At 41.3% G+C, this 70961-nt stretch overlaps 5 protein-coding genes across 9 annotated transcripts; all 5 read left to right on the forward strand.

Annotated features, from left to right (window-relative positions):
* The first annotated feature begins 214 nt into the window (after nt 1-214).
* LOC101775429 (pentatricopeptide repeat-containing protein At3g12770) lies at nt 215-3428 on the forward strand. Its single transcript, XM_004952412.3, has 2 exons — nt 215-2421; nt 3110-3428. Exon 1 carries the CDS (start codon nt 274-276, stop codon nt 2086-2088), a length of 1815 nt encoding a protein of 604 aa, XP_004952469.1. The 5' UTR covers nt 215-273; the 3' UTR covers nt 2089-2421; nt 3110-3428.
* Nucleotides 3429-6699: 3271 nt separating this feature from the next.
* Nucleotides 6700-10302, forward strand: LOC101776119. 2 transcript variants are annotated; one of them, XM_004952414.3, is made up of 3 exons: nt 6700-7013; nt 8146-8266; nt 9170-10302. In XM_004952414.3, the coding sequence occupies exon 3, from the start codon at nt 9215-9217 to the stop codon at nt 9965-9967; it is 753 nt and encodes a 250-aa protein (XP_004952471.1). In that variant the 5' UTR covers nt 6700-7013; nt 8146-8266; nt 9170-9214; the 3' UTR covers nt 9968-10302. The 2 variants fall into 2 exon arrangements, with proteins under 2 accessions (XP_004952471.1, XP_004952472.1); XM_004952415.3 differs by lacking the exon at nt 8146-8266.
* A 2117-nt stretch (nt 10303-12419) lies between these two features.
* On the forward strand, nt 12420-31876 carry LOC101776789. 3 transcript variants are annotated; one of them, XM_004952416.3, is made up of 25 exons: nt 12423-12648; nt 12758-12899; nt 13027-13098; nt 14083-14184; nt 14265-14433; nt 14531-14629; nt 15308-15457; nt 18290-18329; nt 19286-19343; nt 20250-20338; nt 20612-20710; nt 20785-20900; nt 20982-21100; nt 22270-22340; nt 22733-22835; nt 24376-24515; nt 24651-24809; nt 24896-24999; nt 26148-26323; nt 27361-27550; nt 28174-28273; nt 28773-28941; nt 30129-30211; nt 30288-30364; nt 31110-31876. In XM_004952416.3, the coding sequence occupies exons 1-25, from the start codon at nt 12577-12579 to the stop codon at nt 31279-31281; spliced, it is 2871 nt and encodes a 956-aa protein (XP_004952473.1). In that variant the 5' UTR covers nt 12423-12576; the 3' UTR covers nt 31282-31876. The 3 variants fall into 3 exon arrangements, with proteins under 3 accessions (XP_022681612.1, XP_004952473.1, XP_004952474.1); XM_004952417.3 differs by having other exon boundaries at nt 12761-12899; XM_022825877.1 differs by lacking the exons at nt 30288-30364; nt 31110-31876 and having other exon boundaries at nt 12420-12648; nt 30111-30211.
* Nucleotides 31877-54152: 22276 nt separating this feature from the next.
* LOC101777477 (protein MICRORCHIDIA 7) lies at nt 54153-64189 on the forward strand. 2 transcript variants are annotated; one of them, XM_004952418.3, is made up of 20 exons: nt 54153-54624; nt 54957-55034; nt 55139-55173; nt 55270-55348; nt 55629-55721; nt 55822-55906; nt 56191-56266; nt 56743-56868; nt 57053-57151; nt 57380-57481; nt 57755-57913; nt 58009-58104; nt 58200-58251; nt 58324-58435; nt 58539-58609; nt 59727-60139; nt 61950-62044; nt 62990-63065; nt 63447-63569; nt 63714-64189. In XM_004952418.3, the coding sequence occupies exons 1-20, from the start codon at nt 54228-54230 to the stop codon at nt 63780-63782; spliced, it is 2436 nt and encodes an 811-aa protein (XP_004952475.1). In that variant the 5' UTR covers nt 54153-54227; the 3' UTR covers nt 63783-64189. The 2 variants fall into 2 exon arrangements, 1 of the variants encoding a protein (XP_004952475.1); XR_002677430.1 differs by lacking the exons at nt 62990-63065; nt 63447-63569; nt 63714-64189 and adding an exon at nt 60496-61040 and having other exon boundaries at nt 61950-62045.
* A 1238-nt stretch (nt 64190-65427) lies between these two features.
* On the forward strand, nt 65428-67857 carry LOC101777892 (pentatricopeptide repeat-containing protein At1g09900). Its single transcript, XM_004952419.3, has one exon. It carries the CDS (start codon nt 65428-65430, stop codon nt 67855-67857), a length of 2430 nt encoding a protein of 809 aa, XP_004952476.2.
* The last annotated feature ends 3104 nt before the right edge of the window (nt 67858-70961 follow it).

The raw sequence follows: 70961 nt of genomic DNA on the forward strand, positions 1-70961 counted from the left end.
GAGAAGAAAAAATGGAAAATACTAAGGGTATTAGTGGACAATCCAACCAAAAACTCTATTTCTGGATTTGGAGCTGTTGTCTCAGCCAAACACTTTTGCTCAGCTCCACGGTGAGAACATAGATCCACGCTGGAGCTGCTCTGTAGTGGAGCTACTGTTTTTTTGGATCTGGAGCTGCGTGAAGCTCTGCCAAACAGACCCTTAGCTTTGAACGCAAACTCTGTATGCAAATCGGGGGCTAACGCATGAGCGCCGCTCCGCCGTCCTCCCGGCATGAGCGACGCCGACGCGGCCCCGGCGGCCGCCTCCCTGAACCACTGGAACCGCCTGATCCAGCTCGCCGCCGCGTCGGGCTCCTACGCCGACTGCCTCCGCCTCTACGCGGGCTCCCTCGTCGCCGCGGGCCTCCGCGGCGACGCCTCCACCTTCCCTTCCCTCGCCAAGTCCTGCGCCGCGCTGCGCCTGCCCGGCCTCGGCCGCGCCATCCACGCCCGCGCCTTCCTCTCGGGCGCCGCCGTCTCCCGCGACGCCTTCGTCCGGACCTCGCTGATCGACATGTACGCCAAGTGCGGCCGCCTCCCCGACGCGCGCCGCCTGTTCGACGAAACGCCGCGCTCGAGCAGGACGCTGGTCGCCTGGAACTGCATGGTCTCGGCGTACGGGAGGAGCTCTCAAGTCGAGGAGGCCGTCGCGGTGTTCAACGCCATGCGGCGCGCGGAAGTCAGGCCCAGTGGGAGCACGCTCGTCGGCCTTCTGTCGGGGTGCGCGGACTCCGTGTCCGCAAGGAACCTCGGCGTGTGCCTCTACGGGCTTAGCGTCAAATCAGGGCTTGATGCAGATTTGCTTGTCTCGAATTCGGTGCTCACCATGCTCGTCCGTGGCAACCAGCTGGGCGCTGCACGATCACTGTTTGATCGTGTGGAGAACAAGTCTGTGGTTACTTGGAGTGCAATGGCATCGGGTTATTTGCAAGCAAAGGACTGTATAGAAGTGTTTGATCTGTTCAGAGTCATGAGGGCAGCAGAGCAGAGTATGGATTCCGTTTTGCTTGCCAATCTGACCACGGCTGCTACGCTGTTTGGAAACCTGTTGGTGGCTAAGGCTGTGCATGCTCTTGTTATCAAGGGTGGTTTTCAGTGCCAGAATGATCTGGCAGCATCCTTGGTAAATTTGTATGCAAAATGTGGGGATCCTTTGGCTGCTAAAGAGATATTTGATTCGGTTCACTACAAGAACGCTGTGCTATGGACATCAATGCTAAATGGGTATGTTGAATGTGGTTGTCCAGATAAGGCCCTGGAAACATTTGATGCCATGCTGTGCGCAAAGGTGGAACCAAACAAAGCAACTTTATTAGCGGTTCTTTCTGCATGCGCTAATTTGGGATACCCTAATCTTGGCCTTCAGGTCGAGGAGCATGTCATAGCAATGGGACTGCAGTCAGATCTTCAAGTTTCTACTGGACTAGTAGATATGTACTGCAAGTGTGGGAGCATTCAGCATGCTAGAGAAATATTTGACAGTGTTTCTAATAGGGACCTAGCTATCTGGAGTGCCATGATTAATGGCTATGCTTGCAATGGAGAGGGCAGTGAGGCTGTCACCCTTTTCAGTGAGATGCAAAACAGGGGTGTTCGACCAGATGCCATTGTATTTACTCATATTCTAACAGCATGCAACCATTGTGGTTTAGTAGATGAAGGTCTTAACTGCTTTCATAGCATCGCAATGGAATACAGTATCAAACCATCTATCGAGCATTATATGTGCATGATGGATTTGCTTTGTAAAGCTGGTCATCTTAGTAGTGCTATGAAGTTTTTTAAGGAGATGCCTGTTCAGTTGCGAAACCAGGTTTTGGCTCCTCTAATTAGTGCACACAGAGCTCATGGTGTCGATTCATCCATAGAGTTTGTATCAGAGGAATTGCTGAATCTGGACTCCCAAGATTCTGGCCACTGTATCCTAATTTCTAATATGCTCAGTTGCTTAGGTGAGTGGAAGAAGGCCAGAAATTATAGGAGGATAATAAGCAAGCAAGGATTAGTCAAGAAACCTGGGTGCAGTTACATTGAGCTGGGTGCCTAACAGATGCCAATGGTTCTTTCAGGTTCTCAATTAAGGTGGGAGGATTGATTCTTCTTATGAACTCAAGTCCAATCTGTATTTCTGATATTATAAACTTACAAGTTACAACTAATGAGATTTAGTATGATGCTGGAATTTGCATCCAACCATTGATTTGGTGTGACAAAATGCAAAGATAGTGCAGAACACCAATCAGGAGACGATGCTCTGGAGTGGGGCTTAATGAGGGTAATGTTGAAGGGCATTCCCAATGTTAGTTGCTGTTGGTTGTGATCCTTTTAACAGAACACTGCAAAATAACATTTCCATATCTACCCACAGTTGCAGCATATGGTAAGGTCTTGCACATGAGTTGCATGAAAGTTAGATTTCATTTTTCCATTTGATGATTATCAGACATGGTACCTTGTGGATTCAATAATCAATATCTTCACTCTGAACCTATTTTTTGCATTTTAGGAACTTCTGCAATCCCTTAGGCCTTAGACTCACTGTTAACTCAGTTTAAGTACTATATGGTTTTCAATTAACTCGTAGCAAGAACCAACGTTGCATTAAGGAATAAGCAGTACAGCATTTATAGCAAAACAGGATTAGTTATCAGCTTCTGTGTTACTTATTGAGAATACATTAGCTGCCAAACTCTTGCTTATGTTCTCTCTAATGGATGGAAAAATGTGCCTGTGAAAGGGAGCAATTCGTCATACAATACTCTTTCTTTGTGATATTGAAATGGAAAAAAACCCCTCCTGTGCCCCTTTCTTTTGTAATAGAACCTGTAGGATCACACCTGACCGAAGGTAATATTTTAACTGGATCAATAACTGTACAATGAAGGTCTGTAAAACAGAAAAATATTGTGGTCACAACTACAAAGTATATTAAACAATTAATTGTATTGATAGAAAACCAGAAAATGCTCCATGTGAGTGTTAGATAAATAATGAGACATCTCATCCAGTATTTGTACATATTGGCTCACTCCAGCTATGAAACTCATGTTTTCATTGTCCCCACGCAGCATTTCCTTCTAGGGAAGCTGTGGGGCTGCAGGTGTATACTGTCCCATAATTTAGTCCTGTTGAGCCAAAGCAAGTCACCGTTGTGGAGGTAAATATTCTGACAGGTTTCTCAGGCTCTCCAGCTTTTCAGGTCGATGGTTGCTTCAAGCATGTGATGAAGAAAATGTCAAGGCTTGATATACTTTCTCTAGTTTCTTTTCTGTATCCCTATGTAAATACGCAGCATCATTGTATAGCCAAAGGTTTGTTCATTTAGGAACTGTGAAGAGATTCAGCGATGCACTTCTGGAATGTAGGTTACCAAAATATTTTTAATCTGTCTTTACGTGTCCCCATGCGTGCAATCTTGTGATGCAGTGTAGAATTGAACGAAACTATTCCGTCCTTGCTGGTGACGTGCATGATCAAACGTTGGAGCAGAGGTGTCGTCCAAAGAGGCACTTGAAGGAGAGAGAATGTCATCCCACCCATGCCAAACGGTCGAGCAGAGGTGCCAGGCACTCAGACAAAATCTATTGCACCTGTGGCTCAAGTTAGCTCCCAGAGCTAACAGTTAAAAATATTTTCCCCACATGATGCGGTGAAAAGCTGGGTAAGGTAGTAATTTATTCCGTGTGTGGCCCCACAGCAAGGTGCTGAACTTTGCAAAACGTTAGAGCACATCGGAATAGGATAGCACCACCTGACATGGCAGATGATAGCTCATCTTCCCATATTATACCTTAAAGCTGTCCTAGACACTCTACTGAGATTTTATCGCCCAAACTCCGTCCATAGATCGCCATCACCATCGTGGTTAGGGCACCACATCAGCTCTCGCGTTGTTCATTCTCCAGAGCCCACCACAATCTTGCTTCAGGATCTAAATCACAAGAGGAGGTGATAGAAATTTAAGAGCACCTCCAGCGTCATCTACCCCAAAATACTCTCTCTCTCTCTCTCTGCTTATCAATAAGTATTTTTACGTTTGTGAGACTACTATTGCATCGTATTATAAAAACTCGTACCTAATACCTTCGTTGTCACGTCAAACCCACATATCATCAAATTAGCAATATTTTTATTCTCATCCCGACCTTTTCTGATCCGGTCCACATCAGCATCCTGTCTCCAATCACCCCCCAACCCTAACCCGCATCAGTGAAAGACAAGTGCACATTTTCTTCTTATCTTAGTTGTTCATTGTTCTCGCACGATATTCATACAACATGTTGAATGTTTTACCTACTCAAGATTCTCTCAGGGTAGAGCTGTCGATCCCAAAATGAATAATCCGAATAAACCATGTGATCACATCAACATGTGAAAAATCAATGTGCCGTTCACATCTCAAGCTCCCTCATCTCCATCATTTCTCTCCCCCTCTCCCCCTCGCTCTCGTGTCTTCGATGGGAGGCGGCACGGCAGACCCCGAACCTGTGAGCTAGGGACTCGAAGGTGGTGGCAGTCTGTGAATCTACACTCGGGGGCGCCCAAGCTAGCTTCACTTGCACCTTTAGCTTTCGCAGTACCGCGGGACGCAATTCCACGGTGGCACAGGCCTACCCCAATGCATGATTAGTGTCTATGCAACGCAAGCTGGTAGCTGGTCGTGAAGCGTGGCCTGTCTTAAGGATCGAAACCCACAGGCATGGTGTGGCGACGGTAGAGGTAGGCTAAAGATTCTTTTTCTCATGAGATATCATTTACGAAAAATACGAGTGAATAGAGTAGTGGGATAAATCCTCTTAAGTTGAGCGAGAGGGAGGTGTGATCATAAAAAAAAATTGGTAATGAATATGGGGTTGGTATACTAAAGCACCTCTCTAATAAAAAAAACTGTATCTCTAATCACCAAAACAACGGTTCTTTTTAGTATTGGTAACGAGAACATGTAATCTATTAAAGTTGCTCAAATGGAAAATGCATCTTAGTCTCTTAGAGTCTTAGACTGAAGGATCTAGGCTCAAAATGGTATTGTGGCAAAATTAAAAGGAAAAATGAGGGATGAACTTCGCACAGTAACTCTCTCGCCGCGCTCTGTGCCGGCCGAGCACGGCTCCCTGCGGTGCGCTCCGCGACCAGGTACCCTCATTCCTTCTCCCATGATCCATCGGTGTTGGTTCTTCTTTTGCTTGTTGGGTAGGAGTCCGCCCTAGCTTGCTTGGAGTGTTGGACGGGCAGCACGGGCGGCTAGTTTTTGTTCTACTGCGAATCCATTTCCTTTTTCTTCCCTGCGAGCTCTGAAACCCATATGTTCTCTTTTCTCTCTAATCCGTCTGTTGTTGCGGATTTGTTAGCCGCGTTGTGGAGAACGGACAAGCTAACACCAGTGATTTCTATCTTTCCTCATTTATTGGGTTCAACTTAACCCTAACTCAGCTGCAGTTTTAGGGAGGTTTGGGAACTCGTAGCAATGGCGGACGTAGAACTATAAAAATAGGTGTACATAAATTCTTAATTTTATTCCTAAATATATATTATCCTATTACATGATTTTTAAATAAGTGTAGACTTTATTTTCAAATAAAAAATAAAGTTATCTTAACTACTTGTTGAAACTAACCATCCTAAATATATTGAAGAACATAATCTTCACATGTTTTGCAAGTTGTGTTTGTTTAAATACATTTTTAATTTTTTGGCTAAAATATACATTCGACAAGTCACCGCACATTTTGAAAGATATCATGGCAACTCCCAAACTTTAGCGATAAGAAAGTCGCTGGTTAGTTATCTTCGTCGAAAATTTAATAGATCACAATATAGTTGCGCTAGCCAAATTAAAAAATAACTAATACTTTTATAATATCAAATTTAAAAAATGTTCACTTTCATTTTTAGTAGCAACGATATTTTTGTTAAAAAATCTTTTATTTAGAACCATCATTAAAAGAAAAAATCTTTATATTGTTTTTATATTATCTTGAAAGTAGTATACATCTACTTGATTTCAATGATATTCTAAAAGTATCCTTTACTGTAAAGTTAAAAAGATTTAGAGGTGAAAACCGGTATATTATGTTAAGGTAATACTTAAAAAATTAAAAGGTCAAACCGGCATATTATGTTAAGGTAATACTTAAAAAATTAAAAGATCAAATATTTCTATCAGATTTGGACCGCTCGTGCTCACTGCACGCCCCACCCTTGTTGCCATTCACCGGCGCCGCCTCCGCCATGCACCACTCATGCTTGTTGCGGCTCATGCTTGTTGCGGCGGCCCGTGCACAACTTCCCGCCATGGCTTCTCGTGCTCATTGCGAGCGCTCATCCCTACTGCGTCCACCACTGTGGCTTATCGATGTCGTCTATCTCCACCGCGCGTTGCTAGTGGTTGCCGACTTCGGGAAGAAGAAGAAAAATTTAAAAACTAGCATTTAAAAAATGTTGAATCTGTTCTACTCACACGTAGCCTATAGAAAATATTGCCTGTACTACTTTCTACCAAATATTAATATATATTTTGAAAAATATTGATTATATTATTTTCGAGTATTATTCTGATTTTTTAAAGTTGTTAAATTTGTCACGTTGAAATATTAATTTATTTTTGATTTTTAGGCTAATGGACTTTAAAATTACGGGGTCTTCCCCCCTCTCCCACGAAATCGGTCGAACCGGTTCGCGTGCGACGGCGTCTGCTGCGGTTCTCTCTCTCCCCGCGACCCATCTCCTCCCTTCGCTCCCCCAGCGCCCGCCGCTCTCCACGCGGTCGGCCAGTGGCGTACGCCGCCCTCCACGCTCCCCTGCCCAGCTGCAGCTCGAGTCCGGCTGGTGCGGCAGCACCCTCCCTTCCCACGACTTCTCTGTTCTCTCTCTCGGCCCCGGTCTTCCTTTCCTAGCGGCGACGACAGGGCGAGTTGCGCTGCCCGTTGTTCGTCGAGCGACGGGCGCTTCGCCGGCGACGAACATCCGCCAGGGGTATGCCTGCCTATTCCCCTCCCTTCCCATCCTGCTGCGCGAAATCAAACACCCAAACCCTTAGCTTATGGTATTTGTATTCGGATCTGACCATGATTTTACCTACTAAATTCGATCTTTTTGCAACAGTTGTACACATGTACACCCATGTCCTATACTGGGTCCGCCCCTGACTCGTAGTGCTGTTGATGTCAGCGAAGGTTCTTTGGTGCTATACACGAATACAATCTTTTAGGAGCTAGATGCCCAATTTTCTCCTAATTCTGTTCATTTTGTTCCAATGGCAAAGAACTCTTTTATTTGTGCCGTTTTGCCCTCATGGAAATACTTTTAGTGCAAAACTGGTGTGGATTAGGTCAACTTGTGGCAGTTATTTTTTTTATCTCTAGAGGGAATTTAGCGTAGTCTACTTCCTCAGATGATGTGATTCAGATCTTATACTCATCCACATGACGTTCTCAAGTTTCTCAAAGAAAGATTTAAAAATAGTAATGGCTTATTTGCAGACAAGTGCACATATGTCAAGGCTGTTTCACCCCACTGGATTCAACCAAGGAACAATTCAAATTGCTATCAAATTCATTAACCACTTTGGCTGACCACATTCCTTGGTTATGAACCTATAGTAGTATCCCAACCCCATGATCAGCAAAGGTTCCAGTTAAACTAGCGCAGTTGCTTTTCGATGGTTTCTGATTTAGGTTAACTGAGTTTTGTTAGTACTGAAACTAAGCTTAGGAAATGAGAAATCCTGCTCAATCAATTCTTAAATATGTTCCTCTTTACCTTTTGGAATCCAAGTGAGGATCATTAGAATAGCTCATGATCGTGGTACTGATAAAACACTCCACTGGCTAAAAGTAGGAAACTTTTTGCCCGATTACTTAGCACGGTATGGCAGGTGGGTGCTCATGGGAACCTGTAGTATTTATTCTTTGCAATTTGTCATTTTCTCTAGATTCTGGATTTGCCAACTATCAGCACTTATTAAAAAAATGGCTTGCTATTTGTTGCTATTAATTATGCTCATCCATGTAATTTCTGTTAGTTGTTGAAAATAAAGAAAGGAGCTTGCTGTAACATCAATTAATTCTTAGTACTAAAAAGTCCTTTGGTAACATCACTGCATCAGGCACCAGGGTGAAAGGAAACTGTTACTATCATAGTTAAAGAAGACATACAACCATGTTTCATAATCTTACTTCAGAGCAAATTTGAATATTACGCTCCAGCTTGCTTGAGTAGAATCCAAGGTGCGCATTGCACTACCCATCCATTTCTTGGTTTGACTTAAATGCAATCTGTTGCTCACTTATTTAATCAGAAGTTGTCATGTACAGGCTGTTATCTTTGTTACAGTCTTTGCTTACAATAACATGGTCTTTTCGTGGAAATTAAATGATAGGAAGTTTAAAAACTTATTGATGTATAGAGAAGAAATAGAATGAGGGACGCGGTCATTGGTTTCAGGTTTATCCATCTTATATTGCAGAAACTTTTTTTCTGGGCTGAATTGAAAATTTGTCTTGAAAAAAATTCTTAGCACTCTGGTTATAGGTCCATGGAATAATAACTTAACTTGTGGTAGGCTGTCCTCCTAGGGGTTATATAGGCATGAGTTGCACGACCTCCCTTTTCTTGCCTAATATGAATGACTGAAGCAGCATAGCTATTCTGGCATTTTTGTTCTCCTAATGAAAGTTTCTCTATAAAAAAATTGAAGAAATGAAGATTTTGCCTAGTTTTGATGAGTGATGTCGTGAAGGATGACATAAAGTCTAATTCAAAGAGTTAATTTTGCGATGCTTTTAGTGTGCAGCCCAGATTATGCTAAGTTTCTAAGGCTAACAGGAGCCAAGCGGACCACACAAGCCCAGTTCACTTCTTTCCCAAATAATCAAATTACTGTACAACTGTGATTCCTGGCTGCTGAAAAAACTAACTGTAGCGTATCAAACACAGTTGTTCACCAATTGCCTCATGAGTACTAGCCAATTATGTTATCATCTTGCCTTGCTACTTGTTCTTTGTAATTTTACTGTAATTTAATTATTTTGTTACCTGATTACAGGTCTTCCCTTAACTTTATCTTAAAAAGTGATATCTTCTCTATCCTTACAGTTCAGTTCCCCCCTTCTTTTTTATCATATTTGCAGGCGCTCTAGGGCACTTCCACATTAAGGAGCTACTAAGTTCCGTGCATGGCCATGACTTCTGAAGATGGAGACATCCTGGCTCTCCTGTCAGAACCAAGTCTAACAGAAGAGCAACTTGAGGCTTCTGAATCTGATGATATATTGCCTGCTATTCTAGAAGCCATTAAATCAAATGCGAAGGCAGTTGAACCTTCACCCGAAGAGGCTGCCTGGGCTGATTCATGTTTCGTTCAGACTTCTGAACTGTCAGATCATGACTGGGGAGCAATGAGGAATGCCTTGCTTGATGCCCTTGAGAAGCCAACAGAAAGTCCCTTTGATACTTCTGAAGCTGTGCATGACCAAGGCGTCCATTCTATCTCAGAGGCAAAACGTCAGCATGATGATGTGCACATGGAGCAGATGGACAATAGCGATGATGACAAGGATAGTAGTCAAGATTGCGAAGTTGCTGATGTAATCAGAGGTGCAGATGAACATGGAAAGCAAATGGATAGTTATGCAGTGAAACCCGAGGATGGTGATGAGCTGGCTTCACCTGAAGTTCTTGAGCAGGCAGAGTCGACAGATTCTATCTTCAAGGTTTGGGATCTGGAGCTGTCTTTTTCCGATGATGATGATGGAGAGCTTGAACTCATCAAGGATCTGAAGAAGCTCCTCAAGGAGAATGGCAGCCCTCCAGAGGCTGTATATCCAACCTTGCCTCTTGATGACACAACAAAGTCCTTGGATCAGATTAACATCGATGAGCTTGTGGTGGGCTTGAGTGACTTGTCAATACAGCAAACCAACAAGTAAGAATTGTAGGACTGTAGCGCACCTTTATCCATCCATCTGTGATCTTGTGGTTTGCTCTCTACGACAGCACTAATCACTTCTTTGAGAGGGGTTTATAGACCTAAGGTTTAGGCCAACTGTTGTGCTGTGTGTCCTGTAGGATCTCCATGTTGGTTGCTGCTAATACTTGAAATGAGGCAAAAATGGAGATGCTTAGATTGAATTCATGCTTTTAGTTGTTTTGTTCTATTTGTACGCGTGCTGGTGTCTCTTTGTTTTTTTTCCTTTCTTTCTTGACCCGTGTCAACATAACCATAAAGTTAGCTTTTAAGCATGTGACGGATTGAGTTCAGTGATTTGTCTTCTAAGTTAATATCTAATTTGATACCAATTGGCAATGCTGAGGACAGAGTGACAGATTGCTGATGGTTTTTCTAGAGATTCAATGTTCAGAAGTAACTGAGGGCATGTGATCAGAGGTCTGGTCTGCCAGTCTCTCTGACCTGAGAGGGCAGCAGCAACGGATAGGGCAATGTTAGCAGTGACAAGAAACCCAATCGTTGGTTCCAACTCTGGTGAAAATAGCTAGCTGGACTCCCCTCGTTCCAAATTATAGATGATTTTAGCTTTTTTAGATTTTTATATTCATAAATTTTACTATGCATTTAGATATATCCTATGTCTTAATAGTATCTATGAATCTGGAAAAGAAAAGTATCTATGAATCTGGAAAAGAAAAGTAAAAACGACTTGGAGGGAGTAAGAATTAGATGGACCTGTTTGGATCAGAGCTAAAATTAGTTGGATACCTTTGAGTAGATACAATCATACAAACGGGCACATAGATAACTTCACCACACATATCCCACGGGGATATATACGCCATACGCAAATATCCCCTCAGTTAGGAATGGAGGTTTTGTGATGACCTAAAATTCAAATAAATTAAATAAAAATAGGATAGAATTGAACGAATGAATGTGACTAAAAATTACACCATTTACTTACGCAGGTGCATAGCTGGGCTGGCCCAATGCCTAGGGCCACTAAATGGGCTGATGGACTGTCTAGAACTGAGCCTCTTTGTGCTACATTCATTGTACAGTGTGGAGAAAATGGGCCTATGCCTCTGGGCCATGGCCCTAGTAGCCCTAGGCTTATATCCACGCCACTGTACTTACGTATAACCAATTAGCTGGATTATGCATCCTAGTATCCGTTATTGGTCTTCAAAGCATAGTCAATTCCTCCATTAAACAAGAAACCATATCAAGATAACCCATGATATGCCTATAAACCATAATTCCTCATTGGAGATATCATTAAATTTGTAAAGAACAAATAACTGGACAATATCCATGAACTGGTTGGAATACATCAGGAAGAAGGAGGGGTATGTTTGTGGCGGGTGCCGAGGATGCGGAGCTAAAATTCAAGGAGTGTTTGGTTGGTTGGCCGCCACTGCCCACTACGCCAAACTGTAGCGGCACCACAACTTCCAACACACTGTTTGGTTGGTGAGTACTCCGTCCCTTAATATCTGTCGCTGTTGAAGCGTGTTGGTCAAATTTTTTTGAGTTTGACTATATTTGTAGAAAATATTAACAACACTTATATTTTTAAATAAATTTATTATGAAAATCTATCTAATCGATACTAATATGTATCATAAATATTAATATTTTTTATATATATTTGGTCAAAGTTGATTATATTTGAATTCTCGGGAAGTGAGAACGACAGATGAGGGAGTAGTCTACAACAATCACAATAGTTTCTATTTGACTTTGACGACGCGTTTGTAGCCTGAAAATTTGCTACCGCAGCTTGGCGACGTAATGTCCGGTGGGCATCCAAACATTCTCTCAACGCCACCCTTGCAATGGGGAAATGAATCGGATTGGGTAAGAAAGTTGTGGCGTGCCGCAACATACTAACAAACCAAGCAACATCTAGACTTCTGCAACGATGTTAAATTGAGGGTGTGTTTGGCAGAGCTCCCATAGCTGATTTTTTGCTGAATCCAGCAGAAGCTCTACCAAATAGTTTTTCAGAGAGAGGTAATTCTTTACTGATTCTGTGAAGTGATTCTCTGAAATAAACTAAGAGGCTGAGAGTGGAAAAAAATAGCTTCCTTGATTCTGTGAAGTGATTCTCCATCCTGATCTAGTCATAGACACATATCTTTGCACGTACGCGTACTCAAATATGAGTCCTGTTCCCATCTTTAAATTTGACTAAACGTGCATAAACTCATTCATAATTTTTTTAAGCAAAAACTCGTTCATAATCTTTTTGAAGCAAAAACTCATTCATAATGGCGTTCAATCTGAAGCATGAAAAAGTTTTGCATGTGGTAGAAAACGTATCCATGGTCGTATATACACAAATCTCTGTTACGGGGCATATCGCTTTTCTGACAACATTAATCGCGACCGTCCCTTCCAATCTGAGACACCACAACCAGAGAGGGAGCCGCTCAATCAGGCCTCTTGTCAGTCTCAGTCCGCGAGCAACGAAGACCGGAACACACCCCAAAAACCCCCGGTGCCGCCGGTGTACGGCCTCCAGTCTCCCACTCCTCAACTCCCCGGTCTCCGTGCTGCTGCCGCGGAACCACGGCCGGCGAGATGGCCCCCTGCCGGCGGCCCTCCCACCTCCTCGCGCTCCCGCTCCTGCTGCTGCCGCTCCTCCTCGCGCAGGTATAGCCCCTGTATCGGCCGATATCTCCGATCCGCTGGCTGGATCTGATCATTCCGCGGGTTCCTGACGGTGTTGGATTTTCCCTCTCTCTTGCCCCCCTCGTCGCAGCAGGCGCCGTCCCTGGAGGCGGCCGAGTCCACGCCGGGGACCCGGACGCGCAAGATCGGCGGCTCGGGCGCGTCCTCCGTGTTCTCGCTCTTCAACCTCAAGGCCAAGAGCAAGTTCTGGACCGAGTCCGTCATCCGCACAGGTCCGCTTCCTTTGATTACCTTCTTCTTTCTTATTAATTGCCGTCTTTGGCGATTCCTGTTCGTTTTGTTCTTTTTTGTTCTGCTGTTGATAGCACACTTACGGGTTGTTTTGATTTCCTTTTGCAGAGTTCGATGACTTGGAAAGTTCGGCGTCGCGGGACTCTAGCAACAAGGGGATGCTCAACTTCACAAGAGCTGGTAGTTCCTTGTGTCTTTCTACACTCCTGGGACTATACAATGTAGGGCACATTTCAAACATGCTCAACTGAAATTGTGAACAAAATATGGTGTTTGGTACTTTCTGCTCTGCCAAAGCCTCTGCGATGAAACTGCCTTTTCCTTTTGGCTGTTGCCATTCTGTGTGATACTGGTAATTTGAAATTGTTGTTTAAACTGATATTTCTGTTTGCCTATGGGGCTCTTGCCATTCCTTATGTTAGAGTGCTGACATAGCTATGCAGTGGACTTTATCAGTGCATAATGCCACTTGCTGACTTGATCCCGCATGTCAGCTGTATCTCGTGAATTGTGTTTATGTCATGAGCTCCTCCGTTTTCCTTATGGGAATGTGGTGGATATGAAATCTCAAGATCAAATGAAAGCTATGGATAGAGAATTAGGTTTCATTGTCCCTACAAAGGCCATGGCCATAATGCTGCATCGGATGAACTAGTGCAGAGATTGAAAATTTGATTCCAGATTAGCAACCTTTCTATATGCATGTGCTTATTGATTCAATTTCGTTCGACTTTTTTCTTGGCTACCTGGAGATAGGAATTTAGACCTATGACAAGTTTTGCATTTTATTTAGACAAAAATCACAGAAGAGTATGCAGGATATGTGATCGATGATAAGGGGAACTGCAATAGTGCAATATCAACAAACTCATCATGTCTATAATTTCCATAACATGTTATTGCAGCGATTTTATTTTTATTTGTACATACATAACTTCATACTTTTATAGCATTAGTTCCTCATAGGAGCTATATTTTTGATAGTTAATTTTCCTTGTGTTTGGAGAAGTGATTTTAGTTTCAACCACGGCTAATTAGATTATGCATGTGGATCTTAAAACAAGGGACATCAACCGAAATATGGTTAATATGAGCTAAGGTTGTGTGCTTATCTAAGAAGCATGGATCTTTTCACTACTAAATTTCTTCTTTTCTTGTATTGAGGTAATATTGCAAGCTATATGAACTTGGCGGAGGTTGATTCCATATATCTTCCAATCCCTGTGAACTTCATCTTTATTGGATTTGATGGAAAAGGAGGGCACGGTAAATTATCGATACACAATCACATGAGTTTATGGTTGATTTGTTCATAAGAAGTATTAACAGTTTTTCTATTTTGTTAGAGTTTAAGTTGGGGCCTGAAGAATTGGAGCGCTGGTTTACAAAAATAGATCACATATTTGAATACACAAGAATCCCTCCAGTTGGTGAAGTTCTTACCCCGTTCTATAAGACTACTGTTAAGAAGCTTCGGCAGTATGACCTTCCTTTAGTCAGCAATGTGAACCACAAGTAAGGCCTGGCAATTCAATATTTCTGTAATTAGGCTATGGTATGCTTCCACAAGAATGAATTCCTATGCTCTTCCTCAGTTTTCTTTATGATGCAGTTTTTCCGTGCATGCGATACACATGGGAGAAGATGTCTTATCTGTTTTTGAACATGCTATCAAAGTTCTTTCCCGTAGAGAAGATCTTGCGGACTCCAGGTATGATGTTCTTGACAACATTTTGATTTTGCTCATCCACCAATCTGGATGATATTTCATTAGTACTGTAGCACATAAAAAATGCAGGAGCAATCATACCACAAAAATAGCTTAAGAACCTTAATATTGTCCTTCTGTTGCTTGTCAATTAAAAAAGAGTCTTTGAAAGAATAAATGGTTACATATTTATATGTATTGACATTTTCTCTGTACATGTTTCCTTTTCATTGCCTCGTTGCACACATGACTTGTATAGTGCTATGTAACTTATACCAGTGATGCGTTTGTGGTTCCTTTCTTTTTTCATATATCCCCTTCGTTCAGATACATGTGAAGTTTTAGAAAGTTTGCAGTCAGACCTCTATATCTATCAACACTAATCTAAAAAGAACTGTTTGGGTTGGTCATACGGAAATAGCATAATCAGATTTATCATGAAAAATATTTATATAATAGAGTAATTTACAAATTTACTCTCATTTTCATTTAAAAAGTAGTTGTTGAAGTTGCATATTGGAGACCGTGTCCAGTACGTTATAGACATCTGCCACACCTGCACCGTTATCGTGTTAACTGCTTATCTGTGCTGCTGTTTGATACTTCTATGACGCTACCATGCGTTTACCAGAACTTCCACTACCATTGATACTTACCTCTTTTTTCTTCTATGTTGCACAGAGAAAATGAAGAGGGAACTTTGCAAGTGGACAGTGCTCAAATGGAACATATATTTTCGACTCTTGTTGATCACCTTCAGATACAAGAAGCTTACAATATCTTCATTCTTAACCCGAAGCCCATTAGTAAGAGTATCAATTATGGTTATCGGTGAGTCTGTGAATCCTTCTATCATTTGTAACTAATTTAATAGGATACTGTATAAAAGATGCACGTGTTTATATTTAGTGTGCTGTGTGCATCATTCTCATAAAAACAGGAAGACCTTCATTTTTCTGGTAACTTTTGATAGCATGAACAAGTTGTCTTTTTTGTTGTGCTGCAACCTGTTCTAAGGGGGTGTTTGGGAACACCCTGTTAAATTTTAACACCTGTCACATCGGATGTTTGGATGCTAATTATGAGTATTAAACATAGGCTAATTACAAAACTAATTGCACAGATGGAGTATAATTCGCGAGACGAATCTATTAAGCCTAATTAGTCCATGATTTGACAATGTGGTGCTACAGTAACCATTTGCTAATGATGGATCAATTAGGCTTAATAGATTCGTCTCGCGAATTAGCACAGGGTTCTGCAATTAGTTTTATAATTAGCTCATGTTTAGTTCTTCTAATTAGCATCCGAACATCCGATGTGACACTATTAAAGTTTAGCACCTCGTATCCAAACACCCCCTAAATATATTTGGAATTCAATCTACACTACTTTTTAAATTTAATGCCAGATCAAGTCATTTTACTCAAAATATTTGTAAAAAAATAGCATAAAAATTTGAACGAGTGAGCTAGGATCTGCTAGATTAAGTTGTTTCTCTGCAAAAGAGTAGGATGCCTGGAATCTAGATGGGGATGGCACATCACAATAGAAAGCACTATTTTAAAGAGTTTGTTACTAAACTTATTGCACTTGTCTTCCCTATAACTCTGTTGCTGGAATGCCTCTATTAGCGTTGAGTTTATCTTTTAAGTTACAATCCTTCGTTATACGAGGAACCGATTTTGAAAATTTTGCACACATAAATTGAAATATTTTCTAGTTGAATGGCATCAGTGCATATGTTAGTCCCAAACTGTTTTGTTATTAGTCTTAAAGAAGTCACTTTGACTAAGTGATGTACTTTTTTTTTCTTCGTAGATTGTTGTATCTTGTGTAGACACAATGGTCCTCCTACGAGACAAGTTGTGCAATGAAATAACTTTTTTTTTATATATGAGAGTAAAAATGGCCACTTTTTATTTTGATGTGCTACCATATCATGCCAGCAACAGCTGTTTTGTATTTGACCTACTTCCTAAGACTTTGAAATTCAGAGTACTTGTCATAATTATAGTCCATAATGAATTCAAAATGTGTTTTTAATTCTCGTGACCGTTATAAGTAAGTTGGATACCACCTCAATTATCAATATTTTTATTTTTGTAGTATCACGCCTAATTGGAACTTGCTACAGTAGTTTACTTTTTCCATGGTCCATTCTCAGATACGTGATCTAATTAAATCATTTGGCCAAACTTCCATAACATTTTTTTTTATCAGAACACATTTCCATAAGTTTGAACAGTATGGAATTTAAAATGATCATTGGTGGCTGCACGAAATTGTTAGAAAAAAGTTGACCATAGGCAGAAGATGTCACCCTGGCTTTGTCTTATGAGAGGGATGCAAACCATTTTGGGAGGTATGCGTGAGACCTGTGAGGGTGGGTTTGAGCTTGGATAAGTGACCTCTCATCTGGAATCTCTACCTACTAAGGTCCTGTTTGGCATGGCTCCAACTCCAAACTCCAGTCCAGAGTTAAGTGGAGCCAGCCAAACACCCTAACTCCACCATTTTGTGGAGCAGCCCAACTCCATGGAGTTGGTGGTGTGTTGCCGCCGCCCGGCCACACGCGCGACCTGCGCCCAGCCACCGTTCTGCCGACGCCTGGCCCCGCGCGCGTTTGTCGCCCACCAGTGCGCCATCGCAGCTCAGCCCCGTGCGCGTCCTCCGCCAGGCCAGCGCGCCGCTGCCACCCAGCCCGCGCGTGTCCTTCGCCCGGCAACGCGTCGCTGCCGCCGCCTCCGACTGGACTTAGGAGCCGGCACGGGACGAGCCTGTAGGCAAGGGTGCCGGTGGGGGACCCTGGCTTGGGGACTGGCACATGGCCATGGCGGTGGGCCAACAAGGCAGACAGTGTCCATGGGATGGAGAAGATGGGGATGGGTGGGGATTTTTTTTTCTTTTTTTTCCAAAGAACGGGGATTGAGAGACTTACAACTGGGACCCACATGGAGGGACAAGAATAGCAATCCAGTCTCAAAACTCTATTTTCTGGAGCTGCGGGCACCCTGCTAGACAAACACTATATCTAGACTGCTCCAAGTTGGAGCAGAAAACTGTGGAGTTGGAGCCATACCAAACAGAGCCTAAGCTATTGCTTGGTTTGAAACGAAAATTATTATAATTTTACTGCCAAGTTACTGCCCTTATATTATAATTTTTCATTAACACATTGTTATAAAATTAGCGTTCAGTTGTACCCTGTAGACTGGCAAAAGTCTAGAACTTCGTTTGTCTGAGAACGGACTAAATAAAGTATAGTACCGAATCTGTAGCTTTGAATTGGAAAATCTTGCATCAGTACAAATAATCTGGTAGAACCATAGGCTGTCCCGTATTTATGCTAGAAAGGCATGAATCCAAAATTTGCTAGAAATGGTGCTCTGCTGTTTGGTTTCCTTGATTTGTACCTTTTGTTTCTTCTGCGATCTCTGTTTGTTTTCTTGATTTAGCATATCCAAATCCTGGTTTCCAGATGGAGAAAAGTAAATGCTAAAAATATGTCAAATTTGCACACAGTGTTGTGCATAGTTTTTTTGTTTTTTTTCCCAGTGTTTTTCCATCATTCAAGTGTACTATTGCATTTTTGGCAAATAATAGAACATTGATTAACTGTTTCTTTCATTTGCTTATTTATGTGCCATCTGTTGTTAATAGGAAAGGATTCTCTGAGGCTGAGATCAGCTTGCTCAGGGAGGTAAGCTTGGCATCCTGTCATTTGATGAATATTATTATGATTATTATCTTCTTACTTTGATAAATATCTCAGGTTTATGATATTTCTTGCACATGAAAGATCTTTGGTGCAATGAAACTTTAAAAATGATGTTTAAACAATATCTAGTCTATTTTCTTAGGGAAACAGAACCCTAATTTTAGCCAACTTGGGCCTGGCCTGACTCTGTGAACACAGCTCATGTTGCTGTTCCAGAAAGCAGCTATTGTAGTCTGTGTGGTACCTTCTTCTTAGCCTTTTTAGTCTGTAGAGTACCTGCTGTAATTCCTTAGGGAAGAGGTAGAGTAGGAAAAGGAAGTTGATGGGCGGCTAAGAAGAGAAGGAAGAGAAAGAAGAAGAAAGAGACGAAAACAACATGTTCTCCCTTGAATTTTAGCTAGATTTATTGTGCCAGTATGTAAACTTTGAGATTGCTACTTTGCTCTGTTTCCTTGATATGTTTCGTTTTAGGGTGAGTCTTGTTGCGACGCTGTGCTAAAAGCCATGTCCGTATACTGTCTTTCCTTTGGGGTTTTTTTTAGTCCTACTGCCGCAACTCCAAAAATCTATGCAAAGCCGCATGGATTGGTTTGTGAATGCTACATCGTGAAGCTGGTATCTCCATCTTATTTTTCGTTTCCTATAAAGCTGTGCCAACTCTCTTGCTTTAAAACTTTGAAATTAGAAGACTCGATATGTGGTGCAAACATGAGGTATTGCAACAGCAGTTTCTTGGAAAAAGAAGAGCATAACAAATTGATTGTATTGGATAAATCGGTATAGGTTACTGTTTACACTTTTATAATATGCTGTTTGTAGTGTGGCGTTGACAGTGGTGTTTTTTGTTCACTTCTTTTTTTTTCTTCAAATGGCAATTTAAGGAAAACGACTAAAGCTGTATTCTAGTGGACCATGATGTTTTAGTGGTTTCTTTTCAGAATAAGACCCTGCAAGCTCGGATACTCCAATCTAAAAGAGACGAGAAACTCTTTCTTGGTAAATATTATCTTTCCTATTTATATTCTCATTTCTGAATTTGCGTGACATTATATGGAATTATGAATGCAACTACTATGTTCGCTCGTATATGAATCGATAAAAAAAATGTATATGTGTAGTGGATTAGGACATTTCACCTTAAGTTGGGGGGATGCTGCTGCAATATAAAGAAATAGGTTCGACAACTATGGATTTCTCTGTTTATCTCCCTTATAGGGAATGTACTTTCAAGTGTCAAGATCTAAGTAAACCGATTTGGTAGTGTTGAGTTGTCTCTATTGGCAGTGTCATGATTATCCTATTTCCTTTGTAACCTTGCTTACTTGAAAATTTACGTCCTTTGTTGTGAGACCTTAACATCTGTACATGTTTTTTTTGGACTCATATGATGTCAAGTGCATCTTTCTGTAGAGTGGAAAAAATTACATTTTTATCCACTTGTCTGCAGTAAACATTACATGGAATGTGCTCCACATTTGCTTCATGAAAAGGGGACAACCTTTGTGCTGTGTGTCCAATATTTTTTTACATGTAGGACTGTAGGTTCTATGCTAGTTTCAACATTGATAAAAATAGTCTTCTGAAGGTCTTGGATTAGCTAATTTTTGGCCTCAATTGCATGCTAATGGCATGCAATAATGTTTGTGTTATTGTGTAAATTGGACTCATTCAAATATTGCATATCGTGCCTCCACCTGAGAATGTTGCATTTAGTCAAATTTTATATATTGTGCGGTAACAATTCAATGCACGTAAAACAAAGTCGTTTTGCAGGTAAAGCCCACCATGAAAACAATAGCTTTACTTGCAGCAGTTGCTTTAACCTTTTTTCCCCTAGTAAGAAGTTGCTTTAACCCTTTTCTTTTCCCTAGTTATACTTATTTGCATCTCTGTATTAAGCAGATATCGAGAAGGGAGTCAATAGAAAGCCCTTATATGAAAGTCATCCTCTATCATCATTTTCTTGGGCTACAACTGACAGTATGGATATGGTATGTCTGGACTTTCTTGTACCTGCAAAAACAACTGTTTATCAGTTCAGTTCATTCAACTCATCAAACATCATCGATATGCTTTTCATGAATTGTTGAATACTTGGCCTTTTGACCTTAGTAGATTGTTAGATTGCAATTGGTTTATTTCACTTGACACTTGCTTTGTAATTTGAAGCAATTGCGTGAAGGCAAACATCACCTTTGAGGCCCTTGATAATGTTATGTTAGATATCGAAAAACTTAATGGAGTGCTTTACATATCTTGTACAGGGGGATTGGTCAAAGAAATGCAAGGAAGCATTAAACAAGTTTGAGCTGCTGAAGGAAGGGAAGAGTAAAGATGACATTGTTTATGACAAAGCCGTCCAGGTGGCAAACTTATATGGAGTACTAAATTAAAGTTCTTTCCATATTTGTACCTAACAATGCATATTCTTAATTAGATATTACATGGCACAAAGGATGAGATGCACGACATTTTAGAAAACGCACTCAAGTCTAGTGGTTTAAAGGGTCTACATGCTGAATGCCTTACAGATATATGGATAGGCAGAGAAAGGTATGCTATGACTTTTTTGTGTATGTCCGTGCAAATTTAGGTTAGAGTGGGCCATTCTTCTAATCAGAGCTTTATTTTCAGGTTTGCTTTTGTTGATCTGAGTGCAGGGCCATTTGCTTGGGGCCCTTCTGTTGGTGGTGATGGTGTTCGTACAGAACTTAGTCTGCCAAACGTTGCAAAGACAGTTGGGGCTGTTGCAGGTCATCTTCTACCATAAGCTTTTTCTTATATATTCCTTTTCAGTTATTATCTATTATTTTTTAAGGGAATTATTATCTAACGTTGTACTCTTCCTGATGCTGGTGTACTTTGTCTTTGTTCTGTCTGTCAAGTATTTCAAATAATAAATTCTCTCATTGGTTTCCTAAGCAGCTAGCATGTTCTGTAATGCATCTGCATTCTTCACATGCAGTTTTCACCTGATCGTTTTTGTTAACCTGGGGTCTCTGTATGCATTCTATGTCTTCATACCTTTATATGAATTGGAAATTATTTTTAGGTAATTGTTAGCTTGTTTTGTTTGTTTTATAGTTGCTGCATCCTTCTGCTAAAATTTTTGGTAATTGGCGGCTCGACATTTGTGAGGGTTCAAACAGTCATGGGGTTGCAAAACACTATATACTGAATCCCTGCACTTATGGAAATTTTGAACATGACATATGGGTTCAGTTTTTGTGGTAGCAAGGGCATGTTTTGATTAGAACATGTTTTTATCCTTACACTGTTGAACTAGTATCATTGCTATTAATTAGAAAAAATTCCATAAGTGCTCTATAACCTCCTGGAGAAGAACTTTTTGTTGGCCAGCAGCAGGTAAGCTCCCTGAGCTCATCCTCCCACAGCACACTCACACTAGTCTAGAGGTTGAAGATGAGAGCACAGCACACACAAACACACTCAATTGTTGCTGCTGAACTGAACTGGGAGCTGCAGCTGCTCCTCTACTATATAGCACCAATAGTCAACTTAGAGTACAAACTACAATGAGTAGAACTACCAACTATCTACCAACTACTAGTACTATACAATGGCAGGACATACTGTCCATCTACTCTGCCATACACGGCAGGCAGGAGCTCACCTGCTCCATTGACTTACAGCAAAAGAACAAGCAAAAGAGAAGAGCAAATCAAGAGCTAAACAATTACCCAACACTTTTGATGGGTTTGTCACGTCTCCTTTCAATATTGTAAAGATGTAACCCAAACATGACGAGTTTGTTATGGTACTTTTATGCCTAAACTCTTGTACCACATAATGCTTGATGTTGCAAACATAACAGTTCTATTGAATCTTTTGAAAGTAGCTAGTAAAAGCCAACCTGAGCTTGTTTGTGCATCATGAAGTGACTGTTGCTGATCATATGCAGAAGTTACTGAAGAAGAAGCTGAAGAAAAATTGCAAGACACAATCAAAGAGAGATTTTCATCGTTTGGGGAGGTATGCTGCATTTTTCTAGAGGCACTCTGTATCATCTTTTAGTGAGCTTTGGGAGCAGAAGAGGATGGAGAGTGGGTATAAAAATTAGGAGTCTGTGAATTATTATTAATTTTCTTTTGCTTTCTGTGTGGTGCTAAATAGTTGAGCCAGTGGAGCTGATGTTTCACTTAGGGTGGTCCAATAAGCCATTCAAGCTCCATATCACTGGCAGACTATTAACTCAACTTTCACGAGTCAACAGTCATTGATCAACATCTCTTGTGTTTTCTGTACATATGATTTACTCTTGCCTCTCAACACCTTTTCCTTCTATTTTTTTGTATGTATTGTTGCCATACCTTGAAGTGACATTTGATTTGTGTGTTAAATTCCATTTTATTTTTTTGGTTCAGGATTACCATGCTGTGGATATCTTATTGGCAGAGATTGATGTGTATGAACTTTTTGCTTTCAAGCATTGTGTTGGAAGAAGGGTGCAACTTTCCCTTTGCAAAGGTACATGATGATGATAGATTCAGTTATTTTTCTGAACTATTCTACATAGTGGCAGGCTTGTAGTTGAATACTTGAATTATTCTGAGTTATGCAATCATGCTATTGCAGTATTGCTTAATGTTGTGTATTTATGCTACTCCTTTTGTTCTTTGGTTCGAACAAAAGAAAGAAAATGCCTCAATATGTAACAGTATATACTAAGCTTCTAAATATTGTAATCACTAAATAATACTGATACGACATATCATTTCATTTTCATACTGGCGCATATTGGCTAACTTTGACCGGCATATCACCCAATATGCACCAGATATAGGTTTCTAATATTGTCCTCACAAGGAAATTCAATTACCAATTAAATAGGGATATAATAAATAGAGATGAAGTGGAAGTTAGATAAAGATGCTAACTCAATTTGGAATAGATCTTATTGTATCACGTCTGTGGCAAAAGAAGTCTTAGGTGAGTGGAGAGGACAGACTGACCTATCCATGCACTGGATAATAACAAGATGATTATGAAAGTAACACCCAATCTCTGAACTTATGCATACTGATCTTTTTTTTGGTTCTCAACTAAATAAAGTTTTTCTATGCGACCTTAACTGTAAAATGTTTAAACCTCTGTCTTCCATAGGGGATGAAATGCACTTGTGGAGTTTGGCTGGGGCTCGAGGAATTTCTCATCTCCTCGCCCTCATGCCATAGGTTGTCCTTTGTAGATGCTTCTTCTGTTCAAGTTTAGGTCAGGTCTGGCTAGAAAAAGGAAGTGTAACAGAATTCTTTAGTGTGGTGGTCTTCAGGTTTTCTCTAAAACCTGTGTAAGTTTGTTTGGGTTCTATACCCCTTTTCCTTCTTAATATATTGATACGCAGCTCTCCTGCGTGTTCGAGAGAAAAAATGTTTAAATCTGACCACTAATGTAAGAAAAATATACATGGATGGACCACTGAAATAATGTCATTATATTTGTCTTGGAAAGTATTTCCTAATATGTAGTTCTCATAATTTAAATTGTATATTGTGATAAAACACCATATTGAAGTCTTGAATTTTAGGGAGTAATGTAATAAGAAGATTTACTGCAAAGTTAAAATACAAGTTACTTGTACGTTTTGCTTACCATGGTTGCTTTTAGGGTTAGATAACTTTATACACATGACTTCAAAGCTACATTTTAACCTTGCAAATAATCGAACGGAATTTAATATAACTTCCTAATCTGGTATGAGAACACATCACCTGGTATTTGGTGCATCAGATGATTTAAATGAGATGTTATGGAATCAGTATCTTGAATATCTTGCATATCTCACCTGATCAATCATTTTGATATGTGATATTTGCAGAGCTGTTATGATAATGTCTGCTTTTGTTTTTCCCCTCTTTCCTCCTACATGCTGCTATTTTGCTGTTTCAATGTTGATATGGCATCACCTAGGTGTTGAGAAGAGGGTTGGTTGCCATGTCGCACCTTTCTGCCTTACGAATATTGCATTCACCCGTTTGCGTCCAGAGGCTTAATATTTTGTTGCATGCAGAACTTGATGAGAGGATGCGTGACCTGAAAAATGAATTGGAGGGCTACAATACTGGAGATTCTGATGAAATTAACAAGAAGAAAGCTCTTGATGCACTGAAGAGGATGGAAAACTGGAATTTATTTAGAGATACTAAAGAGGTCAGGCCTGCATTGAAAACTGGAAAGCAGATTCCAAAATCAGCACATTTTCTCTAATAAGCTGCTCATTTAAAAATAACCTGTAGCTATTAATCAACAAATTTCTAATAACGAAGTTCAACCTTTTGATGCCAGGAACATCATAGTTACACAGTTGCTCATGATTCATTTCTTGCACAACTTGGAGCTATGTTATGGGGTTCTATGAGGCATGTTATTGCTCCTTCTGTTTCTCATAGAGCACACCATTACTACGAGAAGTTATCGTTTCAGCTGTACTTTGTGACACAAGAGGTAAATTTCCTGTTGCCTATATTTGTATACTCTAAACCTACATCCTCACATTGGTTCTTTTCTCTTTCCCCCTTCTCTTTTTACAGAAAGTCAGAAGTATAAAGCAGTTACCTGTTAATGTAAAATCCATCACAGAGAGCCTGAATTCTGTGTTATTACGGCATCAGAAATCAATGTTCAGCCAACACATGTATGACCTCATTTCCTCGATCTGAATCTGTTGTCGTATTATTTGTAATTTGTCAATCAACAATTGTTAACAAAGAACATCTAATAAGAATAATAACATGGAGATACAAAATACAAGAGGATTCAAAATAACCAAAATGGAAACTATGCATCAAAGTTTACGTATCAAGCTAGCTATTGTTTTTTGACTTTTTAAATTCTAACTGCTCACTTGGAGCGAATCACCAAACCTGATTATATTAACACTCTTGTGAGAATTAGAAATGACCTCTGGGCCCCTCCTATATCCCCTTGATTCAGATCTGTGAGATGTTTGATGCATATTTTCTCAATGTCCAAATAAGCCTGTTTAATGCATATTTTCCTTCATTTATTCAAGGATGCCAAACTTGCCCCATCCAATCAGCTACTAAGTATGTTTTATACAATCAAATCATTTAGGACCTTGAGTTTTCCCTCTGCAATTATAATTTTTGTAGAATGGTAGAAGTGATCAGTGGTAAGAGTTTATTTGTTTTCCTTATAAACTACATGCGGTGCTTTCCTTTTGCTTGCCTATGTGATTCTACAAGTAATTTTCTTTTGCTGCTATTTTCCCCCTTTGGGTGGCTATCATTATAATACTGCCCTTTACATGAATAACAGCACACTCTTCTTTTGAGTCGTGTTAATTTTATGAGTTGTGATTGTACATAGTCTTAAAATCAAAGCCGACACAAAACGGTTCTCTTTTTGCTTGAACGCAAAATGGTTCCCCCTTTTTCCAAGTAAAAACTAGGCATAAACAGTCATCTTTTGTCTCTTGAAATTTTGGTACAGTAGTTTTTGTACACTTGAGGTTTGGTACAGCTGTGTTTAAAGAAGAGGGAGAAATGGGTGGTGTCTGTGCAGTTGGGGGTTATGGGTCAAAAAACTTTCCTACTGGTTTGCCAAAAAATGCTTTGCTTTCAATCCCTGCTTATAGGTTAGTCTATTGCTAAAATTGTCTATCTTTGCTTGGTGTGCTGATGACTTTCTAGACATCCACTGAAACTATCTTGAATAAAGTTTGCAAAGACTAAAGCTTATTGTAAGTTTGAACGAAGTTTGTTAATAATTTTTCTAGTACTAAGGTGTTTAAATTATTATATTTTGCATGTCAATACTTAGGCTGTCATTGTCAGAGGAGCCAGCATTGATGATGGCGTTTTCGATGGCACGTCGTGCAGCTGCAGTGCCACTTCTGTTAGTCAATGGTACCTATAAGTCAACAATTAGTACATACCTCGATTCTGCTATTCTCCAACATCAGCTACAGAGGCTTAGTGAGCATAATTCACTTAAAGGTATATTATGTATTCTCCTTTATGTGCCTTTTGTTCTAAAGGGATTGGAGGTAATTGGTTCTGAATGATTTCATTCAGCTGTTCAGGTAGTTATGGTCTAAAAGTGTGTTCATATAGCTTGATTTTTAGCTGCGCGGCTACAAGTGTCTGACTCGTGAAAACAGGCACACTTGTGTCTGCCTCCAAGTAAACTCAGCAAAATTTCTTCTACCTGGAGTATAATACGGGGCTCAAATCTCCAACCTATCTCCTGGGAGTGGAATATCAGCACTGAGCCAACTGAATACAAGCTTAGACTTGTCTAAAAGGATGCTGTAGACTTGAAAAAAATCCTCATGTCACCACTAAATATACACCAAAGTTACTGTAAACCAAAAAAAAAAAATGAAAATTGTAATATCTGAGAACTGCCAGTTCAACAGGTAAATCTGTGAACTTAACCAGCCGGTTGACCAGGTTCCTGGTCTCCCAATGACTTGTTCCCAGGTGCAAGTCATACATTCGATTTAACCACTATAGAACAACTTAACTTGTGGATTTAATAACAGTATGCAAAGGGCTCATGTGATGGTTGCATTTTATTTTTTGTTTAACACTAAAGTGGAAATGGGCAAGTTCATGAACTGCATGGCTAGCCTTCAAATTTACTGTTCCCACCATTTTCTTAGAATTTAAAAGGGACAAGTCTCTATGATTCCCCTGATTGGAAATAGAAGTCGTTTATAACTTGTGCACAGGAATTAAGAAAGTGCTTTGACCTGGTTGGCTTGAAATTATAGCACATTGGAAAAGGTACCTCATGTATTCCTGATTGCATTTAATTAGCAAGGGCATAAGAGGAAAATATAGGTGACTACTGCCTCAAAGTTTTATAACGACTTACATTTGAAGAATAGAGTCTAAACGATTTGCGTTTGGAATTGAAGGGATTTTGTTGTTGTGTATTTTTATCAGTAGCTAGTTGTTCCTTCCCAGGCCACTGTGTTGTGGTATGATCTGATGAATTATTGTAAGCTACATTTTGTTTCTATATTCAGGGCGGCATTCAAATCACAGGTCAACGTTGGAGGTCCCAATATTCTGGTTCATACATAGTGAACCTCTTTTGCTGGATAAACATTATCAAGCCAAGGCTCTCTCAAACATGGTTCTAGTAGTTCAATCTGATGATGATTCTTGGGAAAGCCACTTGCAGTGCAATGGGAGATCCATCTTATGGGATTTGAGGTAAGATTGCTAATAGACTATGCATAATAAATGAAAGCACAGGTGATAAGATTAAGAGGGAGGCCATGCAGTGGCAGATCATAGGTTCGGGGCCAAAGCCCGTGTTCTGTGACCTAGGTCAAGGGTCCCAAGCATTCTGTTGGCATGCCATAAAAATGTTAGGCTGCTGCCTAATTCTGATCATAATTCTGCTTTGCTAGTTAGTATTGTTATTGTGGTCACAAGGTGGAAAACAGAATTTTTCCATAGTCATGGCACACGTGTGGTCTGGCTATGCATGATTCTTGTGTTTCATCAAGAAAAAAATCAGGACCAATCTTATATTTCTTTGAAGCTCATAGTTGCTAACTTGCTAGTTCTTAGCTTCCTTGATTATTACCTTTGTCGCCTCCTTGTCCCCGGTTCATCAAATGTCTGTAGACCAAATTGCTTTCAAAACATAAATAGTTCCAGTAGAGGGTAAATGACAGACTGAATATTAGTTGCACAATAAACATATGGAAAGCAAAGAAACCTATTTTGCTTGACTGTGACCTAAGTTTGGATTGGCTTGTACTGGGTCGATTTTCTGACTTTGCATTTGCTGCAACAGTATTAATGCAATATAATTTATTGGCAAACAGGAAACCCGTTAAAGCCGCTATTGCTGCAACTGCTGAGTATATATCTGGTCTACTTCCTTCACATTTGGTGTATAGCCATGCTCATGAAACTGCAGTTGAGGTTTGTTTCTCTTTATTGGTTTAACTAGCTCCATCTCCATTCTTTTATTGGTTTTACATCCATGAATTCCATGGCCATAGATCATCTCCCACCATCTCCTTTTGTCTATTTTTGGTTCACGGATAAAGTCCTAAACCACTAAATGGAAAAATGTGTAGGACACTAGGACCTAGTTGAGGCACTGCTCTTCCTAGTACCTAGGTGTCTCCTAGCACCTCTTTTTGAAACAGAGGTCATAGGCAAGGAGGAATCCTTACCATGGAATATATTTAATTTAAGTTATTACTTTATTGTGGAGTTACGTATCAGTTATTTAATTTAGTTTATTTATGAATTTTTTCTGTGCTGTAGTTAGCTGTGAATCTACATTGTTTTATTATTCTTTTATTTGTTTTCCAGGGTAATTCACAAGCACCGTCCTTTTTGCTATTTCCTTCCCCGATCTGGTTATTGAAATTTAGCTGTCCAATCTAACTTATGTTTTTCTTTGTAATTCTAGGACTGGACCTGGTCTGTGGGTTGTAGTCCCTTATCCATCACTTCTCATGGCTGGCAACTTTCGGAGTTCCAGCAAGATGCGATTGGTCGTAACTACATTATTACCTCAGTGGAGGAATCCATACAAATAGTCAATTCAGCAATTCAGCGATTGGTAACAGAGCGGGCTAGTATCCTTATAATTTTCTGTAATTTCTGATCATTCAATTTTTAGGGTGCTTTTGTTTTGTGAATAACCTTATTTTGTAAAGGTATCAGGGACTTGGATTGCCTTATCTGTTTTCCCTTATGAGCTAGTAGAACCTATTTTTTCCTACTTCATTTTTTCTTAAATTTCTATTCCTGAACTGTGTTTTGTAAAAATGATTTGCAAAGAACTGCTATGGGTCTATGCAATTGTTTATTCCAGATTAAATGGTCAATCCCTCAGTTTCACAATTTACTTGGGAGTCACTGTTTCAATTTTTTTTTGTCCATTAATTGTAGCATGTCATTTTATAGAGTAACATCTTGTCATTTCACATTAACTTTTCTTAGTTACATGTCGTTATTTCACATTATTTTTTTCTTAGACTTTATGTGCATGTTTTTTTCTTAGACTTTATGTGCATGTAGCAGCTTAGGACGTGTATTGTCAAACATAAGGATTATTGATTTCCAAACTGTAGGTTTGTAATTGCAAGTTAATTTTCGACAATCTAAAATAGTAACTGTGTAGAGGCATTAGCTAACTTATCTGCAGCAGATATTAGTGTTGAAGTATAAGTCAATTGCCTACATTTCCTTTATCAGTTTATGCTTTTGGGTTGAACTGGGCGGTGCATGCAACTTAATATGGTATTAGAGCCATAGGTCTCGAGTTCGAATCTTAGCGGTCGCAATTAAATAAAATGATTGTAGCCGACAACTATTTCCACATTTGAGGCCTGAGGGTGCCTGCATGTGAGGGCAGGGGCGGAGCCAGAATCATCCTAAAGGGGGTGCTGAGCCTCTTGTAATCAAGCTAACTTCATATTTTATATGTGAATTTTAGAGCTAAAACACTAGTTTTACTTAAGACATACATGGGCTCAGGGGGTGCTGCAGTACCCCCAGCACCCCCTGCAGATCCGCCCCTGCGTGAGGGGGAGTGTTGAAGTATAAGTTAATTGACAACCTGTCCTCATCAGTTGCTTTTGGGTTGAACTGGTCGGTGCACGCAACTCAATAGTTAGAATGTTTTACTGTGTCAAGAGGGTTGTTTGGAAACTGAAGTTTACCTTTGATTCAAGTAGAAAAACGTCCATGATAGTTCAAATATGTTTGCATTGTTTACTCTCAAGAAATACCTTATTTGAAGAACCTTAATGCTTGTTAGCTGAAAAAGGCTTCAAAATTTTCAAGGCTCATGAAAGTGTGATGATTGAGAAGTACAATGCTGTTGTAAGCTTGTGGAGAAGGGTAAGACTTTTTCAGGTTTGCTTTTCTTCTTTTTTTTTTTTTGCATTACAGGGTCTTATGTTTGATATCTATTTAGGTCTCAGCTATGTCCAAAGGATTAAAATATGGTGACGTGGTAAAACTTATGTCGATGCTCGAGGATGCTTCGCATGGGTCAGTAATCCTTGTGCTTTCTGCACGCATATAGTACTTGCAAGTTTTTGTTTTACTTGCATTTCGTTTAGTTTGTGCAGAAGCTTTATGTGTGTTTGAGTTTTTTTTTTTTAAAAAGTAATCGTTTAATGAAATTTTTGCTTATCCTATTGCATACAGTAGTAATTAAACTGAATTTCAAGTTATGCAGGTCTTTTGGGGTTTGTACAGTTTGCTAGGATAAAATAATTATACAGTGCAAACCGTGTTCCTTTATGCTGAGTTCTGTTTCAAGGTTCTGCCTATTTGGTTTCTATATCATAGGAAAATTTCCAACCCATAAAAACCAGTGGTAGAAAAAGGATTGGAGCATTCTATATGCTTTTATGGACGCAGTTACTGTTCATGATGAAAGCGAATAGTATGGAAATCTCTAACATAAGCATGATTGCCTTTTTTACCTGTTGCACTGTTCTTGCATGTTCATTTGCTTGTAAGTGCATATCCAAACATGTGATTTTTTTCCCATTTGAGTTGTTACTTTTATGAAGTACAGTAAATCTGTAAAAATAAATATTAAGAGCAAGCACCAGAACTGGGAGTTATAGGAAGCTTGAATTCTGTAATAAAAAACAGGAGCATTTCCTTTCTGGACATGTTTTCTCTTAATATATTACACTGGTGAATGTAGTTATGTTTTTGACTAGAATATGGGCCCCTGATTCGTTGGACTTGTTTGCCTGACTTATAGTGTTGCGTCTTTCAGATTTTCTAGTGCTGTGAACTCCACCATTTCAAGTCTACACCCTGTCCAATGCACCCGCGAAAGGAAACTCGACGTGCAGCTTGACTTGACAACTCTTCCTGCCTTCCTAGCTGTCTTTTTGTTGCTTTGGTTTCTTCTACGACCAAGGAGGCCAAAGCCTAAGATCAACTGAACACCGGAGTCGGCTCGCCTACGCGACTAATGAGCAGGGTAGAGTTCTTGTGAATATGCACATGGATTACAGGCGATGCTGGAGCATGACAAGGGAATTTCAAGGTTCAAAACACAGAAAACAACTGCAACTGCAAGACATGTACTGCATCAGGGGTTCTGCATCTTACAATATTGCCGCGCTCCCAAGATGTAGCAGGGCTTAATCGTCGCGATTTTATGCTGCGAACGTCAATTTGTTAGTGCTGTAATGTAAGTCATTCAGGCAAACAGAAAGAGACAGAAAGTAGACTGTATCGTAGCAGCATTAACGGCTTAGAAAGAAACGCGTTCTACCATTTTAGAAAATGGAATCAAAATAAAGTGTAACTTGATACGAATAGTACAGTTAGATGTGCTCGGAAGAATGCTGCTTCCGGTGGGAGCACATGCCTATGACACCTAGATTAGCACCGATTCAAGCTCTGGCGTGGTTCCGTCTCGTCTGTTTTGGGCAGGGATGAAAACGGACCATATACGAACAGATGTATATGGATACGAATACAGATAACTTTTTTGTTCCGAATCAAATATGGATACAGATAACTTTTTTTTTCCGAATCAAATATGGATAGGAATAGTGTCAAGATTTATCGAATAATTCAGATAACTTTTTTTTTCCGAATCAAATATGGATACGAATAGCTATTCAAGATTTATCGAATAATTCAGATAACTGTTTTTTCCGAATCAAATATGGATACGAATAGTGTCAAGATTTATCGAATAATGATATTCGTCCTATTCGCATATTAAATATCCAACTTTGAGTATCCAGATTTGGATATATTACGGATATTGAACGTTCAGATTCAGATACGAAGTATCCATTTGAGTATCTCTGTACCACTTTCGTCTCTGGTTGCGTGAGTGGCCAGGTATCTAGCAAAAGAGGTGCAGAGTGGCAATTATAATATTGCTGATTCAACTTGGCTAGACTCGAAAGGTTCCGGGGCAATCATGCATAAGTTAAGGTGATACACTGGCAGTTTAGATTAACCAAAAATTACTGGAAAGGGTATGTGCATGAGCTGAAGATCTTTATTTTTGTTAGATCAAAATAATGTTGCAGTGCTTGTAGGGTCTAGTCTTACCAAAAGTCTCAGCTTCGGTCGCCTCTGCAATGAGCGGCCTATGGACATAGCTGGGTCCACGACCAACCATGATGTGCGTGTAAGGAAAATGGCCGACCATAGTGATCATTTACTAGGAGCCTAGTTTTTTTAAACATCCAATTCAACTTAAAAAGGAGGGTGTCATGGTCCCTTTAGTATGCATCGGCTACTCTCCGTTTAATCATCCGTGATGAGGATACCAACGTGATGGATACACATGAGCCATCCTTGTCACCGAGTTTCAAGTTGTCGTCAACTTAGCTTTCGCATTTGGTTCGCATTCAGTTGACCACCATGTACCCAAATGGTGATATCTCTTTTATACGACATTGAAATGAGACGTTGTTTTCCCCTCTTCCCAAATCCCTGATTTATTCAGCAAATTGGAGACGGTCGTGCTGCAGAGGAAGGGTGCTGTGGCGTAGCAGCTAGCTCGGGGACTCAAATCTACCGCTGACGGTGTTCCTGATGGTGGCATCCTCAAGGTTCAATCCAGCAGGATGGCAGGAGCTCGATCAATCCATTCATCTGTGCGTCTTCAAGCTCTGTTTCTTGAACTGATTGAAGAACAAGTTTGCTTGAGTTTGAGTTTATAGCTTCCGTATTTACTTGGCCATGTTACCTTTGCCTTTGGGGTATGTCAATTGTTTAATTATCAGGAAGAACGACAGATACAAAACTCCTGTGATTTTCTGACACTCACAAAATTGTTAGATAGCTTCAATTTCTGGATAAATGGTTAATTTTTTGTCACTGTTGCTTTGTTGGGCTCTGGATGGTGTTGGCTAAAGGCTCGGGATGGTAGCTTCAAACTATTTCAAACTACTGGATGGTAGCTGCAAATTATCTATCGTATCTAGTTTAATTGAATTTGCATGGTGTGAGCTGATGCACTTGATGGCAGCTGCATCTTGGTCTGTTATAGCTAGTTACAATACAAATAGCATACAAAGATCAAATGCATATTTCATCGCCATGAGATGTGTGCCATTGCATGAATTAAATAGCACACAGATAGTCTATAGACAGTCTAATAGACAAGTCATTATAGAAGTTGTCTTTTATGTTGTCTATGCATGATTTTCAAAGAACTTGCAGATGACAGCCGTCTAAACCATTGAACATGCCCTTAGAAAGCTAATGACGAAAGCTTTCTTTTGGTTCTAGTCATATCTAAGTCTTGTGGATCATTCTGCATAGTCTTGACAAGGTGCTGCGTCACCAGTTTTGGACCATGTCAGGCCTTAAGCCCATGTTGTTGGCCGTCCCTGGTCACCGCCAACCTAGGACGTTCCTTTTCATATAAACTTAGTAGCCATCTGTTGGCGCTTGTTAATGACACCATTTGACCCGTGTTTATCTTTAATATTGGTATACAAATGACACCATTATCATTGACCATACCTGATAATTAGGCCATATTTGCATATACCTTATGTTTTGGAGGATGTTCTCTTTTTGCAGGAAATTGGACTATTTTGGAGCATAAAAGGGGGAGGCCCACCATTCCCCACAAAGATAATGGCTAGAGGACCCAAAAAGGGATTGGGCGATCGCCCCAGGGCCTCCTAATGCCCGTTCGTGCTCAGCTTCCACGAACATTCCTCCAAGAGGACTTAAGGGCTAAGTTTATGAAGATAAGGCAAAAATAATCTCAGGATCAAGATTAAGCAACCAGAAGATTTGGAAGGTTATCAAGTGCCATGCCCACGTACAAGTGAAAAGAAGACTCCAGAACAACAAAGAAGACTTGGAGATAAAGTAGAGCGCGAGAGGATGAAAGGAAGGGCTAGGCCAATCGTCCTGGACCCATCTGAGCCAATCGGCCCAGGCCATTCCTTCGCCCTCTCGACTTTCCATTTTAGCCACGACCTCCTTGGAGTATAAATGCCCACATTCTCCATCCACATGAAGCATCCATTCATCCATTCGCAGCAGAAGCTAAGGAACTCGAGGGACAACCATCGACAGAGATATGATGGTCAATAGTTGTCCAGAGGCTAGATTACGCTAGGCTATAACTGGCATGATCACCCTATGAGGAAGATCCACACCGGAGTCCTGAAGCTAGGAGTCACAAGTCATAAATATGGCCTTGATGGAGATCTTGTGATGAACAATCATTCATGATAAAGTAATAGATGTGTTCTGATTCAGTAATGATCCATATGCCTCCTTTTATGATTTGTACTGCAATGAGTTTGCTTATTCCAATCTATGGCCGTCATAGATTACGTAGGATATTCTTGTAATCGCGGTAACTAGAATTGCATACCCAATCTATCATAACCGCTAGATGTGTGCCTTGCGTTCATGCCCTTAGAGTTCTTGCACTGAATGATAGGATTGTAACAAGGTCTATGGCCTAGTAGGGTACGAGTTTTTGGGAGTGAGGCCGGAGGTGGAGATTTAATGATGCTTTGAATGAGAACCATGTTTTGCTTGCTATGCCAGAACTACAATATATGCTTAGTCTAGGCTTTGCTCTAGATGAGTTACCTTTTGTTATATCTACTCATATTTGTTCATTCATGTTCACAACCATATTGCAATTCAAATCATATTTTCCGATGCTTAGTTAGTTTAGAGCTTGTGACAATGTTTCCACTGATTGATAAACCTTGGAAAATACTCCAAGGGAAAAGGAACAATGATCTGTGCGCTTTGCAGTTCACAAACTGGCGTGCTAACTGCTGTCAACAAGCTTTTCTGGCGCCGCTTCCAGGGAAACTACTGATCAAGTTTTATATTAACCTTTGCATCTGTAGATATTTTCTTCTTCATAATTTTTTTGTATATTTTTGATCTTGTATAGTTCTTATATATGTTTTTATTTTACTAACCCTAATATGAGATGGACTTGTGCCTCTGAAAAAAACAAAAAATTCTTTTCTTTTTGTGCATGAAAAGAAAACTTGCAGGCAAAGTGAGCGAGCAGCTGGAGCATTAGCAATGAATGCCTAAGAACCAGTACTCAGCACCCCGCCAAGAAGCCCAATTTAACTTTAGCCACAAGTAGCGATGGCAGAACAATCTGAATGTAAGATTAGCTAGCTCTACATCCCGGACATAAACGATATGTAGATCCTGAACTTTGCTAAAGTTGAAGGCCCGTTCCAGATCGAGACCTTAATCATCAAGATGGTGCAGCACACTTCGTTCACAGGTAAGGAGGATGCTAACCTCCATTTGCAGTCCTTCCTATAGATATGCAACACCTTCAAGATGGACAACGTCGATGACAATCAGCTATGTGCAAACCTTCAAGATGGACAACGTCGATGACAATCAGCTATGTGCAAGACTTTTTCCGTTCTTGTTGTTGGACAAGGCTTCAATGGTTCTACACTCTGCAATCAACAACAATCAAGAATTGGGAGAGCCTGATGTGAGCACTCATCACCGAATACTACTCACCAAGGAAGAGACAGGTTCTTCGCAACCGGATATCAAGCTTCGCCCAATATTCCACGGAGATCATCGCTGATGCGATCGAGCGCTTCAATGACTAAGTCCTAGCCTCTCCACACCACAAGTATTCAAGAGGGAACCTAGTTATGATGTTCTACGGTGGATTGGCAGCAGCAACATGTGCACTCATTGATGCATCCGCTAGAGGTTCCATTATTGACCTTATTCCCACTCGGGCTACTGCTTTGTTCAAGAAGGTTGCTGAGAATGACGCCTGTGCATCATTGAGACACACTCTAATCATTCTGCCTATGGGCAAGGCAAAGGGCTTGCTAGAAGTGGAGCACAACAAATTCATGTAGGCTAAGGTCAACTCGCTGATGAGGAGACTTGAGAAGTTAGAGATAAGAAGATAGCTGCACAGCTCAGAGAGAACGCTAGCCTGTAGAAAAAAAAGGGAGAGAATAAAGAATAGTAGAGAACTACATCACCATCACCATAGGATGCTGGGAAGAGCAGAAATCTGAAGATCTAGCTATAGGCGATAAATGAAGAGTTTTGCAGGAGGCAACTCAAATTACAACATATGCATAGTCTAGACTGTCCTCTAGATGAGTTACCTCTTGTTTGTATCTACTTATAACTGTTCATTCATGTTCACAATCATCTTACAATTCGAATCATTTTTTTCGATGCTTAGTTATTTTAGAGCTTGTGATCTTATTTTCACGGATTGATAAACCTTAGGGAATACTTTAAGGTAAAAGCTACAATGATCCAAGTGCTTGCAGGTCGTAGAAACTAGAGTTTAGTTTAGTTCTATTTTTCTATTGTGAAACCTATAGCATCCATGGTAACTGTGATGACAAGTCTTTTTGCTATGATCCAAGGCCCATGTTCTTGTTCTTCTTGACTGTGGTGATTAGTCCTTTCGTATTGAGAATTTGAGCTTTATACTCAGATTCATTTCATATATGTTTGCAATTTTAGATAACGTTATTTTACTTTCTTGCTTGTGTTCTTCAATTCGCTTGCAGGGAAAACCTTTTTAGCGAGGTCAATCGAGTTGTGCTTGATTGATAACCAATAGAGCAGCGGTGTAGCAGTTGCAAGGGTTTGAATCGTGTCTGATTAGAAGCCCAGATCATCAAACTCGAGTTCTCCACCATTCAAAATTACCATGGAGCCAGTGCTACATCAAGGAGTATGTGCAAATATGTAAGTATATTGATATCATCTAATAGACGGTCTCATCTACTAACATGTAGTCTTAAGATGACAACTTGTAGTCTTAAGACAACTTAACAGAAAATATGTACGATGGGATGTCTTCTAAGTTGTATTATAATAAATTTATAACTCCTTAATTTTTGTAAAAAAAGAATCACTACAAGAAATCTGCTGACTAGTGACGAACAAAAAGTGTCATAAACGCATTTTTTGCATCATAAACTATGATTTATGATGCGGGAGTGACGAAAACCCTTCGTCATTAGTCAAGCATCATAAACTGCGACTAGTGACGTTCCTTATTTCGGTGCATCACTAAGATAATGATGAATGAAAATTCATCCCACGTGTCATCATAAACTGGCTCCTGCGTCGCAGTCTGATGTGGCATGACAGTTGTGATGAACTGTTTTATCATAGATTGAATTACGCTCAGTTCTTGTTGTGCCGAGCCCAATAATTACTGTCGTCATAGATTGATTTAGGCCCAATTCTTCTTAGACCGAGCCCAATAATTGCTGTCGTCATAGATTGATTTAGACCCAATTCTTCTTGGACCGAGCCCAATAATTGATTTAGAGGCAATTCTTGTTGGATCAAGCGCAACATATGCTGACATCATAACTTTATTTAGGCCCAATTCTTAATGGATTTAGCCAAACATTTGCTAGCGTCATAACTTTATTTAGGCCCACAAAATAATGTGTCGAGGGATCGAGCCCACGAAATTTTGGGCCCAACTATTTTCGGGTATAGCCCAGGTAGTACTTAATTAAAACATAATCTAATTTAATATTACATACAAATTAATTCTGTAATTGACAGCATAATTAATCTGTACATACCACACATACAATAAATATTTCTCATCACACACTTCACACATTTTTATTCATGACCAAAGAACAAGCATAAGCATATTGTCCATAAGAGATCACAAACCACTCCACATGATCTTTTTGACCAAGAACAAAGCTGACCTAGAAACACACTGAGCACAAACCACAATACTCACAAACCAGCACAAGCAGCTGGGAGGACATGAGAAGATGTCTAAGAAACCCATTGACCTTACCCTTTGAAGCTTAGCAGTTGACGAAGGAGGTACTCAGTTTCTCTTACTGCTTTCTTTAAACTCTCAATCTCCTTAGACTGCATTTTCATTGCTGTATCTGAAGCTTGTGCCTTCATCTTCAAGTCGCTCAATATTTGATCCTGTTCAACAACTTGTTGTCTTAGTTCTGCAGCTTCATGTAGCCCTCCAAAAGAAACTTCAAATCTTGAGCTTGTAGCTGAGGCTGGCTGCACGGCCACATAATCAAGGAAGGGATTTGACTGCAAAACATGAGGACCAGAATTTGGTACTGCAACCCTATGGATTGTTTTCAATATTTCAGCCTACAATTGAAAGGAGCAGAAGTCAAACTTCAATCTTAAACAAAGCAACTGAATAAAGTAAAGAATACAAGAGTAGGATAATCAAGTGTTTAGTACATACCACAATATGTGATTGAATTTCAGCAATGTAGGAACGTGGTACTAGGCCCTACACAATAAGTATTTGGTCAGTTGTCTTAGATATAAGGAACAGAATGTACCATAGCCATAGAAATGCAGATGTCGGCCTTGCAGATAGATCTAGAGCGGCCAAGGTAAGAGAAGGATCTCAAATCTAACACAATACATCGATAAATTTACTTTTCGTTAAAGAAATACTCTAGCAGCATTGGGGTCGTGGCCAAATCTAGGCCTAACTAGGCTATGCTCTAGATAGAAATAAACTTGAGCAGAGTGCTCTCCAGTGAAGAAGATGTAGATCCATAAAATTGGAGGGGACTATAGAGAAAAAAAATGAGATTCTCACTTGTGGACCTCAAACATGTAGTGGTGCATGGTTGGACGGGGCAGCTGGTGCTTGCACGACATCCTTGCTCAACTGCTCAGTTGCACAAGCATGGGCATAGCCGCTGCAAGGACGCTGAGATGTTCCTCCAAGAGTGTCGCTGACCATGCCGCACCTTGATGCCCGCCGCCCATGGAGCTTGCCGCTACCGCTGAGGTACCCCGTGGCTGCCGAGGTTAGCTGCCACCATAGATCTAGTTGGACTTTACAGCCAGCAGAGAGGAGAGTGCTGATTTGAAAATACAAGGCAGGAGTTTGGAGGCGCGCTGTGGTAGCCATGTTTTTATTATTTGGGGGGAGGCGAGGGAATACAGAATTTGAAGATCCCGCTTTCAAGTTCATGGGTGTGAAATGAAAATTTGGTAAGTTGCACTTGCTGCGGGGTCACCGACAAGATTGTGCGCTCTTATCGGACCCATTTGTCAGTGAAGCTAGGTGTGTTTCATCTTGCATACAACATAGGCGGGAGACGAGTATCTGGCAGAGGCCCACGCTTCAGTGAACCTGGATGCCTTTCCAGTCGCTGACCACAAAGGGGAACAATTGCTTTCTCCAACTACAATGCCTCTGCATTTGTTTTTTTTCTCATGTAGATGTCAGGATTTTCCTTCTTTTTATCCTGACCAAGCGCACTCCTGTACCCGCCGAATATTTTGCATGCCTACTTGTGAATGAAAGTCTGCATATTCCGCCCTATACTTGTGGCAGGATTCCTGATCAGTGTAGGCCTGCGTATTCCAAGCATCCTATGTATTTTCATGGCTACTATAATCCCGTGAGGTGTGAGCTGGGAGAAGGTGCACTGCATTGTTGATCAGTCATGGTGCTTCAATAAATAGGCGTGCCCCCAAGGCCTTTGCTCATCAGCTCTTCATCTTACACACATTGTTAGTGGTTGTGCTAGGCGACCTACTTGGTTTTGCGCCCTGTGAGAGGTTGTTGATGGCAGTTAGCATGCCAATTTGTGAACTGCAAGTGCATGGATTCGTTGTAGCTCTCCCCTTAGAGTACTCCCCCAAGGTTTATCAATCCATGGAACAAGTGTATTTGCACGCTTAACTAGGTATTAATCTAAGTAACCGAAAGCTCTTGGTGTATGAGATTGATCTAACTAATCTAAGCAATCTAGATCAAATAGGTAGAGAGAGTAAAGGTGTGCACAAGATAGATAAAACTCTTGTCCTAGGGATCTAGGATCACTTGCAGATGCAATCACCAAGAGTTAACAAAACAGATCTAAGTATTATCATGAGTTGATGTGAACCAAGCCCAACACTTTCCCTCCCGTATATTAGTCACTACACAGGGGTACTCAACTATCGAACAAAGAACACGACAAGATGATTGTTCTAGGAAAACAAAGGTGCAACCCAAAGTAGTGTTGGCCAACCATTCATGAAAGTACATCATCAAGATATGAAAAATAATATATTCATCTCACAAGAGGTTCGACGATTACAAATCAAGATCTCCATATTACCCCGAGGACAAATAGCGACTTTACCCTATGATCTTACACATGTTGACAAATTTTAGGGTAAAGGATGACTTGTAGATCAACTGGACCGAAGATGATGATGAATGGGGGCAAGAAAGACCCAGGCTGATCGTCCTGGGCACCTCTGAGCCGATCTGCTCAGGGGGTTTTTGCCTTCCCTGGTGCTCCTGTTCGCATGGCCTCCTTTAGATCCAATCTTTTCTCCATTTTCCTACTTGTGGCGGCGGTGGATGGTGCTTTCGTGGTGATATCCTCTCCCTCTTCATCTCTTCCTTCCTTGATCCAATGGGGTTTTATTTATAGTCCCTTGTAGGCGGCTTTGGGTCAATGTCGGTGAAAAACCCTAGAGGATGTCGTGGATGTCACGCTGAAGAAACGGAGGCTCGACCGGGCCCTGGATTAGGCCAGGCCAATCAGCCTAGGCCCTTTCTAGCCCTCCTAGTCCTCTCCTTCCTCGTGCTAGTCCTCTCGATGACCCATATCTAAATATTCATTTAGCTCCTTGTGAAAACCCCCTTGATTATGTCACATTTCTGCGGAAACACAACATGCTCCAAAATACAATGTGTATGCAATAATGAGGTTATTTCATGTGCCAAGTGGTGGGTTAGTGTAAGAATAAGCATGAAAACACTAGTTAAACAACACTAAAAGTGTAAATAATGAGCGTCAATAATCCCCCCATGCCTAGCTCTTGCTCACCCTTGAGCAAGTCAGACGACTGTAAACTCTTCTAACGGGTTGAACAAAGATCTTGAACCATACCTAAGCAAGCAAGTCAAGTATCTAATCTTTCAACAAAAGATTAGTGGAGCAGAGATAATCAAAGTATGGGTGTTCAAAGACTTATCAAAGCAAAAGTACCCCACAACTTTTATTAGAACTAAGTTACCTCAAGAATCAATCACACTCACTTTCTGGTTTGTCTTGGAGGTTTTCTTTTCTTTTTCTCATAAAGCATTCTCCCTGCAACAAGAATTAAAACCAAGATTCTCTTCCAGGTACTTTCACGTCACTCAATTTAAATGTGGTCATCCTATTTATTTTGTAAGCTCTCATCTCTCAAAATGACACTCATTGTATGATGGAGCTTGGATAAGGCTTAGCAAGAATCAACACTTATATTATCGAATTAAAAAAACTCTCTAGCATTTGCGTACCTTCCAAGCCATTGATCATAAGAATATCCACATAATGTGAGGTTTTCAAGGATGACAAGATATAGAATGGTGGATATGTGCAAAGGCAAATAAAATAGTGACTCCGAGGCATAAGCAATGTCCTCGTCGTCAGATTGCACATGGTTGGAATGAAGATCCATTCCGTAAACAAGGTAATCCTTCTTTGCACTTTCTTTGATTTTCATGACAGTAGAAACTTCTCCTGTTTTCAATCTTATTCTTTTTTCTTTTTCTTATACCTCCCTTTTTTTTCTTTTCTTTCACACACTTTCTTTCTTTCTTCCCTTGTTTTCTTATTGAAGGACCGAAATGGGCGACCAGAGTGGGGGGGGGGTGAATGGGAGGCCTAAGTCCCAAAGTAACCTTCAATCCTCTCTTCTAGCTATTATCAAGATCACGTAGTCACAGCGGACCTGCTGACCTTAGGAACGATGCCAGGAAGGCTTGGAAGCAACACGGAAGCAAACACAAAAGATTGAGGCAAAACTAAGCTCAAAACACCTTACAGGTATTGGAACTTCCGACCTCTTATTGGAACTTCCGAAAGTGGGATCGGAACTGTCTGGAAAGCTCCGACAAGAGGTCCTCAGCGGTTTTGTCGGAACTTCCGACCCCGTATCGGAACTTCCAGCACCTATCGGATGTATTGAGAAACTGCTGTAAAAGGACTCTCAGGCTTTGAAAAATAAATCATTGAACCTTCCGGTTTGGTGTCAGAATTTTCGTTCGGTCGGAACTTCCTGCAGCTCAGAAAAATAGCCCAAAAAGTTTAAGTCAACGCTTCAAAATTCAATCAAATGACCTCCAAAATTCACGAAATTTTAACCATAGCTCCGCAATAGACTAGTGAGTCTTTGCCCAAAAGATCCCCTCAAAAAGATCAATACTTCACTATGGATTTCACGGAATACGGTCAAGAACACAAAAGAGAGAGAGTTTTGGGAAAACTTCAAATTCAAGCTGAATCCGTGGGGGATTTGAGGGGGATCACATCAAAGATGCTCACAAGGGTCTTAGCAATAATTTCCCCTAACAAATCTCATGGAATTTCAGCTCAAACATGAAGAACAAAAATTCCCACGAAAATGCTCCGAAAAACCTGAAAAAGATAAATTTGAGATTCAAAGAGTGTGGAACAAGATGGCACGAAATTGATCTTTGGATTACTCCACCATGTTTGGTTACAAGACACTCCTAAGCACAATCAAAGCTAGGATGGCAAAAAGATCAACACAAAGATCCACTCTCTCTTCCTCTTGTGGCAGAACCACCCAATTTAAACCAGCTAAAGTGTGCTCAACATTGCCTCAAATGCAAATAGACACTTTAATCGAATTAAAATGGTAGTCTGTCGGGTTTCACACGATACAACCACGTATTTTGGATCAAAACAAGCATACAACACTCGTACAAAGACGAGCCTAGAGATTACAACAATCCAAATGAATATTACAGAGGTCCCAAATTAATTATTACAAACCAAGTTTCAAAGCATAAAGTAGCTCAGAGTTCAAATCATATAGAGTGTTCAGAGTTCAAAGTAGCAGAAAAATAATGATAAGTCTAACATCGATACACGATACCAAGGTGAAGCCGTCCATGATATCACTCACCACGGTCCTCGCCCACTAAGGACGGGTCCCACTCAACGGTCCATCCCGGAGGGAGCCGGCACGGCCAAGTCACACTAGCAACCATATCATCCACATCAACATTACCTGAAAATATAGCCACAAGCAAGACTGAGTATATTAATACTCCACAAGACTTACCCGTCAGGTGGTATCTAATCCAAGGACTCCTTGACATGCAAGGCTTTTTCGCTGAGGGGTTTGTTTTTGCTAAAAGCTTCTAAAGTGGATCCTAACTTTCAAGTTTTAGCATCAAATTCTAGTTGATTAACCATTCTAGGTAAGCACCTACTCTAAGCAAGCATGGTAGAACAAGCAATTAAATCAAGCATCAATATTAAACATCATCATTGTTCATCTTCTTACTTAGTGCAGAAAGGCGGTCAAACAGTCCCAAACTGTGAGAAGCAGACGATTTGAATCGAATTTCTTAAACTTGCAAGGTGGACCTAAACACACGACATATGCGTACCGCGACGGGTTCGCATATATCAACGGTTCCTATCGATCCCCGGTGCGTGTCCAGGTCCCACTTCCCTTGGATACAATGCCCCAACAGTCCCGGAACGACGCCGTACCGTGGCTACACTTGTACCCACATGATGCATCAGGGGAATCCGGTTCCAGAGAGAGCGGGGAGTAGGTCCACGTCCTGGTTCAATCAGGTACTAGGTTTGCTGATTCACCATACTCTCAGCATTTGTTTAGTACATTCAAACACTTGACCACAACTCTAACACATTTTGACCTTAGCAACTTTCCTCTAAACAGACGGGGCATCCACCAATTCAGAACATATTACCAAGCCCCGCTCGTCAACCTTATGATTCCAATATAAGTAAATAGGCAACTCCTATAACTCGTGAGTGACAGGAAATCACTCGACTTTTACCGTGTCCCTATTTAGCATAGCAACTAAATAATTTATCATGCTAGTATTCAAGTCATGGGTACTAGTAGCATGCAACTAAGGTTTCAATACAACTCCTATGAACTTAATGCACAAACATAAGTAACATAAGTAATGTATAATTTGGAAATCAGGGTTATGCTCTGGGGCTTGCCTTCTTGTCCTATGCTAGCCTTGGGCTCTTCCGACTTTGGGTTCGGTTCTTGAGTCGTCTTGATCAGGTTCAATGCAGTAGGAGAGTGTTCCTCTTCAGCTTTCGAGACCAACTCGTATGTGCCGTCAGCGAGGTTAGCTTCTACACGAGATGCATATACATAAGATTTCATTTATAGCCGTTCATGATGTAGATTGGATTTCGTAATCATTGTAAAAGCATAGGGTGCATTTTCGACCACATTCACCGAGATAAGTTATAACCATTTCTTCTCTTCGCAAAACAAGGTGGGTTCGGAAGAAAACCTAGTTTTTACTTTGATGATGTTTGTGTACACATATAAGATTCTAAGAAACTTAGTATTCAAAAGACAGAAGGTGGTGTCTTGTTGGTACTGTTTAGCAACCTTCTTAAGAGTGATAAAGTTACTGAAGAAAAGCACAATAATTACTCGTGAGCCTACAAGTCCTAATAGTACTTATTATTAAAGATTAAACTAGCATGCAACATGAATAAATATTTCAGGAAGCAACCATTAATATATGAATATGAAACTTTTACAAGATCTTTCCCCCTACACAAGATATTTACTGTAAAAAATTTGAGATGAATTTGACATCTAGAGAATTTACTAAAAAATCAAACATTGTTAAATTGCAGATCATGGAAAATGATTTTTAACTAGAGTTTTCTCATCATTTTAGTTCCACAAATTTTACAGAAGGATTACCAACACTAACATATGCCACTGTAAATTTTTCAGGGTTTTATGAGAAAGAGAACTATTTATCCTATAAAAAGAAGATTAAACAACATGTATTTTCTTAAGTAATGGAAAACACGTATTTCACAGAACCAAGCATTTTTACTAGTCAGGCATGAACATCAAGAATTTAACAAAATTTATCTTGCATTTTTATCTATTTTCCACTAATTGTCATGTAAATAACAATATTAAGACAACAATTAGGCATTTTTAAAACAATATGAACATCATGGATTCCATTAACACAAGTTGCCGATCTAAAACATGCATATTAAAGAAAAGCTTACAAAATTGGTTTCACAATTTTTAGAGCATCCCATGATTTATCAAGCATTTAATGGATTTTATACAAAATAAATCCTAGTACTAGATACAGGACAGTCACATGCACATGAACATTTTTGAAAGAAACTAGGCATCATAAGTAACTCAACAAAACAAGTTTCATATTTTTCTACAATTTCCTACGCAGTTTCTAAGTTTTAGCGGATTTAATCAATTTAAACTGAAAAGGAAAAACACGTTTCGTGACCAGGCCCTTAGATATTTTGAAACTTCACAACGATACCCCTACACTTTTGCACCTAGGACCCTGGGACAACTTTTGGGTTTGCAAGGTGGCCCTTGGGTGCCGACCGGCAGCGCGGCGATAGAAATCCGACGAAGTCCAGCCGCTAGAGTGTGAGCTAAGGGCGGGAAGGTGTCGAGGAGCTCAGCGGTGACCTTGCCGCTGTAGGGGTTGAGTGTGGAGGAGGGCTGGCGACGTGGCTCGACGGAGAGGTGTTGGGCGCGGCTCGGTGGCTTCGTCTCCACTGAGGACGGCGGCGGAGGTGGCCGGGAGAGGGGCTAGGTGTAACAACCTAGCCTAATTAAACCATGTTTAAACTTAAGTAAAGTCATTAGAGCATAAAGAAGACCTTTTGGCAGTTGTGAAGACAAGTAAAAAGACACTTTTGCCCTCACAAGATAAACAACTATTTAAACCATAACACAAATTTTTGCTTAAGAACTTAAAAATCTGTCCAACTAAGAGTTGTAGAACTCAACTTTCCTAACAACTTTTATTTTTAATATTTTGTTTGAATCTGAGTAGAAGACCTTCAAAAACTTGAAGTTCAAATCTATCAATTTAAGAAAACAGATAAAGTCCCAACTTTGGAGCTCTTTATCTAAAATTTTCCCGAATGAACTCAAGCTGAACTCTATACAAAAGTTTTAGAGATTCAAGCCCTTAACAACTTTGACTAAAGGAGTAAGGTCGAAATCTATATAGAACGCTTTCAAAACCCGGGTCAAAGTTGGCCATAGTAGTCAACTCAGCCCAAGACCTGCAAATCTAGACCAAGTCTGGAATCAGTTCAACCACGCGTCTCGGCTTAAGCTTATCTCACAAAACTTGAACAGAATGCCAGCAAAACCCTTTATAAGAGTTTTAGAGCTAAGTTTATACAACTTCCTCATTAGGACTCTGCTCAATTTCACCTCAGAGGCTTTTTAAAATTGGGGCTCAAGTCAGCCAAAAACCTTGAAATCAGCCAAACTGTCGTTTTTGCCTAAGTCTGAAAATCTAGCGTTCCTTCAAACTTTGAAGCTTTGTATCTTCAAATCGGCTGCGCTTTTGAATTTGGTTCAATTACAAAAGTTGAACTTGAGTCCGAGGACTATAACTTTGGTAATGGGAGTTAAGGTTGCGCAGTTCAAAAATCGGGAGTTAGTTGCGCTTGAAGATCGGCCTGACGACTCAATCCCGCAAATCCCTCGGCCAGAGCACGCCAAAGCACGCGCGCCGTGTGGTCCGGAGCGCCACCACCGCGTGGCACGGCTTCATCGGCGAAGCCGTTTCGCCCGGTCTCTGGTCTCGGCAGGATGCCGCGTCGCGCGCCCACCCACCAGTAAGCGTCGCGGTCCCCTCTGCTCTCGTCAGCCCCACCTCACTCGAGGGCACGCCCCGCCCCCTGCCGCTGCTTTGCCTGCGCGCGCCCCGCGGACGCATGCCCGGCCGTGACGCCTTGAGCGCTAGCCTCGCCAACCCGACACCCCAGCAAAGCCGTTCCCCACACGCACGCTCGCTTCGCCCAGAGCCTACCACCTCGCCCGCCGCACCCCGCCGGTCGCCTTCCCTATCTGCCAATGGCGCTGCCGCCATTTATGGCCACAGCAACGCCCCGGCTCCCCTGCAGTTCCTTCCGCCAGTGCCGCAACCCCACCTCGCATCCCTCTCTCGCCCGTGGCTATAAAAGCCGGCACTCTCTCACCGACGCGCCCCTCCGCCCTTGTCTCCCCGCCGCTGCTCTGCTCCCTTGTTTCGCCACCGCTCACCCCAACGTGGAGAGCCCATCTCCATGCAGCCTCACTCTAAGCTGACGCTGCAAATTGCTCTGCCACCACCTCACGCAGCTCGAGCCGCTGACCGTTGTCGTCACCAAACTTCGACGCTGCCGGAACACCACCGCCCAACTCCGCTGCAGCCGTAGCGCCACCTTTCACCGTTCCACTGCCGCCAAGCCCCCTCCGCGCTCGAGCCTTCACCAGCAGCCCCACAGTGAGCATACATCCCTCCCCGAGCGCTTGTTGCCCTGGAATCATCGGCGAGCCGATGGAATCGCAACCCTGCCACCGCGCGCCGCCATAGGGACATAAGTGTGATTGCGAAACTCGGTCGAGAGCTTAGGTATAAATAGCAAGGGTGTGGTTGTGAGTCTGGAAACTTAGAGGGGCCCGGTTGTAAAGCTGTTTTCGGTTTTTGTTTTATAATCACCAGAAAATGTGTCTAACTTTGGAAATTCACCAAAACTCGTAGAAAATTCAGAGAAATACCAAATCAATTTTGCTAAACTCACTATAAAGTGTAGTTTCTGATAAAAATACTTTTGACACATGTATCTGCTAGAATTAATGTTATATGTTTTAATCCTTGTTTAAGCCATTTAAATCATAGTAAATTGCTAAAAGATGCTAAAATGGTAAACCCAATTCTCAAGTGTTTGTTTCAGGAAATGAAAGCTTATAAAAATAATGTGGAGCCTAGCTCAGATGTTTATGTCTCTATTTTAGTTTTATCATGGAAATCTAAGGTTGCTTTTATCTTTTTGCATAATAATTAAACCAGAGATGATGAAAAGGTGAAACAAAATGGAATAAGTCAGTCGTGTAGTGCAGTTTGTAGGAAAAATATAGAACATGATCAAAAGAAGAAGGAAAATCACTTTCCCTTTTGAGGAAAACTAATTAGGCTAAATGTATGGAAAAAAATGCCCTTCACTAAAAATTATGCAAAATTCACCAAATGTTGTATTTCACCTCTAGAATCTACTGTTAAAATTTCATACCCAGATTCGTTATGGTTTTTGTCTTAAAAACAGTTAAGCACACACTACCTTATCATAATGAAACAATTTTAATTATTTTTGTGCAACTCTAATAAGCCTCAAATTTGTGCAGTAGCTTAATCATGGCATGATTAAGTTGCCGGTAAAGTTTCAACTTCATAGCTTACTGTTGAAAATAGAAATTAAATTTGGAGGTGAACCAAATTAAATGGAAGAAAGAACCTTAAGTAAAGTTAATAGTCTTTTTCGGAAGAGGTAAAAAAATATTCAGAAATAGGATAACTTTCCGATCTAAAGTTTAATAAAGTTAAGTTGTATATATGTACACAATTACCATCAAGTCAACCCCGGGTTTTATACCACAATACATCTTACCTTATGCAGATAAAGAAGGTGTAGAACCTTGTTTAGGTGAATGTGGTCATAATGTAATTTACACTTCAATACTAATTCATGTTTTGCATCCTTGATGAGAAAGCATGGAAGTTTGAACTTGATGCATTTGCATTTCGTGTAGAGCTGAACCTCGCTGACGGAACGTACGAGCTTCACCTAGCGCCAGAAGAAGGAGCCGTAGCTGATCTACATCAAGTCAGAGCCGAGCCCGTACCAGAGCAAGTCGAGGACCAGTTCGCTAAATCCCTATGTGAAGGCAAGCCCCGAAGCATAAATTCCTATCTTTAACTACTTGCAATATATTTGGTTGCTTGATTATGCATTTACATTTTTAGGAATTGATTGAAACCGTAGATGCATGGATTAGTACCCTTTTGATCTGAACACTAGTATGATAAGCCGAGTAGTTGCAATGCTTAATAGGACTCGGTAAAAGTTGAGTGATGGCCTGTCACTCGCGAGTTATAGGAGTTGATTGCTTTCTTTTTGTTACACTACAAGGACGATGGATGGGGCAGGGCTCTGTGAACTATTTTGGGTCATCAGTGGATTGCCCCGTCTGTCTACATGAAACTGGACTAAGGTCGACATGTGATAGTGTTCGTGATCAAGTGTTTGAAAGTACTAATCTCATACCTAGTATGGGATGGCGAAGCCTAGTACCTGATTGAACCGGAACATGAGCGGATCGTTCCACTGTCTCTGGAACAAAGTTCCCTTGTGGCCGCATGTGGTGACAAGTGTGGTCATAGAACGGCAGAGGCTGGGTCTATGGAGCCTTGTACCAAGGGAAGTGGGCCCGACACGGGTCTAGGGATTTGATGGGGATGGCTGACAAATGAAGCGACCCTCCGTGGTGCGCGGATGTCGTGGGATTAGGTTCGTCATGCATGGTTAAGAAATTCGAATCGATTCGTCTGCCTCTCACAGTTTGGGACTACTTGATCACTATGCTACATTGTGTAAGAATGAAAGATGATGATGATCTAATATTGTTGCCTGTATTAATTGCTTAGAAACTATGCTTGGTTTAGTATAGTTGCTAACTTAGAATGGTAAAACAACAGTAGAACTTGTGGCTAACATATTGAAAGTAAGGACCTACACTAGTCGCTTTTGGTAAAAACAAACCCCAGAGCCAAAAAGCTTGCATGTCTAGGTGTGGTGGAGTAGTACCACCAGTCGGTTAAGTCTTGTTGAGCGTAGTCGCTCAGCCTTGTTGTGGCACATCTTTTCAGGTGATGTTGATACCCCCAAGCTCGCTGCAAGTGGCACTTGGTCTACCCTACTTCCTCCTGGTTGGACGGTTGAGTGGGATCCCTCCTCGGACGGCGAGGACCGGGATCATTGATGTCATAATTGGCTTCTTAATGATGTCTTGCAACAACTTTTAGCTTCCCCTCAATTATTTCTATTATTTGAAACTCTGCAAACCTTGCTTGAATTTCGAACTTGAGGTTGTAATAATTTGATGCACTTGTTTATTTGAGATGGACTATTGTAATCTCTGTAACCACTCGCCTTCGTGCGAGTCTTGCTTTCTCGATCCTGAGATAAGTGGTTTATCGGATGAATCCAACGGACGACCAAGTTGATTTGTTTAAAGTACATGATCGTGTATTAAGCGGCTTAAGTGTGCTTTAGCCAAGTTAATTTGGGTGGTTCCACGACACTAGGGAGGTGGAGTGAGGCTCGGGAAGGGTGCTCGTGCGCTTGGGTGGCGTTGGGGGTGCTCGAAGATTGGAGCTTGACGGGGCAGCTCCATTATTGTATTTACTATAATCTCTAGAGTATCGGATTTAACTACCAAGAATCCATAGGCAGGACTATTCTGAGCGTATCCTATAAATATGCAATCGACTGTTTTTGGCCCAAGCTTTCTTTTCTTCGACTCTGGAATGTTGACTTTCGCTAAGCATCCCCACGTTCGCAGAAAGTTGACATTAGGTTTTCTGCCCCTCCATACCTCGTATGGAGTTATGTCACTTCTCTTGGTGATAACTCTATTGAGCATGAAATTTACAGTCAAGATTGCTTCCCCCCACCACATCTTAGGCATACCGGCACTCTCTAATAAGGCATTCACCAAATCTGTAAGTGACCGGTTTTTCCTCTCAGCTACACCATTTGATTGTGGTGAATAGGGTGGAGTAAATTCATGGATAATCCCATGCTCAGAACAGAAATTAGAAAAGTCATTAGAGATATACTCTCCTCCCCAATCATCTCTAAGTCTCTTAATCTTCTTTTCTAACTGGTTCTCAACCTCTGCCTTATATATCCTAAAATAGTTCAACACTTCATCCTTAGTCTTGAGCAAGTAAACATAACAGTAACGTCACGTTACTTCATCAATAAAAGTAAGAAAATATTTTTTTCCTCCTTTAGTTAAAATACCATTCATCTCACACAAATCAGAATGTCAAATCTAGTGGTGCCAGATTCTTCTCAAACTCTAATGCCTTAAAAGGTTTTCGAGGTTGTTTTGCTTGCACACAAGTTTGGCACTTAGAATTTTTGACTATATCACATTTAGGAATTAACTCAGATCTGGACATTCTAGCAATTGTATCAAAACCAACATGATAGAACCTCGAATGCCATACATCAGCAGAATTTTTATTCAAAGTAGTAGTAATATTCAAATTATAACAAGAATCCATAGTACTTAGGCGGAATAAACCTCCGCTGTCATAGCCTTTTCCTATAAAAGTCCCAATTTTTGACACTACAACTTTATTCGACTCGAATACTAACTTATAACCACTCCTACACAGGACAGACCCACTCAACAGGTTCTTGTTTATCGCAAGCGCATGCTAGACATTCTTCAATTGGATGGTTTTCCCTGAAGTAAGCTTTAGATCCACCGTACCAACACCAAGAACAGAAGCACGTGTTCCGTTTCCCATTAGGACGCTAGAAGACCCTGCTGCGTGATATGAAGAAAACAAAGAAGCATCAGAACACACGTGAACATTTGCACCAGTATCAACCCAGCAGTCGATAGACTGAAATGCAGAATAAACAACAGGAGATTTACCGTACCCTCTTGGAGTCGAGGCCTCGCCAATGGTCACATGAGTGAACTTTTTACTCAGTTCAGTGGTCTTGTCCTTGCGGTCATGACAATCCTTGGCAAAGTGACCAGGATTACCACACATGAAACAGGTGAGATCCTTTATATCCTTCTCTGTTTTCTTCTTTTTAAAGCTAGTATTCTTATTTTTCTTGGGACCCTTCTTCTTGTTAAACTGTTTTTTCTTTTGAACAAAATTGGCATTGTTCTGCATGTTCTTCACCTGCACATCTTTTGCCCTTGCCTTCTCTTCCACATCAAGAGTTGTAATGAGATCTTCAATAGAAATCTCTTCTCTTTTGTGCTTCAGAGATGTAGCAAAATCACGCCACTCTGCAGGAAGTTTAGCAACAATCGCTGCTGCAACAAACTTTGGAGGCAAAGCACATCCCAAATGTGCAATCTCGCCAACCAGAAGCTAGAGGTCGTGTGCTTGAGTTACAATTGATTTAGCACTATCCATGCTGAAATTAAAGAACTTTTCGCGCACACACAGCCAGCGACCGGCTTCAGCTTCTGCATATTTTTGCTCCAAAGCCTCCCACAACATGGTGGCCGATGAGTAATTCATATACACATCGTAGAGTTGATCCGCCAAGATGGTGAGGATGCAGCCCAATGCGGTATTATTCGCATTATCAAACTGCATAGTCTGCTCCTCTGTTAAGGGATACACAGGGTATATCACCCACCACAGTCCCAATGACATGAGCCAAAACTTGACCCTTGTCTGCCATCTGCGGAAGTTCTCACCTCCAAACCTGTCAGGTTTCATGGCATCAGATGCATTTGCCATTGCTATAACAAAAATAGACACAATCAGGTTTTTGGACTGTTGGAATAATGTGCCTAAAAACATTCCAGATTTTATTTGGAGGAAAAACACATAGATGAAAATTGACGCAAGCACAACACATGTAAATAGGCAACATATTGACTAGAACAAGGTGTTGCAGGGACATTACTCAATAATTCCGCGTAGAACGTGGTCGAACGTGTTGTAGGTGTTGCAGTCACCAAGTGTTCGCGTGTAGACGTTGCCCAAAAACCTGATTGCCGCCCCGTGCAGGAGTCTCGCGGCAATGGTTTCGGAGATCCCGCTTCCCTTCAAGTCCGGTGCACGCCGAGTTCGAAGGTCGACGAGACGCAGCAACAAAAGGTTCAGCGCAGTGAGTGGGAATGCGAGCGTGTTTTCAGCCTCTATTCAATCAGGACGTCTCCTAGTATTATAGACTCAATAGTGCATCAGTTTTCCCCAATCAAATAGCCTCATAAAATAGTAGAAACTGCTAATTTTGAATGACAGAAACTGCTACCACCAAATTGTAGAAACTGACGCTCCTTATTGTTGTTTAAAATGGCAGTTTTAATATCATTGAATTACCATTAGGCTCAGCATAAAAAAAATAGTAATTGCACAAACAACAGCCTGCTGTACACGTACGCGAAGTCACAAGTCACACGATTTTTCACGCGAAAATGCGCGCGAGTTGCGCATGCGTGTAACAACAGTCTCCTTTTCTCTCATTTGCACCCATTTTGCATAGAAAGGAGACTCCCATATTTAAGCAAGATAACCTCTCCTTGAATTAGCAATATAGATTAAGATTGTGCGTGCTTTGAAATTTTCAGATTGGGCCACGTATGGGCCAAAATCCAACATTTACCGTGAGTCCAAACGTAAAAAAATCTTATGAAAAAGGATCAACATGCAAAAAGAATATACTATTATTTTTTAGAATCCAGGATACGGCAACCTTGCTCATGACCTGGGACATTCGGTGGCGAGCATGTGGATCCACCGCTTAGGTCTTGTTTAGTTGCTAAAGTTTGGAGGTGTCAAATTACTGTTACAGCACTGTAGCATACTGTAGCGTTTCGTTTGTATTTGTGAATTATTGTCCAAACATTGACTAATTAGGTTCAAAAGATTCGTCTCGCAAAGTACAACAAAACTGTGCAATTAGTTTTTAATTTCGTCTAAATTTAGTACTCCATGCATGTACCGTAAATTTAATGTGATAGAGAATTTTCTTTTTGCATAGTACTAAAGTTGAGAGTTGGGGGTCATGGCGCTGCTGGGCATGTCATCATCTCAGCGAAGTGGGCCCTGCCATGCATGCGCCCGCGTGGCATCCCACGGCTGTCCCGTGACAGTCCAGGCCGACCTTTCCCGTCACCTTTTAGTTTTATCTTTTACCACTCCCTGGCTCCCTGCCTGCCATAGGCAGCTGCCCACCTAAAAACAGAGAGCGAGCTGCCGGCCCCTCGCGGAGCTAGCATTTCTAGCAGCCCATTGCTCCGAATGAAGGCCATGGCGCCCACCGACCGGCGCCTCGCGGCGACGCCGGTCGTCGTGGCTGGAGGGGGAGGAGGAGGAGTTGGCGGTGATGGAGCGCTGGAGGTGGTGATCGACGTGAGCAGCAGCGACACGGAGTCCGACGACCCCGGCGGCGGGGGCGGGAAGAGGCCGCGGCTTGCGGCGGGGCGAGGCAATGGCGGGGATCGAGAGGAAAAGAAGGCGAGGATCTTGGCCGCAGGCTCCGCGGTCCCAGCCGGCTTCCTGGAGCCCCTCCCGCTGCCACCGGGGAGGTTGCTCCCGCCTCCGGCGCTGGAGAGGACCGTAACGAAGCAGTTCTGGAAGGCCGGCGACTACGACGGCAGTCCCCACCTGCTTGCCGTGGAGGCGGCGGAGCATACTGGTAAGTGGTTCCCTCCGCGTTATCTCCGTCACTGTTCTGTTCCCACCGCCGACTGGTGGTAGAAATAAACAGAGAAGGTGCTGGGCAGGGTAGCAGAGAAAAGTCAAGTGTAGTTGGATTTCTGCTACTGCATTGCATGTCGATTTTTTCAGGGAATAACTCTGAAAGAAGAACGTCTTTGTTTATTCTTTCTAGGATATTATTCTGAGCATGCACGTATTTTGTCATGACACGCTCTGATATGAAAATTGGTGGGGAAACTCTTTTATCTTTTGTAAATTATATGACCAGCATGCATGACTTTTCGGTTGTTCTGTATTTGCTATTGTCAGATTCTGGAATGGAGCATGTCCGCGTGCATCCCAAGTTTCTGCATTCCAACGCGACAAGCCACAAGTGGGCTCTAGGAGGTACTTGCCACTTCACCTATCTGCAAATGCATGTCCAAGCAGCAAGGCAATTTTTTTCGCCCAACTTTCTTGGCTATAACTACTGCTAAATTATGATTTTGCAGCTTTCGCCGAGCTACTGGATAACTCTCTTGATGAAGTATGTATGCTTGACCAGAAATGTGGATTTCTTCTTCTTATTTAAGGTGTCAATTAGTCAATCCTTGTGTGCTTACTGTGCATGTTTCTCTGCAAGGTCGCAAACGGAGCTACATTTGTGAAAATTGACATGATAGAAAATAAGAAAGATGGGACTCGGATGCTGCTTATTGAAGGTGTGAAGCCATCTATCTTGCTTGGTTGAAATGATGTACTACATGATCTGATTTGATGAGGTTTTGGATCCGCAAACTAGCCTAGGCAGCGAAAACATCTTTTTTATTAGAAAAAACTTCATGCCATGCTTTTATGATTTTACAAAAAGTGGTTCACTAAAGATTGTGAATGTAGAGGTAAGTGGTTTACTAAAGATTATGAATGTAGAAGTAATGTTGCCAATAATTGTCTATCTTGCACCTGATATTACTTCTATTTTAAAATTTAAATTGTTGATAGATGATGGTGGTGGAATGAACCCAGATAAGATGCGGCATTGCATGTCCTTGGGTTATTCTGCAAAGAGCAAAGTTAAGAATACCATTGGACAATGTAAGTTTGGAGGGAGGAATGAAATATGATTGTTTTTTATCTGCACTTTTGGTCTGTTGATTACAGCACAGATTCAGTCTGCTTACTATGCTTCTTTCAGATGGAAATGGTTTTAAGACAAGTACGATGAGACTTGGTGCTGATGTCTTAGTATTTTCACGTAGTCGTGGTATTGAAGGAACAAGGTTTTATTCATTACCTTGAAATATGACAGAAGTGTATCTTATCACTAAGTTTGTATTACTATCCCAAATGCAACCCTGGCATATGTCGATTTGAAGTAACTGCAGTAAAACATTGTTAACCTTGATAAGATTAGTTAGATCAAACATGCTAAATTTACCATTAAATTTTTCATAACAAGTAGGACTGAATTTTGCTTCAGTTATGTCTTTATATGATTTTTTGGCTTATTTTCCTTTCAAAGCTGATAACAACATTTCCCCTCTTCCTCTCATTTGCATAAAAGGTCCACGCAAAGCATTGGGATGCTATCATACACCTTCCTTAGGAGCACCAACAAAGAAGATATCATTGTTCCTATGGCAAGCTTGACTTCACCATTGCTTTATTTTTTAAAAGCAATTCACCATTGCTTTATTACGTGCATCGTCTTTATGTTTATGATAGTTGTTGTTGCTTTAGCAGCAGATTCTTTTGGCAATGCTAGTTAGATGATTTTTTTTCTATAATGAAGAGTCTACTGGGTAATTGTGACACCAACAAGTTTGAATTAGAACAATATGGATGGATTATTATTGTGTTGCTGATTGAAGGTGTAATAGCATATGTAACTCAAAAGGTTCCAAATGAATTCAACATCTGACTCAACCCTTAAGTGAAGAGTGCAGGCATGGTTGTCGCATGTGCATGGTTTGTGAGGATGAACTGAAATGGCCTTGAAATTCATATCTTTGTGCCACATTAAACTGTGTCTTCGATTTTTTGTTTATGTTGTGAAAGTAGAGAATTGAACATGACCTTTCATTGATGCAGTGATGCTTGTACAAAACTCTTGCAGATTGATTATGAAAAAGAACAGGGATGGAAAAGGAAGGTGCGCACGAGATGGACTGATTGGCGTATGAGCTTAGAGACCATAATACAATGGTCTCCTTATGCCACTGAAGCAGAACTTATCCAGGAGGTATAGCTAGTGTTAAATTGATCATCTGGTGGCTGTAAATGTACTTGTATTTGCAACTGTTTGAGGCTTCCCATTGTCATGATTTCTTCTTTGGAGAATAGATGTAGCAATGAAATTTATACGGTCATATTCCAACGAAAGCATAAATACATGTTCTTGATGGATGTATGCTGTTTTTTTGTAGTTTGGCTCCATAGGGGAACAAGGAACTCGAATTGTTATATACAATCTGTGGGAGGATGACGAAGGAGAGTTGGAGCTTGATTTTGATGCTGACGCAAATGTAAGTGCCAACTACTCCCTCCGTCCCAAATTGTAAGTCGTTTTGGCTTTTCTGATGTTTGTATGCACCTAAATATAGTGTATGTCTAGATGCATGCAAACATCTATGAACTTAGAAAAGCCAAAACGGCCTACAATTTGAAATGGAGGGAATAGTAAGTAACTAGTTGACTAGTTCATATTGACAAAAGATGGGTAACTATGATTCTTGTTGATGCTCAAATTGCAGGATATTCAGATTAGAGGTGTTAATCGAGATCAGAAAAATATCCAGAAGGCAAATCAGTTTCCAAACTCCAAACACTTCTTTACTTATAGACATTCTCTCAGGGTAAGTTTCAGATTGTACTTGTGCATTTGTGCCAGTCAGTTTCAGTTATTGCAGTTGTGTGCCATAAACTCACAATCAATATAGGGACCCTTGCAAAATGTTGCAAAATGAAAAATGATACAGCAACAACTGTTAAACTGAATATTTGGTCCACTATACAGCATTTTACTGAACTGTGCAAGCAGTAAAAAAGGCATTAGGAAAACTTTTATATGAAAGAACAAAATGAGTATTATGGTTCTGCAAACACTAATTTTTGTTTCTTCTGTGCAGAGTTATGCATCAATTTTATATCTTTGGCTCCCAGATAACTTCCGAATGATTTTACGGGGAATAGAGATTGAGCACCATAATATTGTCAATGATCTAATGCTAAAGAAGAAAATTACTTATAAGCCAGCAATGGCCAATGGATTTCCAAAGGATACACATGTAAACATTATGAGCATTGTCTCACAGTTTTTAGTACACATACACATGTAAATTGATTTAGTAACATGTCATTTTCCCTCATCTCAATTTTTCAGATGGCTGCTATTGTGACAATTGGTTTTGTTAAAGATGCCAAACATCATATTGACATTCAAGGGTTTAATGTTTACCACAAAAACCGCCTAATAAAGGTATTCTGTTACCAACCCCATGTGTATCAACGAAGAATATGAGCTTTATATCCAATTGAAAGAAGAAGCAGGCTAAGCATATTTATTTCTTTTAGCCTTTCTGGAGAGTATGGACTGCTGCTGGATCTGGTGGCCGTGGTATTATAGGTATGGAATCCTGTTGTGGGTCACCTTTTAGGGATAGGTATTTTGTGTTTCGTTGATATATCTTGTATGCAGGTGTACTAGAAGTAAACTTCGTAGAACCAGCTCATGATAAGCAGGACTTTGAACGCACAAATTGTCTAGCAAGACTAGAAGCACGACTAAACCGAATCCAGAAGAAATATTGGTTTGTTTTGTTGTCACTTGGCAATATCTGTTTTGTGACCAACTAGCACATCATATATTGTAGAGAGATTCCTCTAATCTTAATATGAATTTTGTTTTTTCAGGTCAGATAATCGTCATCGAATCGGTTATTGCGTCGATAGTGATAGCACAAGTTCTGGGACAGGAAAAAGAGGTAGGCTTATGTTCCTGTTTTGTCTGTTTGGATTGGTTGTCCAGGCGCATGTTTCATTTTTATCGTTAGATGATCCATAACCTAACATGAATGGCTTGAAAGGCATTCATATATTTCTTGAATCTGCATAGATCACCTCCAGTCACTACGTTTCATATGTCCTACAGATTATTCCAAGGTGTAACCATCTAGTCATTTTCATTCTGAATCTTCATGGAGAAACCAAGTTTATGTCATAAACATGCAAAAACGGTTTTCCCTCATTCACTTGGTTTCATACCAATGGAATGCCAAATGATCATCATGTGGTAGCAACCAGATTTTTTTTTCGACATTTCTGCTACACACCAATGATTTTATCCAATGTACAACACGAGCGTTTTTAGCATCCTTGGAGATACCACTAATAATTATAAGTTGGGAGGTACCAAGATTTAGTACCATAGGTACAAAATTCGGCACAGGATGTACCGATCTCAAGTTATAGTATTGGTACATATTGGAATGTTTCTAGGGACCCTAAAAAAGGCTCACTACCATGGGAAAAAGTGTGATATCAAAAGCTTAGTGTTATACTAATGGCCTGGGGTATCTGGACAGTGAGGATTGATCAGATCTTCAATCACATTGCTCCAACCTCAGAGACAGTAAAGGCCAAATTCACCTATGAGTTTGCCATGCTTATGCACAGGGCAAAGAACAGATACTTCCCAGACATTACCACCTGGCTAGAACCCTTTATGTAATTTAGTCTTCTGTTTTCCTTTCCTTTCCTTTTCTTTTGTTGTTTTTCACTTCTTTCTACTCTTCTTTTTTAATATATTAATCAGAATAGGCTTGCCCCTTCTGTTTCGTTAAAAAAAACTTGGCATTAGGTAACTAGTAGATATGCAACACCCTTTTAATTTTGAAACAGGAATCATGGAAATTATCGAAGTGTAGTTAGTGGCATAACATGGTTTTGTTTGCACTACTGAAAAAGTAGTCCTTATTGAGGAAATATTTAGAGGTTATATATGCTAAATCATAGGGTTCATGCAATGACTGTTGTTTGATTAAGCATGTCGTTTGTCCTTAGTTGGGAGAGATAGCTCAGCTGATGATACTGTACATGCAGGGCTGTCATCACGCCGATTTGAGAAAGGTTCCCAGAAGTCAAATTATTTGCAAAGAGTCAAAAACGCTGACAGATCATGTTCTGACCCGGCAAATAAGAATATGAATGCAAGCATGCCATCCCCCCGGATGACCAAGCCTAGTTCTCCCAACAGGGAGTTCTCTTCAAGAACGATATCCCAGCAGAGAGCTGAAAAGTCTGCAAGAAAAATAAGACCTGAAAGATCAGTTTTGCATGGTTCGTCAAATACAAGTGATGGCGATACTGAGCTTGCAGGAACCCCATCCAGATCAACTTCCCCTGTCCTGAGGACACCTGAAAAATCTTTTCATAAGGTGAATACTAGTTTGCCTTCACTGTCGCTCGCTGGAGTAAAACGAAGTGAGAGGATTGCGGCCAGATACAAGTCAAAGGTATTTTCTATCTCTCACTGTTATATTTTTTTTCTGGGCACGTATTTCACTCTCTGCCACTGTTATCTTTGTTTGTTTCAACTGTCCTTGGTAGTATTAAATAAACCATGCCACACACTTGCAAGTCAATCTCTCTTTCTATGCCTAACATGTACAACGTGTGAGAGTGCCTGGTCTGATACTGAGTAGCTCTGGGACCCAGGAAAAAAAGGAAACAATACTCTCTATGCAGCTTTGCTCAGATTTAGTCAAAATAAAGACAATAAATAATAAGGGCTTATTTTCTTCTATAGTCATTTATTGTAAGACGGAAAATAATAAATTTTGGGTAATACGAGGTCTTCTTGTGCTCTTAGGGCCTCTTTGGCACGGCTCCGTCAAGGGCTTCTTCACTAGCTTCTCAAGGGCTTCTTCACCAGCTTCTCAACGAGCTCTACTAAACGGGGGAAGTGAAAATGGCTTCACTGCCGAAGCCATCTGGAGCCCCGGAAAACCCGCTGAGACAAGCCTACCGATGGAGCCGGAGGCCAAATAACTGGCTTCCCGTGGCTCCACCTCCATCCATCCGTCCTTGGCTCTTGTCGATGGAGGTGGCATGGGTGACCGGGCAGCAGCGGCGGAGCGCGCAGCTGAGATGTGGGCGGGCAGGCGGAGATGCAGCACGATGACGGAGAAGAACGGCAAGGGTGCAGCATGGCGTGGCTAGAGCGAGGTTGCGGAGGAGCTGCGCGGCAGGGATAGAGAAGAACGGCGAGGGCGTGGGCGTAGCGGCAGGGACAAGCAGAGCCACGGGTTGCGCTGCGGAGGATAGGGATGTACGGGTCCAGGGAAAGGGAGAAACGGATAAGATAATCTAGAATTAGAAAAATGAAGGGGCTTTTCTCATATAAAAAAAGAACAGGTTTTCTAATCATATAACAAGCAATTAATTTCATTATTGATCTATATTTTGTTCATTGATCTTACTTCAATCCATATGAAATCACATTATAAATTCAAGAAGAAAATAGCTAAAACCATATTGGACATTTTACTACTTCTATGCATCTAGGAAAAATCAAGTCAAGCCGTTTTGCCAAATGTTTTCCAAAACTAATTTCAAATAAACACAAATTATAAACTAATATTAAACATTCAATTCATCCATTCAAACAAGCTACATAGTTAAGGGCATATAGGATATTTGATCTCTCATATACATTCTTAAAGTTACAGGAAAAGTCGTCTTGCCAAACACCTTCCAGAACGGTATACATTCTTAAAATAGGAGAAGCCGTTTTGCCAAACATTTTCCAAAATGGTTTCAGCTCCACCAGAGAAGCTCCTCTACTAGAGGAGTCACAACCGGAGCCGTTTCAGCCACAGTCACAGCCCTGCCCTGCCAAACGAGCCCTTAATTTTGCCTCCTACTCCTATGTAACAAACTAAGAATATTTATCTAAATACCTTATGCGAGCAGACCAATACAGGCTAATATAGGCTGAAGATGGCAAACTTGTTAACAGAATTAGATTTTTATCCCTCTCAAAAAACACATACAAAACTATTTAAGCATGAAGCAGGTCTAGTAAAATATATTGTATATCAAAGTAAGGACTTGTAGAACCGATAGGAAAAGAGAATCTAGTCCCCATTAACTTGAATAGTGCATTAATGTCGCTGACTTGGTTTGAAAGTTTTTAGTTGTTTATGGTAGTACCAGCATATACAGATACCTAAGAGATCATTGTTTGCCAGTTGCAAATTGCATTGATCTATTCGTAATTATGAACCAAATATTTATTCATATTTTCTGGTGTCTGCTTTCCAGGAAGCAAATGTAACTAATGGAGATGGGCAATCTACTGTTCACCCTGAAGCTATTATCAAGCAGTTGAAGGAAGAAAATTCATCATTAAAGGATAGGTAGAAATTGGAAGTGCTTTATCCACTTTTATTTTCACTCAAAATCTAGTAAAACCTTCCCCTTAACTTGGCTAACATTAACTGGTTGATTATTCTTTTTGTTTGTCGTTGATAACTTCTCATGTCATATAGACATAACTTTGACTAAGTTCGATGGCACGGTTCAAGGACAATAAATGAAAAAATAATGGAGGGAGATTGTGTTTTATGCCTAAACTACCAGCTGCTGCTCGATTATTTATTTATTAAAATTGTTACATGATTAGTGACCATTGAAACTATCATTACCATCCAAATTTCTCCAAAATCTCTAATATTCAACCCTAACATTGCTCAAACTAAACCAAAAGTTGCCTGGAATTTCAGTTTTCTTCAATAAGTTTTTGTGTGAACTGATCAGTGGATCATACTCAATCTTTCAAATTAATCTTTGTTATTTGCTTGGGTTTCGGTTTCCAGTGAGTGGTTTCTCCTGAACGGCTAGGATAGGGTGTGCTGTGCCAGGACGTGAACAGGGTGAGCTTGCTCGGTGGTGTTCTTGTTTGGACTGAACTTGTATGAACTCTGTGTCCTGTTGCATTGGATATGGACTGGGGTTTTGTCCCTGGGGTTCAAAAAAGCAGACCTCATTAACACAAAAATATTAGTGGATATAATTGCAGCCCACCCTGCGCCATAGACTTGAGGGGTATTGAAACTACTTTTAGTGCGTCACATTTTACATAAATTAGGAGTTATTTATGATTCGTAGATAATGGAGATGAAATGAGAATGTAAATATCTAACTGTATTGCATAGCCCCAAAGGGGCAAATATATTACATGAGATAAGACTCTAGGCCATAAATAAATACCTGAACTACCCTTGACCCGTACATCATATTACACTCCTACACTTAACAAGAACATGAACATGGCATGCCATTTTAATTCTGTTATTTTGTAGGATCTTGATGGTGCAGGAATCATTGTCAAGGGAACTGCAGACCGAGCGGGATAAGAATAAGTCCCTAACCGAGAGGGTAAGCAGCTTTAAGATTCGTTAGTTGGAATTCATGGTAGTAAACCTGGTTTCTGTTTCTTGTATCTTGTGCGCATTACCACTTTTTCTTGTATTCATACTATAGTGTTACAATAACGTGTTCAATGATTAAAAAAAACTACAGATGTAAGTCTGGTACCTAACAAAAGATAAAATTGTAAATGTTTATCGGACACCATTCATTGTAACTTATGTTCCCCCTCAACCATTTCTTTATGGCTTGCCCATAGAAAGTTTCCGGCGTTGCGTCTTTTTTAAATGATTGCATATCGCTATGGAGTATGATGTTAGTATTTTGGGGAGGCTTGAAGGTCACCTAGCACTCTTTTGTACTTGAGGAAGTTTCATCTTCTGTTTTCAGCTCGAGGATATGGAGAAACAACTTGACACTGCAAACAAGGAGCAAGAAGCAATGATAGAACTCTTTGCAGAAGAAAGAAACTACCGCGACCAAGAGGAGGGGAACCTGAAGAGGAAGCTCAGTGTTAGTCTTTGGAACTGTGCATCACATTGCTTCATTCCAACAATATGCTCCAGTTCCCTCTGTTGCAAATTAAACGTCGCCGTCAAAATTAAGCTGACTCCGCATCTATCCTATGAGTTGTCTTATCTGTAAGCTCTGCTGCAGGATGCCTCTTCCACTATCCAGGACCTGATGAAGCAGCTCGATGCTGCTCGGAACTGCCGCAAGAGATGAAGGAGCAGAGGAAGCAACTTCACTGCAGTAGTGGCGCGTGTATCGGCACCATCTCTTCTGTGGTGCAGGGTAGTGCAAATAATGTCGAAATGGCTGTAGCGGGAGCAGCTGCTAGCAGTAGCAGAATGTTCGGTATATGTGTTCTACACCCTGTTGCTAGATGTGCATGTATATACGATGTATATATATGTAGTGTGTACCACGAGAGCTTGAGTGCTACTAGCTAATAAGCACGAACGAACGGGTTCAGGTGGATGCAGTCCTGTTACTGGTGGTAGAGTTCACCCGCCGCTTGTGGTGGCTGGACTACTCACCAGTCACCACTCGGCTCATGTATTGTATAATGGATACGTGTACCTTCGCTAGTGCTTTCCACTTTGTAATATGCTTTTCTGCGTGTGGTGCTACCCCTGTGCCAACATTGCGACATAGCACAAGTGTGTGGTGATCAACCCTTCAACTGATCATGTCTGCATTGTCGGTAAAAGCCAAAGGTGAGGGACAGGCTCAGGACACAACCATGTTGTTCACAAGTCAAAAAGGTGCCGGATGACTGCCAACGTAACAGGATCTAGTCCTACGGACCTACCCGTATAGACTACTACCTCTATTCTTAAATACTCCTCCCGTCTAGAAATGATAATGATAGACGTATTTGAAGAACTGGAGAAAAGTTTTGTAAAGTAAATTTTGACTCTTAATTTCTCTTAAAATGTAATGTAATGTAGGTCTATTACTAAAGACCCGATATTATCTTAAAACAATTTTGAGTAGAAATATTTTGATGCAAATTTTATACACTAATTATGTTTATATTTTAACTAATTATTAATCAAAAATTATAAAGTTTGACCTTTTCCTTCCTTGATCAAAATACGTCTATCATTTCTTGACGGTTTGATTCATATAGCTTTTTGTTTTTTCTACTATTTATACAATATAAATCTACAAGTTAAATCTAAAATACCTTAATAATAAAAATAGCGGTGCCGAATTTACTTTATTTAATTAATTCGTTAAACAAATATTGTTCTTCAACAATTGACTAAAAAAGATCAACGATGTTATCCAATATTTGACAACGAGGGGTACTCGGTTGCAATTGCTCTCCATCCTGAAATATAGTATCATTTGAAATTTGTACCCAATATGATATACTACTGTCTTTTAGCACTCTTGTATTAATTAATGTGCCGAGTCTCCTTTCCCTTATCTCTCGCGCCTTATTTTAGGATTAGTCAGTTGATATTTTTATTAACAAATATACATTAACGATATGGTAATCGATCAAATAATCCGGTGATTTGCGCTATCAAAGCCTATGCTCTTTTGCGTCAATGATATGAACATGCAACTTTCACTGTCTCCTACTCCCTCTGCTCAAATAATAGGTCATTTTAGATTTTTTATATTCATAAATTTTATTAGGTATTTAAATATTCTATATATAAAAATATATAATAATATTTATGCATCTATAAAAATCAAAATGATCTGGGCTTCTATCGAGCGATTAGATTGCTCGTATCTCATGACGATGAGTAACTGGCTCCTTATCCGTCCCTTGCTCGAGACTGTACAAAACTGGACACTCCAGCCCTCATCCACTCGCCCGTTGTTGTCACCGCGCGCGCGGCCGATGAAAATGACACACCCACCGCTCGCCGCCGGCACCACCTCCTCGCCGTCTCCTCCCACCGCTGCCGTCTGCGCGCACCCCTTCCCTCGGGCGAGCCACAAGCCTCAGCGCGCCACCATCCGCAACTCCCCCGCGGCGGCCACCTCCAGCTCCAGGTGGGTCAACCCGCGGGCACCTGCGCCCCCGCCCCGGCGCGGCGCGGGCGGGGGCGGGACCAACCAGCGGCTGCACCACCTCGTCCGCCTCGGGGACCTCGACGCCGCGCTCCTCCTCGTGGAGTCCATGCGGGACCCCGAGCGCCCTGCCGTGGTCCCCTGCACCCTCCTCATCAAGAAGCTCTGCGCCGCGTGCCGCCTCGACGACGCCGAGCGCGTGCTCGAGGCGTCCGAGCGCGCGGGCACCGCCGACGCCGTCGCGCGCAACACCCTCGTCGCGGGGTACTGCCGCGCGGGGGGCCGCCTCGCCGACGCCGAGCGGATGCTGTCCTCCCTCGCGGTGTCGGGCGCCGCCGACGTCGTCACCTACAACACGCTCGTCGCGGGCTACTGCCGCGAGGGCCGCCTAGACGACGCGCGGCGCCTCGTCGCCGGCATGCCGCTCGCCCCCAATTCGTACACCAACAGCACCCTGCTCAAGGGCCTCTGCAGCGCCAAGGAGTGGGATGACGCCGAGGAGCTCGTCGCGGAGATGATACGGAGCGGCTGCCCACCAAATAATCTCACGTTTGGTATGATGATCCATTCCCTATGCCAGAACGGATTGGTCGACCGTGCAATGGGAGTTCTTGATCAGATGTCCAATTGCGGGTGCACACGGGGCGTGATTGTTTATAATGAAATCATCAGTTGCCTTGCGGAGCTGGGGCGCGTGGAGGAGGCTCTTGATTTGTTCAACCGCATGCCGTGCAAGCCTGACATCTTTAGTTACAACACCGCGATAAAGGGTTTATGTAGAGATGAGCGTTGGGAGGATGCTGGAAAGCTTATTGCTGAGATGGTTACAAAGGACTGCCCCCCAGATGAAGTGACATTCAACACAGTGATCAGTTACTTGTGCCACAGAGGGTTGGTTGACTGTGCAATGGAAGTTGTTGAGCAGATGCCCAAGTACGGATGTAAGCCTGATAATTTTACTTACAGTGCCCTCGTTAACGCCTTTTCTGAATATGGGTGGGTAGATGATGCTCTTGAGTTACTAAGGAGCATACCATGGAGACCTAACACTGTTTGCTATCGATCTGTACTGAAGGGACTGTGCAGAGCTGATCGATGGGAGGATGTTGGGAAGCTTGTTGCTGAGATGATTAGAAATAATCTGACCATTGATGAAGTCACATTTGGGTTGATAATTGATTATTTGTGCCAAAAAGGGCTAGTTGGCTATGGCATTGAAGTTATTGAGGAAATGTCAAACTACGGATGCTCACCTGACATTATCATGTATAATTCTCTCATCAATGGGTTTGTTGAATATGGGAGCGTGGATGATGCTCTCAAGCTATTCAAAAACATGTCATGCAAACGAAATATTGTTACATATAATTACATGTTGAAAGGTTTGTGTAGAGCTGAGCAATGGGAAGATGCTGGGAGGCTTATAGCTGAGATGGTTAAGGATGAATGTCTCCCAAATGAAGTAACATTCAGTACCCTAATCAGCTACTTGTGCCAAAAAGGCTTGGTTGAGTGTGCAATTGAAGTTTTTGAGAAAATGCCAAAGTACAATTGTATGCCTAATGTTATCATCTATAGCACCCTTATCAATGGCCTTTCTGAACAAGACCGTGTAGATGATGCCTTGAAGTTACTAAATAACATGCCATGCAAGGCTGACACCATTTGTTATAGTTCTGCATTGAAGGGCTTGTGTAGAGCTGAGCGATGGGAGGATGCTGGAGAACTTATACTTGAGATGATTCGAAAGAACTGCCCCCCAGATGAAGTCACGTTCAGTATACTGATAAATAACTTGTGTCACAAAGGGTTTGTCGAGTATGCTACTGAAATCTCTGAGCTAATGCATAAGTACAAATGCACGCCTAATATTGTTATTTACAGCTCTCTCATCAATGGTCTCTCTGAACAAGACCGTGTGGAAGACGCTCTCGACTTACTAAGAAGCATGCCATGTGAGCCAGACACTATTTGCTACAGCGCTGCACTGAAGGGTTTGTGTAGAGCAAAGCGATGGGATGATGCCAGGGAGCTTATAGCTGAGATGTTTAGAAAGCAATGCCCACCAGATGAAGCAACATTCAGTATGCTCATTGGTTCATTGTGCCAGAATGGGCTGGTTGACTTGGCAACTGAAGTTTTTGAGCAAATGTCAGAGTATGGATGTAGTCCTAATAGCACGATACGCAGTTCCCTTGTTAACAGCTATTCTGAGCAAGGACGAGTGGACGAAGCCCTCAAGCTATCAAGCAGTATGCCTTGACAGCAGCCAGTCTCTGTTGTACTGCTTGAAGAGCTCTGAGTTGTGAGAATGCTAAGGAGCTAAAACGATTAGGCCGAAGATCATACCTGATGATAAGATGAATTGAATTTGGTTCTTTTTGGATTTTATTTGGATCTCAAATATGAGTGTGTTTAAATTTTGTATCTAATTCAAAATTCAAACTAAGTATAAATAAAAACAAAAACCAAATCTAAACTAACCCACCAGGCCAGCCCGCAACCATCCCGCCTGGCCCGCTAACTTCTCTCCCTCACCTGCCTGCGGCTCAGCTACCGAACCGGCCCAGCCAGCCCAACCGGGCCTGCTTGCTAGTCCGGCACTGTGCCGCCATCTTCTTCCTCGCGTCACGCAAGCAGCGCGTGCATGCCCAACGGGATGCGCTCGTCGGCCACGTCCGTGCCCTTCTGGAGCCTTCCACCGCGAAGAAAAGACCGATCTACCCCCACGCCGGGCCCTAAACCCTAGCGCTGAGCTGCACAATGGCCGCAACGCCATGCCCGGGCACGCCAGCCGAGGATCAACGGCACACAGCCGTGGCACACCGCTCGAAACCCTAGCCTCGGTCGTGGGCTATAAATAGCCCCGTCCGCCGCCCCCCCCATGGCGGAACCGCCCAACTTAAGCTGGCTTAAGTGCGTCTAATCACCATCGGAACAGCAATTATCCGAAAACGCACCTAAAACAGCATAAGTCCGGTAGTCCGTCGAGTGTCCCTAGGACTCCTCGAAAGATCCACGGCGTGTCTCATGACCATACATCAGGATAATATCCGCGATGGGATAATATCAACAAACATTACATTTTACATACATATTTAAGAGGTACGAGTTATTACAGGACATAAGTTGAAACAAACTTAGTGATGCAGTGTTAGACAAGCTCTAAGATTTAAACATAAATAGTTCAGGAGAAGATGCGTAGGTAAACTTTTCTCTAGGGTATTGTAAGACTCAAGTCAATACCCTAGGGCTTCGGGGTCTCCTCCTCTGTAGCCTCCTGTGGAGCTTCTGAAAGATAGTCACAAGGGGAAAACCCTGAGTACGGGGTACTCAGCAAGTCTTACCCGACTAACCAATATAATAGTTTTCTTTGGAATGCATGTCAGCCTTTGGGTGTGCTTGGTTGACACAATTTTTGCCGAAAAGCTTACTACGAGTAACGCCTTAGTTTTATCTTTTATTTGGGTTAAGTCATTACCTGACCATTCTAAATGATAACAGAAGTAAAAGCAACCATAGCTGTTAAATCATACATCAGTTGATAACAGAAAGGATACATATTGCATGAATTGATACTACGATGCTCAACAGTGATCAAGTGCATTCATAACCGAGAATTGCGGCGATCCGGATCTAATTACATCCTGCAGGAGAGTACCCTGATCACCAGCGTTATACGACTGTCCAGGTCGTATCTAACAACCTCTCGATTAGCAAATTCAATGATTAGGAATACGACTACCCGGACCTAGGGATGCACCCCCACATGGGACCCCACGTGTGGCCCGATCACCATGTGAGTTTCAGGCTACACCCCTGCCAATCTCCAGCACGTCAAGCGCGGGTACGAAGTACTCCTGATCATAGAATTTACTAATCTACTGGGCTTTACTGGTCCCATACCCAGTAAGTGATCAGATGCTTATCACTTGATCAAAGGTTAAGACAACGAATCGGGCCTTAACCAAATTAATCTAGCAGACAGAACTACATCTCTAGCTTCTGTCCGTCTTCACTTTCCAAGTTATCCTTCATAAGCAACATGTATGACTTAAGAGTTTTCCTTAAGGTTGGTAAACCAAGCATGTAAGCAAGTAAGCAATTCTAGACTTGGGTATCTTCTAAGGTTTGAACAAGTGGCAAAGATGTCCTTAAAACAAGGCATGATCATACACAAGAATAGGTTTCATTCAACTCCTAGACTTAGTGCATATCATAAGCAAATAACCTATAACTAGTCACATGAAATAACGACTCCAAAATAGATAGGTATAAATGCACCGGGGCTTGCCTTGTTCGCTAAAAAGATTAGTAGAAGCTGACGGATTGGCTTCACAGGGAACAAACTCAAACACTTCTTCGGATTCCGAAGGTCCTTCTGAGAATTCCCAATAATCTCCTTCCGGTGCTTCGGGATCTACGGCATAAATACATGTAGGGGGTTAGAATGCAAAATTTTTGAATAACAAACTATACAACTTTCCTTCATGATAAAGTTGCAAGCCAACAAGGACTATACGACTTATCATGATAAAGTTGCAAGCCAACCCACAAAAATCTAAAAAGATTAACCTATAATTTTATTTTTCTTATTTAACCCTTCTTATAGCTTTTTCTTTTATTTTTAGAAAAAGTGGTAATTATTTCCTAACTTGAAAATCTAATTTCCTATGAGTTAAGAATTATTTGTGATTAAGAAAGTGTTATTCATATTTTATACATTTTATAAATATTAAGTATTTATTTAATTACCTAAAAGGAAGGCATTAAATAAATACCCAAATTTTTTATTATTTTTCTAGGGTGTAAAAATTTTAATGCGTAAAGGAAAATAAAACAAGCCTAACAAAATTGGTTTCACTAATTTTGGACACTCCTATAAATTTCTGTGATTAAAATGGTGTAAAACGGATTTAAACGAATTATTTACCTAAAGGAATCTAATTTTTTCCGAAAATCACCCGGAAAACTTTTCTTACTCAACCCTTCTCTACCCTCTCTCACGCGCGCTGGGCCCCACGGCACGGACCCCACCTCTCCTATTCCTTCTACCCACCGGCCCTATTCCTCCCCCCGACGGGCCCCGCGGGCCGATTTTCTTTTTCCCTTTTTCTTCTGCGGCCCAACACCGGCCTCTCGGCCCACTTTCTCTTTTCCTTTTTCCCCGCGAAACCGGCCGGCTCCCACTGGGCCTTCGGCCCTTTTTCTTTTTCCGGTCGATCGCTAACCTCCTGGGCCTCCGACGCGCCGGCCCACAACCGACCGCGCGCCCGACCTGCCTGCTGCTGCGCCTCCTTTCTCTCCCCTGACGCGCGGGCCCCGGCTCCAGCGTCTTCTCCTACCTCCCGCCAAAACTCGCCCGTG

This window comes from Setaria italica, chromosome I (assembly GCF_000263155.2).
Source record: "Setaria italica strain Yugu1 chromosome I, Setaria_italica_v2.0, whole genome shotgun sequence".
NCBI classification, from domain to species: domain Eukaryota; kingdom Viridiplantae; phylum Streptophyta; class Magnoliopsida; order Poales; family Poaceae; genus Setaria; species Setaria italica.

Excerpts from the sequence above, each read along its gene's own strand:
- LOC101775429 (XM_004952412.3), top strand. The coding sequence starts at position 274 with ATGAGCGACGCCGACGCGGCCCCGGCGGCCGCCTCCCTGAACCACTGG.
- LOC101776119 (XM_004952414.3), top strand. The coding sequence starts at position 9,215 with ATGGCCATGACTTCTGAAGATGGAGACATCCTGGCTCTCCTGTCAGAA.
- LOC101776789 (XM_004952416.3), top strand. The coding sequence starts at position 12,577 with ATGGCCCCCTGCCGGCGGCCCTCCCACCTCCTCGCGCTCCCGCTCCTG. Across the intron at positions 19,344-20,249 it reads AGACGAGAAACTCTTTCTTG|ATATCGAGAAGGGAGTCAAT; the intron begins GTAAATATTATC and ends TGTATTAAGCAG. Across the intron at positions 24,516-24,650 it reads TATTTAGAGATACTAAAGAG|GAACATCATAGTTACACAGT; the intron begins GTCAGGCCTGCA and ends TTTTGATGCCAG.
- LOC101777477 (XM_004952418.3), top strand. The coding sequence starts at position 54,228 with ATGAAGGCCATGGCGCCCACCGACCGGCGCCTCGCGGCGACGCCGGTC. Across the intron at positions 56,869-57,052 it reads AAGCAGAACTTATCCAGGAG|TTTGGCTCCATAGGGGAACA; the intron begins GTATAGCTAGTG and ends GTTTTTTTGTAG. Across the intron at positions 63,570-63,713 it reads ACCTGAAGAGGAAGCTCAGT|GATGCCTCTTCCACTATCCA; the intron begins GTTAGTCTTTGG and ends GCTCTGCTGCAG.
- LOC101777892 (XM_004952419.3), top strand. The coding sequence starts at position 65,428 with ATGACACACCCACCGCTCGCCGCCGGCACCACCTCCTCGCCGTCTCCT.